The sequence below is a fragment of the Ochotona princeps genome, chromosome 17 (genome assembly GCF_030435755.1).
Source record: "Ochotona princeps isolate mOchPri1 chromosome 17, mOchPri1.hap1, whole genome shotgun sequence".
NCBI classification, from domain to species: domain Eukaryota; kingdom Metazoa; phylum Chordata; class Mammalia; order Lagomorpha; family Ochotonidae; genus Ochotona; species Ochotona princeps.
The window spans coordinates 14,783,774-14,850,410 of NC_080848.1; the positions used below are offsets into that span (position 1 = coordinate 14,783,774).

General features: G+C 55.2%; 5 protein-coding genes across 18 annotated transcripts in view; 2 read left to right on the forward strand and 3 right to left on the reverse strand.

The window, feature by feature from the left end:
* UBTF (upstream binding transcription factor) overlaps positions 1-7,787 on the forward strand; it is a 12,968-nt gene extending 5,181 nt beyond the window's left edge. For 4 of the 7 annotated variants that reach the window (XM_004597307.4, XM_004597309.2, XM_004597308.3 and 1 more), the window contains exons 4-21: positions 115-198; positions 301-456; positions 2,210-2,274; positions 2,540-2,660; positions 3,026-3,136; positions 3,480-3,613; positions 3,720-3,861; positions 4,020-4,061; positions 4,163-4,276; positions 4,378-4,533; positions 4,858-5,013; positions 5,113-5,223; positions 5,504-5,592; positions 5,693-5,882; positions 6,501-6,548; positions 6,639-6,710; positions 6,801-6,944; positions 7,032-7,787. In XM_004597307.4, coding sequence (XP_004597364.1) covers positions 115-198; positions 301-456; positions 2,210-2,274; positions 2,540-2,660; positions 3,026-3,136; positions 3,480-3,613; positions 3,720-3,861; positions 4,020-4,061; positions 4,163-4,276; positions 4,378-4,533; positions 4,858-5,013; positions 5,113-5,223; positions 5,504-5,592; positions 5,693-5,882; positions 6,501-6,548; positions 6,639-6,710; positions 6,801-6,944; positions 7,032-7,157 — 2,061 coding nt within the window. In that variant the 3' untranslated portion in view covers positions 7,158-7,787. The remainder of the gene's footprint in view (positions 1-114; positions 199-300; positions 457-2,209; positions 2,275-2,539; positions 2,661-3,025; positions 3,137-3,479; positions 3,614-3,719; positions 3,862-4,019; positions 4,062-4,162; positions 4,277-4,377; positions 4,534-4,857; positions 5,014-5,112; positions 5,224-5,503; positions 5,593-5,692; positions 5,883-6,500; positions 6,549-6,638; positions 6,711-6,800; positions 6,945-7,031) is intronic. The other 3 variants (XM_036495993.2, XM_004597310.3, XM_004597312.4) reach the window with 1 other exon arrangement.
* Positions 7,788-14,072: 6,285 nt separating this feature from the next.
* ATXN7L3 (ataxin 7 like 3) lies at positions 14,073-21,550 on the forward strand. 7 transcript variants are annotated; one of them, XM_058676719.1, is made up of 13 exons: positions 14,073-14,576; positions 15,879-15,989; positions 16,274-16,406; positions 16,571-16,742; positions 16,883-16,980; positions 17,149-17,171; positions 17,460-17,526; positions 17,696-17,781; positions 18,067-18,135; positions 18,371-18,414; positions 18,550-18,621; positions 18,732-18,889; positions 18,986-21,550. In XM_058676719.1, the coding sequence occupies exons 2-13, from the start codon at positions 15,939-15,941 to the stop codon at positions 19,132-19,134; spliced, it is 1,122 nt and encodes a 373-aa protein (XP_058532702.1). In that variant the 5' UTR covers positions 14,073-14,576; positions 15,879-15,938; the 3' UTR covers positions 19,135-21,550. The 7 variants fall into 7 exon arrangements, with proteins under 7 accessions (XP_058532702.1, XP_004597372.1, XP_058532703.1 ...); XM_004597315.2 differs by having other exon boundaries at positions 14,079-14,576; positions 17,481-17,526; positions 17,753-17,781; XM_058676720.1 differs by lacking the exon at positions 14,073-14,576 and adding an exon at positions 14,649-15,286.
* Positions 21,551-21,621: 71 nt separating this feature from the next.
* Positions 21,622-25,456, reverse strand: TMUB2 (transmembrane and ubiquitin like domain containing 2). 2 transcript variants are annotated; one of them, XM_058676723.1, is made up of 3 exons: positions 25,301-25,456; positions 23,025-23,576; positions 21,622-22,855 (listed from the first exon to the last, which is right to left on the reverse strand). In XM_058676723.1, exons 2-3 carry the CDS (start codon positions 23,549-23,551, stop codon positions 22,492-22,494), a joined length of 891 nt encoding a protein of 296 aa, XP_058532706.1. In that variant the 5' UTR covers positions 23,552-23,576; positions 25,301-25,456; the 3' UTR covers positions 21,622-22,491. The 2 variants fall into 2 exon arrangements, with proteins under 2 accessions (XP_058532706.1, XP_004597373.2); XM_004597316.3 differs by lacking the exon at positions 25,301-25,456 and adding an exon at positions 24,787-25,220.
* Positions 25,457-31,198: 5,742 nt separating this feature from the next.
* ASB16 (ankyrin repeat and SOCS box containing 16) lies at positions 31,199-42,524 on the reverse strand. The gene is made up of 5 exons (XM_004597317.2): positions 41,808-42,524; positions 37,412-37,679; positions 32,827-33,298; positions 32,370-32,483; positions 31,199-31,977 (listed from the first exon to the last, which is right to left on the reverse strand). Exons 1-5 carry the CDS (start codon positions 42,106-42,108, stop codon positions 31,792-31,794), a joined length of 1,341 nt encoding a protein of 446 aa, XP_004597374.2. The 5' UTR covers positions 42,109-42,524; the 3' UTR covers positions 31,199-31,791.
* Positions 42,525-47,417: 4,893 nt separating this feature from the next.
* On the reverse strand, positions 47,418-60,748 carry HROB (homologous recombination factor with OB-fold). The gene is made up of 10 exons (XM_058676201.1): positions 60,518-60,748; positions 59,695-59,745; positions 55,612-56,718; positions 54,089-54,172; positions 53,015-53,155; positions 52,277-52,385; positions 52,005-52,090; positions 51,534-51,659; positions 50,102-50,222; positions 47,418-47,956 (listed from the first exon to the last, which is right to left on the reverse strand). The coding sequence occupies exons 1-10, from the start codon at positions 60,518-60,520 to the stop codon at positions 47,865-47,867; spliced, it is 1,920 nt and encodes a 639-aa protein (XP_058532184.1). The 5' UTR covers positions 60,521-60,748; the 3' UTR covers positions 47,418-47,864.
* Between the last annotated feature and the right edge of the window lie 5,889 nt (positions 60,749-66,637).

A 66,637-nucleotide genomic window follows, 5' to 3' on the forward strand; every position in this document is an offset into this window, starting at 1 on the left:
GGATCTGGTCTCACTATCCTTGAATCATTCAGTCCTGAGGAGGTGGAGGGGTGTACTTCTATGTGGCCTTATCATGTTCCTAGCTTTTCCATCCACTCATATTCCACCTTGCAGGTAAGGAAGTTCCGTACGTTGACAGAATTGATCCTTGATGCTCAGGAGCATGTGAAAAACCCTTACAAAGGCAAAAAACTCAAGGTGCGTTACTGGAAGGGGGTATGGAGAGCAACAAAGGGCAGGGGAGGACAGTGAGCCCGTGGCCTCTAACCTCCAGCGTGCCCATGTCTGTCCCTCTTCCAGAAACACCCAGACTTCCCAAAGAAGCCCCTGACCCCTTACTTCCGCTTTTTCATGGAAAAACGGGCCAAGTATGCAAAGCTCCATCCTGAGATGAGCAACCTGGACCTGACCAAGATTCTGTCCAAGAAATACAAGGAGCTTCCCGAGAAGAAGAAGGTGGGGCGGAGGGAAAAGGCCGGGGTCACCAGTGTGAAGTGGGTCATGAGGGGCGGGGGAGTGGGGACAACAGAAGAGGTGCAGGCACAGCCGGTCACTATCTTGGATGGAATCCAGGTCAAGGCAGGGCCTCGTTAGTCCATGGCCTCAGTGTCTCCCGCCCTGATCCTGGACCTGTGTCCTCCCTATTAGGCCTGTGCAGCGGTTTCTTACCCTCCCAGCCTTGCACCTCCTGGGCTCATGAGGTGATTGCAATGTCCTCCTAAAGGTGGGGCTGGGCAGAGCAGTTATTGCTTGGTGGCAGCCACGTGCCAGGTGAGAGGTCTCAGTTCACAGACCGGGCACCCCAGACACCAGGTGTGCCCTGGGCTTCCTTCCTCCTGTGTCTGCATTCACCCAAGAACACTACACCCTGCGCCCTGCTTGGGTGAGGTGCTGTCCCAGGTCCCCAAATGGTGTGAATGTTGGGCGGAGCTTGCTGGACACAGCCCAGAGCAGAGCAGGGAGCAGAACTGTCGGGGGAGGGTCACACTGCCGTTTGGACCTTAGTAAGTTGGGGTCGGGCAAGAGGCAGGGCTGCCAGCAAGATGGTGCTGTGCAGGGCAGTGGGAAAGCAGGCACATCTGGCAGGTGACAGGCAGTCTGCTCCCATTTCTCTTAGTTTGGATACCTTGGCTGCAGACTCACATGCCCTTGGTGTTGGGCCCTAGAGAGGAACCAGCCTGGCCGGGCAGAGCCAGATCTGCCTGGCCAAGCAGAAGTACCGTTCGCGGGAGCCAGTACTTACTTGGCTGGTGGAGGTGTTGACTGCACAGCCCCCAGACACTCGGGGTAGGAGAGGGACAGGCCACCAGACAATTGAGCCAAGGACCAGGGGAGGGAGAACAGAGGAAACTTGGCTGGCCTAGGATGCGGTCTGGAGCCTGCTCTCCTGCTTCTACACCTGGGTCTGGGCGTGGGGCCTCAGCTCGGCCCTCTCCCTTCCCTGGTGTGATTCCTTCCTACTCCATCAGGGCTGTTTGAGCAGAGGGCTAGACCAAAGAGGGGCACTGCTGTTGGTATTTTGTGGGAACTCCAGGCACAGGGAGCCACTTCAGCTCCTGGGGCCTCTTCCGTTAGAGGCAGAGCTTGGACCCCATCAGCAGGAACCTCCTGGTGCTGCTCTTGGATGCTGGGACAAAGAGATGATGCATGGAAGGCAAAACAGTAAAGGTAGAGGAGGAAGGGAGAGTCCTGTGAGAAGGAAGGTAACAAGGGAAGGGAGACTGGGATGGGGGACTCAAGGAACGCAGCCAGCAGCCAGCCAGGAGAGCATGAGATCAGATGGGACACGGAGGCAGCTGGAGACGCAGAGGGAGTGGGCTGGGGCAAATGCCATATGCAAAGGGCAGCTGGAGATGGGGTTACCACTGCAGGAAGCCGCTATTGGTGGTATCGGATGGTCCCCAACATGGTCGTCCTCAGGCTTTGCTGCTGCCACACAGACATGAGCCAAGGCACCTGTCCGCTGCAGGTGCTGTGGTGTCTGTCCACCATGGGGCTGGGTAGCACCAGGTCCCAGCTCTGGGACTCGCCTCAAGAGGAGGGACCAGGTTGCTAATGTGGGAGAGCCTTGTGGGCCTGGCAGGAGCTGTTGGCACCTGACTGGAAGGCACAGGCTGGGAGGTGGAGGAGGTAGGTCCTGGGCAGCTTCTGTAGCTCAGGGTGAGCTAGGCCCTTGGGTCTTTGGGTGACCCCTCCCCTCCTCCCCCAGATGAAATATATTCAGGACTTCCAGAGGGAGAAACAGGAGTTTGAGCGGAACCTGGCCCGATTCAGGTAAGGCAGTGGAGCCCAGAGGAGGCCCACGGGGTGCCCCAGATGTGGCAGGGCAAGACTGGTGTCAGCCAGAGCCTGAAGCTGGCCATCCTGATGGCCTGAAGGGTCCCTGGTAGACCCTGCTGTTATGCTCAGGGCAGAGACAGGCAGGTGGCCACTGTCCTGCTATGCTGCAGCTGGGAGGCCTGGTGGGTAGTGGGGCAGCTAGCTTGTATCTGCCCTGGCACCATGCCCTTGTTGACCCTTGTTCCCCTGCTCTGGCCAGGGAGGATCACCCTGACCTCATCCAGAGTGCCAAGAAGTCGGACATCCCCGAGAAGCCCAAAACTCCCCAGCAGCTGTGGTACACGCATGAGAAGAAAGTGTATCTCAAAGTGCGGCCAGATGTGAGTGTCCGGCCTGAGCAGCAGGGGCGGAGGGCACACGTGGCAAGGAAGGGGGGGAGCCGCGCCGGGTCGGCTGGGCACGGTGCAGGGGAGCAGGAGAGGAGGCCCCTCCCCAGGGGTGGGCTGCATGGACAGGGCCTGGGCCAGCTGGCGTGCGAGCGTGTGCGTGCGTGCGTGTGTGAGCCTGCCCCCCTTGCACCCAGGCGGGATACTCCCGCCTCTCCGCCTTCCCCTCCTGGCCTGTGGGGGACACTGGTGTGACCTCCTGTGGCCCGAGGGGGCGGGGGCCTCTGTGCCCCCTCTCCCCCACCCCGCCATGCCCCACCCTGGCTGCCTGCGTGTGTCTGACGGCTTTTGGTTTGCAGGCCACTACGAAGGAGGTGAAGGACTCCCTGGGGAAGCAGTGGTCTCAGCTCTCGGACAAAAAGAGGCTGAAATGGATTCATAAGGCCCTGGAGCAGCGGAAGGAGTACGAGGTTAGGCTTCCGCTGCACTCCTCCCCGTCCGGCTCTTCACGAGCCCCCCACTCACTCGGCGGCCACCGTACCCCTCTTTGGGGGGCAGTCGCTCCCCATCATTCCCATTGAGGGAGGGGCCTTCTCGGCCCCTTGCCTCTGTCCCTACCTTTCCCCTTTCCACCCCCATGAGATCTCAGGCTAGGGCAGGGCAGGGCACCAGGCCTCACGACGCAGCAAGACACTACGGCCACCCCAGCTTTGCTCCCTGCCTGCCCTTCCCAGCGGCTCTCCCCCCACCCCACCCCACCCCGGCTAACCCCACGCCCTCCGTTGCCCTCCGTCCTCCCACCTCGCTCTGCAGGAGATCATGCGGGACTACATCCAGAAGCACCCCGAGCTGAACATCAGCGAGGAGGGCATCACCAAGTCCACCCTCACCAAGGCCGAACGCCAGCTCAAGGACAAGTTTGACGGACGACCCACCAAGCCACCTCCGTGAGTGCTGTCCCCTCCCCCCATGGTGGGCAGGAGTCAGGCTGTGCCAGGGCCAGGAGGGGAAGGAGGCCACTCATGGGGTACCTCTGCCCACCCATCGTCACAGGAACAGCTATTCGCTGTACTGCGCAGAGCTCATGGCCAGCATGAAGGATGTGCCCAGCACGGAGCGCATGGTGCTGTGCAGCCAGCAGTGGAAGCTGCTGTCGCAGAAGGAAAAGGATGCCTATCACAAGAAATGCGACCAGGTGAGCTGGGGGCCCGGCCAGTTTCCAGGCTGTGCAGGGCTCTGCCATGTGGACCGGCACTACCAGGCTACAGAGGGAGCCCTGGCCATGCCATGAGGACTGGAGGGTCCCTGGTGTGGCTGCCCAGAACTGACCTCTGACTCTCCTCGTCTTCCTAGAAAAAGAAAGACTACGAGGTAGAACTGCTCCGTTTTCTGGAGGTGAGTGTTGCCCGCTGTGGGGGGCGGCGGGTGGGCAGAGGACTGGGGCCTGGCGGACCCCCTCACCATGGGTCTGTTCCTACCCGCCCCCCGCTGGCCAGAGCTTGCCTGAGGAGGAGCAGCAGCGGGTCTTGGGAGAGGAGAAAATGTTAAACATCAACAAGAAGCCAGCCACCAGCCCTGCCTCCAAGAAGCCCTCCCAGGAAGCGGGCAAGGTGGGCAGAGGGCCCCCAGCAGGGCTGGGTGGGCAAGCACAGGGCTTCCCCCACCTCACTGGGCACCCCGTGGACCCCGACCCTCTCTGCACTTGGCACAGGGTGGCTCGGAAAAACCCAAACGGCCCGTGTCAGCCATGTTCATCTTCTCGGAGGAGAAGCGGCGGCAGCTGCAGGAGGAGCGGCCCGAGCTCTCGGAGAGCGAGCTGACCCGCCTGCTGGCCCGCATGTGGAACGACCTGTCCGAGAAGAAGAAGGTCAGGCTGGTCACCCGTGTCCCTGGAGGGGCAGCGCTCAGCACCGCCGCTGCCTTGCCCCGTGCGGCCCACACGTGCGCCAGGGCTCAGATGGCGCGGGACTGGGAGCCGAGCGCGGCGCACGGCCGCTCCGGAAGGCGGGAAGCTGTCAGCTGAGGGCTGTGGCTCCCCGGGGAGCGGGCCCGTGGGCGGGGGCTGCGCCCGCCCACGCGGCCCGCTGGCCCCACCCTCCCCGCGGGAGGAGCCGCCTGCCGCCGCTGGGCGGGGAGCGCGCGCCCTCTGCCGGGGGCTGGCTGCCTGACGCTGCTGTGCCGCGCCCCACAGGCCAAGTACAAGGCCCGGGAGGCCGCGCTGAAGGCGCAGTCGGAGCGGAAGCCAGGCGCTGACCGCGAGGAGCGGGGCAAGCTGCCCGAGTCGCCCAAGAGGGCCGAGGAGATCTGGCAACAGAGCGTCATCGGCGACTACTTGGCGCGCTTCAAGGTGGCAAGGCCGAGTGGGGACAGGGAGGGGGTGGTCGCGCAGCCTCTGGTGCCCCCCGTGGCGGCCCCTCTCACAGCCTCTCATCTTCACTGTCCACAGAATGACCGGGTGAAAGCCTTGAAAGCCATGGAGATGACCTGGAACAACATGGAGAAGAAAGAGAAACTCATGTGGATCAAGAAGGCTGCCGAAGACCAAAAGCGCTATGAGGTGAGAAGCTGGGACCACCTCCTTCCCCAAACACTGCCTTTCCTTTCCTTTCCTTCCCCTCCGCAAGTCAGGGCACCTCCCCAGCCCCAACACCCTAGCCTGGCTGATGCCAGCCTTAACTTCCTTCTCAGTTAATCGGGACAGGACCCTGCCCCCCGGGGTGACTGATGGGGGCACCTGACACAGCTGTGAGTTGCTGGGAGGTTTCCTCTCCGCCCAATTTTGCCTCAGCCTGGCACGGGGTGGGGGGTGAGCGGGACCCTCCTGGTTGTCCTCACAGCGGGAGCTGAGCGAGATGAGGGCGCCTCCAGCCACTGCCAATTCTTCCAAGAAGATGAAGTTTCAGGGGGAGCCCAAGAAGCCACCCATGTGAGAGCCTGGGTTTGCAGCTGGCTGCAAGGGAGCGGGGAGGGGCACCTGGCAGGGAAGAGGCATGTCCTGACGCTCCCTGCACCTGCTTCGCCCCCAGGAATGGCTATCAGAAATTCTCCCAGGAGCTGCTCTCCAATGGGGAGCTGAACCACCTGCCACTGAAGGAGCGCATGGTGGAGATCGGCAGCCGCTGGCAGCGCATCTCACAGAGCCAGAAGGAGCACTACAAGAAGCTGGCTGAGGAGCAGCAGAAACAATACAAGGTGCACCTGGACCTCTGGGTCAAGGTGAGAGGGAAGGAGTAGCTGGCGCCCCTGCAGTCCTGCGGGGGTAGCAATTCTCCCGCCGGTTTAAAGCCAGAGAAGCAAGTCCCAAGAAGGGAGTTGGTTTGCCCGGCTCGCTTCTGTCCTTCTGCAGTGGGACCCAGTGGACCACTCCTTGCCTGTGCTTGGTTCCCAACCTCTGAGCTTCCTCCACGTGCTCTGGTTGAACAGTCACATTCATAACATGGGGAGCAGCACCTGTGTGTGTCCTCAGCCATGTCTGCTCTTTGGCCAGGGCTCTCGGGAGATTGTGGGGACTGGGCATTCCAGAAAGTTGCCAGCCCCAGTGTCTCATGAGGGGCTCCAGGGCTCCAGGGCTCAGGGTGGGATGGATGACATCAGGTACAGAAGGCTCTGCCTGTGACAGGATGGACACAGCAGCCACCACCACTCTCAACACAGTGTAGCTTCAAGGGGGGCCAGAGGTATCACCACGAGCAGGAATGCTGGCTTTCTGCCAAGACCCAGAGTAGGGGGCAGCTGCCAGGGGACTGAGACAAGGTGGGATCTGCAGACACCCAGCCCATCCCCAGTTCTGTCTGGGTCCTGCTCCAATCCTCCCTTCTCGCTCTGTCCCCACAGAGCCTGTCTCCACAGGACCGTGCAGCCTATAAAGAGTACATCTCCAATGTGAGTGTGGGCAGGATGGGGTGGGGGGCACTGGCTTGGGTAAAGGGGAACTCATGGCTGCTCCCTTGGTACCCCTCCCATACCCCACAGAAACGGAAGAGCATGACCAAGCTGCGTGGCCCGAACCCTAAGTCCAGCCGGACCACATTGCAGTCCAAGTCGGTAAGGCCCCTACCCCTCTGAGGGAAAAGGGCTTTGGGTTGGCCAGGCGGGGCGGGGCTAAGGCTACTGCCTCTCCACTGCCCTGCCCAGGAGTCCGAGGAGGATGATGAAGACGATGAGGATGATGAGGACGAGGATGAAGAAGAGGAAGATGATGATAATGGGGACTCCTCCGAGGATGGCGGGGACTCCTCCGAGTCCAGCAGTGAGGACGAGAGCGAGGATGGGGACGAGGTGGGGCCGGCAGGGCGTGGGGGGTGGGAAGCAGGGAGGAGGCCAGATCAGGTCCTCCCAGTGACCACAGGACCTTGGTCCCCACAGAATGAGGAGGAAGATGAGGACGAGGACGACGAGGAAGATGATGAAGAGGACGAAGACAACGAGTCGGAGGGCAGCAGCTCGAGCTCCTCATCATCAGGGGACTCCTCGGACTCAGACTCCAACTGAGACCCTCCCCACTGGAGCGTGCCCTAGAGCCCCTCCCCAACTGACCGCCTTTGTTTGCCCCCCATGTCCTGTTCCCACCCCCGGCCTCCCCCACTTTCTTTCTTTCTTTCTTTTTTTTTAAACAGTATACAGTGGGGGTAGGGGGGCACAGGGGCCCAGGCCAGGACTCTGCAGCCTCAGAGCCATCAGCCCTGGGACACAGTCCCCCAGGGAGCAACCATCAGACTGAGCCAGCACTGGACCGGCCCGGCCCACCCCTTCTGCACTTGCGGTTCCGGCATGGACAATGGACAGGGGAGGGGAGGGTGGGAGGGTCCCAGGAGTTCAGTAAGGCCCTCTACACCTGCATCCCAACCCAAGGTGGGGTGGAAGCTTGGGGAGAACCCCTTCCTCCCCAGAGGACTTAACGCCCACACCCCTGCATTGGAACTGGAGGCAGGGCACAGGTTGGGAGAGGTGGGCAGGTGCCTGTGGGGAAACTGGCACTGCCCTGACGGCCCCCTCCCCTGCCCTGCTGCAGGAAGGAGCGGCCGGGACCCACTCACAGGGGAGGGGCGGAAGTGTTTTTTATATATGTGTATATATTTTTTTTTTTAAGCTCTGAGCTGTCAATGAGACGTTTCCTACCGATTCTGGCTGCCGCCTCTGTTGTCATTTCTGGGAGAGGGAAGGTTCCGGGGGGGTGGGTTTGGGGGACTTCAAAGGATCATGGTGTGTAGAAGAATGTGAGGATATGTGTGCTTTCAGAGCCTGGATGCACCTGTTGTGGGAGGTGTGTGCATGCACATGGATGTGTGTATGAAGGGATTTTTCCTGCATTCCACCTTGGCCTTTGTGAGTCTAGGAATAATAGGGGGGCCAGGGGGCTGTTAACCACAGGCCCACATCCTCCCTTTGCCTGGTCACCAAGGCCGTGTGGAAGGGACCTGTGCCACTCAGTGATGCAGCCAGTCTGCATGGTCCAGCAGGAAGGTAGGAAGGGAAAGCTCATGTAGCCACCCCTGGGAGGTCGGGAGGACTGGGTTTGAAGAAATGTGTTGGGAGTACTCCTGGTTTCCTCTGCTGTCTCAGGTCTGTTTCTCCCCCACCCTGTAGCTGGGGCAGGGAGCCCACAAGCTGTTCCCTGTAGCTGTCCCTCAGCCTTCCCAAGCCTTTTAGTATCCCTTGATTTTTTTTTTTAATTGGAAAGTTAGATATACAGAGAGGAGGAGAAAGAGAGGAAGATCTTCCATCTGCTGACTTATTCCCCAAATGACCGCAACCACCAGTGCTATGCCGATCTAAAGCCAGGAGCCCGGAGCCTCCTCCAGATCTCCCATGAGGGTACAGGGCTCCAGGGCTTTGGGCCATCCTCGACTGCTTTCCCAGGCTACAAGCACGGAGCTGAATGGGAAGCAGGGCAGCCAGGACACGAACCAGCACCCACATGGGATCCTAGTGTGCGTTCAAGGCAAAAACTAGCTGCTAGGCTACTGTGCCAGGCCCTGATCCCTTGATTCTTAAGCCATGCCACATATTGCTTTAATTTAATGTTGACCATATTTGGGGTTTGGTGTGTTTTTTAACATGTTAACAACTCATTAGCTAGGACCTTGGACCAGTCCACCTTACCGCTCCAAGTGAAAGCCAAGATAGGGCAGGAGTGGCAACTCTGCTTATAGCGGTAGGCAGGATATGAGTCCCCCCAAAGGTGCTTGGGGACTGGGAACCCCAGAGGGGCACTCCCTACTTCTACTCCCCTCTCTGTCCCCCCACCCCAGAATTAGGTCCAGGACTTTGTAAGTTCTGTTTCTTCCCCAGGAGACTTCCTGTTATGAACCTCATTTCTTGATTCAAATGCCCCTGCACTATTGTGTTGCAATGGAATGTGTTTGGAAGCAACTTTGGGGTGTTTTTTTCTTTCTACTTTGGATGTTGGGGAGTGAGGGTGTTGGCACTTTAAGAGGGGTCTCCAGCGCATCCTGGCGCTGGGATGGTACGGCTGGGGTGGAAACACTTTTGCCCCTGGCTTGTTTTTTCGTAACACTTAAGGACTTTTGTCGGTTTCCTCAACAATCACAACCTTTTGTATCATGGGAGGTGGTTGGGCATATAGAGGCATCTGCCTATGCTTAAGGCCAATTGCAGAAGTTTGTACAATAAAAACAGATTTTTGATTGTTGTCTGGTCACTGGTTGGGGAACAGGGGAAGAGGTGATCTAACAGGTTTGAGATAGAAAATGCTTGGAGCCAGCTCTAGATGACCTGGGTCCAAACTGTTCCATGCTATTGTTGCACTTTGTCAATTCAGCTTGTTCCTGTTGGGTTGTGAGACCATCCTGGACTGAGAACAAATGCGTTGCCTTGGGACATTGGAGGTTAACTAAGGATTAAAGGTCAAGGTTGACCTGGTCACACAGACCCTCCTGGGAGCAATGTGGGAACCCCTGCCTAAGCCCTCAGCTTCACCCCAAGGTCACAGATGACATTCCTAACTCCACCCAGACCTCTGCTTGGGACCAGATGACAGACTCACTGACTCCAGGCCACTGCCTTTTTCACAAGGGCCATGGCTGGTTCCTGGCCCAGGGAAGGATTGCAGGCCAGGGGCAACCCTAGACCTTCCCCTGTGCCTTGTCCACCCAATCAAAGACTCACGGCCCCTCTGGGCTCACCCACCACCTCACCAGCCACTCACCATTCCACCAAGGCTCACCACCACGCTCCCCTTGAACCCTGCAAAGACTTACCAGGTGTTAGGGCATGTCGCCTCTACTCGTTCCTTCCTGGGTGTTGTCTCCCCCAGACCTTCCATTTTTCACCCAGATACAGCCATGGCCAAAGATGGAGATCAACAGAGACCACAGCCTGTGGCTGGCATATCCTCTCCAAAACACATGCTGAAATGGAACTACCATCATGATGGGACTTTGAAGTAGCACTTTTTTTTTTTTAATTTTTGTTTTATTTGAAAGGCAGAGAGAGATCTTCCATCCACTGGTTCACTTACCCAGATGCCCTTAACACTGAAACCAGGAGCCTGGAATTCAGTCTGAGTCTCCCTCATGACTCTCAGGAATCCAAGAACTCGGCCATGGCTTGCTGCCTCCCAGGGTGCACATACACAGGAGGCTGGGATCAGAAACAGCTGGAAGGGGATGTAGTCTCCCCAAGCTGAGGGGGTGGTTTAAGTGCTCTACAAGACAGCTGTCCCAAGGGATGGGACCCTAATCATTAGGTCATGAGAGGTCTCCTTTCCTGAATGAGTTAATTTTGTCATTCTGAGAGTGGCTGTTAGCCCGTAGTAGATTCCTGATTAAAAAAAAAAAAAAAAAAAGGATGTTTGCTTGGCTTTCTCGCGCTTGCTCTTGGCTATGTAGGCACTAGGTTTTCCTACAGTACAGACGCTTGCCAGAAGCTGGTTGCTGCCTTGCCTGTGGACTTCCCAAAGAAACTTCTGTGGCTTATCATGCATTTCTGTTAGAACAGTAGAAAGCAGACTAGCACCCTGCTGTTCACGACACAGGCCTGCCTAGGTACTGGTGTGTCCTCTAGGCTGCTCTGCAAACAACTCATGCCTCCAGCTCAAAAGGACCATTTGGTCATTCAACCTAGAAACCCAGGTGTTAGCCTTCACTCCCCACCTTTTCACTTCCACATTTAATCCATTAGCTTGACCTTCTACTTGCTAAATTTCAACTTGGTCTACATTCTTCCATGGCCATGACCTGCTGCCACTACTGCTCAACTTCAGTAGTTTTCCTAAGCCTGGTTTCCTGCACCTGTTGCCTTACCACACCTGTTTCCATGCTTAAGACACACTGGGGTGGGTGTTTGGCCTAGGTGCAAATGCTGGTTAGGAGGCCCACATCCCCTGCCTGGGTTCATTCCTGGCTCTACTGATTCCAAATTCCTACTAATTCGGGGCCTGGGAGGCAGCAGTGATGGCCCTGGACCTAAATTGAAACTCCAGCTCTTGTCTCTGGCCCTGGCCCAGTGTAACCATTGTGGGTATTTGAGGAGTGAACCAGCAGATGGCAGCTGTGTCCTTCTACCCATTTTTCAAGTACATACGTTACTGTATCATGTCTAACCTTGGCCCAATAAGACCTGTATCCTTCTTTTACCCTACTCTAACCACAATGATCCAATTCACCTCCTCCACAAGGCCTGCCATAGGAACTCTGCACGTACTAGCTGTTCCCCTAACTACACAGAGCAAGTTGGCTCATCCTCCAGGCCTTGGCTCGAATCTCACCTCCTAGGCCTTTTTCGACAGCCTTCTCCTCACTCATGTATTTATTTACCTGTGTTTTGTCTATGTCCCCAAATAGAAGACACTACTCACTTGGTCTTCCTGTCACGGGCACCCAAACCTGCCCTGCATATATTTGACACCCAAGAAACATTTATTGAATGAATGGCCACATTTGGCCCAGGGCTACCACACCAGCCCTGTGAGTGTCAAACACAGCTGAGTCTCCTCCTGGGTCTGCCCACAGGCTGCTCTTTCTCCCCAGCATATTCTTTAATTCAGGGCTCCACTTCCTCTGGCGGGCCCTCCCTCTGTGCCAAATGTCACTATAGAAGTCTGCATGGCTTCACACTCACGCTCATGTGTTTGCTCGTGTCTTTGCTACACTGAAGGCTCCACCAGGACAACACTCGTGTGTCTCTTTGCCTTGCCCAGTGCCAGGCCCAGCTCAGGCATTAGTGTTTATTAACTGGTGCTCACTGTGGACCCTGAGCATTCACCCCCAAGAGCTCACTGCCATCGGGCAGCCCAGACCAGACACAGAATGGACAGTACAGTGTACAACTGTGCCGAAGTAAGGTATGAAGATTCACCAGGGCAGGGGGCAGGGCAGGAGACAGGATGCAGGTGAACAGGGAGGCACAGGAAGGCGGCCCAGGTGTGGGCAGATTTCTGGGAGGGCAGGCTGCTGCGGGGAGGTAGGGGAGGCTACACTTAGGGAAAGAAATGAATCAGGATTGCTGAAACGCAGGATGGCAGCCAGGAAGGTCAGGGCTGTGCTGAGAAAGCTCTGAAGGCCTGGCTCACATCCATGCTTCAGGTGCCAGTTCAGCCACCTTCGGGTTCTCCACCAACCGATCCCATGGAAATCCTAGTAGATCCCAAATGTAACATTACCTTTCTGTGTCCTCCTGAAGCCCCGCTCTCCTTCACCCAACGCAGCTAACTGACTCCCTAGCGATCCAGCACACCTGTTACATCACTGACTCCACTCACCAGCGCCATCTACTAAAAATGCGCATGTGCTGTAAGGATCCCCTTAAACCTTCACCATCTGACATGTTAGGGCATCCAAGTTTTTCCTCACTCACTTGGTCCCCTGCATGACCTGTTCTGCACCCCTTCCCCCCAGTTCCCACGTTCCAGCAGCTCCCAAGCCTGGGCTCAGAAGCTTTCTCTAGGGAAAGCCTATCACCTTCGCGGTCTACCCTGACCCGGTGCATCTCCCGCTAAGAAACCTTTCCTGACCAATTCTCACAGGTCATTTGATATGTCCTCCTGGGCATCTTTGTACTCATGGCATAGATCTTAAAAAAAAAAAATCCATGGAAACTGTTATATTAAGAGAAAACTATGCATGGGTTTCAAGCACTTTGCACCCAAACACCTCTTGATTCTATTCCTCGTGAGTCTTTGAAATCTCCTGGTACCTCTTTGGTTTCTGTGACACTTTCCTCTAATGACTTCCCTGCAGGTCTCTGTACTCTTCGAAAGACATCTTCCTGAAGAGGAACAACCTGTTCATTTCACCTTGAGATCCCAGCACCCACAACACCTTAGAGTATTGGTTAAGATGTGCCTGGCCCTAACAGAAGGAATAGCTCCACACGGACTTGCCCTCCTTAATCCCTACAACCACCTAACGGGATTGTCTCATACAAAGTATGGAGTTTCAGAGTCTCCTCTGATCTTATCCCACCACACCTCCATTCCAGGACATCAACTATGGAGTAACCTAGACGCAGGTCCGAGCGTGCATGTGGCTAGAGAAAGGTGTTTCCTTCCCAAAGCGACGGCTGCCGGGGGAAGGGGGACCCCCCACAAGCAGTAGCGCTGGGTTGTGGGGGAGGGTCCGGTCAGGGCCAGGCAGGCTGTCTATATAGAGGTGGGGGGTCCAGCGTGAGTTCCGGAAGCAGGAAAAGCGAGCAGGTGTGGGATCTAAATCGGGATGCGGGCGGGGAGGGCGCCCCGCTCAGAAGGGCGCAGCTCTCGGCTTCCGCCCTCAGCCGCGGACCCTCATCCCGGGCGGTTCTCGGTGCGCAGAACTGGAGTGGGCTGAGACCCGCCCCGAAACCGGAGACAGGGAGGCGCGGACAAGCCCCTTGGGTTCCATGCGTTTTCCGCCCTGCCAGGCTGACGGAGCAGCCCCCACTTCAAGCCTATTCTCTTCACAGAAGTGACTGCACGCCTCGTCGTAAAGGTGGGAAGCAGAAGGAGTTATGGGGGGCGGCCGAGGGCCCCGAGGGAAGGGCGGGGGCGCCTGGGCCGGAAGGCGTCCCAGGCTCGGCTGGCAGCCGGCGCTCTCTTTCGACGCCACCCGCTGCCTCCGCCCCCGAGCCGGCCGGGACGGCACAGCGTCCCCGCCCCCAGCGCACCGCGCACCTCACCTTGAACGCTGCTCCACCCACTCGCACCCTATTGGGTCTCCTGGGCAGAGGCCACGCGGCGATTGGCTCGGGTGGCCCGGCGAGGCCCCGCCCATCTCCCCGCCCCCAGCTCCGTCCGCCGGTACTTTGGACGGCGGCGTGGCGCCCCTCCTCCCCTCCCGGTCCCCGCCCCCTGGAGCAAATGCTGCCGAGCTGCGGCCGCGGGGCAGATGCACGCGCTCGGGCCCTTCTAGCAGGCGCGAGCAGTCGCTGGGCGCGCGAAAGCGAAAGAAGGAAGAGGAAGGGAGGGCGAGGGCGGGGTGTTGCGGAGGGGCGGGAGGAGGAAGAGGAGGAGGTCGGGGCGCGCTCGCGCTGGGCCTCGCGCCCGCGCGGAGGGAGGAGAGGGGCGCGCGCGCGCACGCTCGCGTCCTCGCTCGCTCCATCCATCCATCCTCCGGTCGCGGCACGCGCGCGCGCTCCGGGCTCGCGCCGCACCCCCCGCCCGGGAGAGGCGGGCTGGAGTGGGGGGCGGGGGGAGGGGCGCGCGGACGGCGCGCGGACTGCGCGCGGGCGGGGTGAGGTGAGGAGGAGGAGGAGGCGGCGACGGGACGAGAAGGGAGGGGAAGGGGCCATGGCCGCCCGGTGAGGCGGCGAGGCGGGGGGGCGGCCGGACCCCCCGGCCCCGGGCCCTGGGCCCCGGGGAGAGGCGAGGACGGACCGACGGACATGGGGCTCCGGAGCAGCAGCCGCCGCCGCCGCCGCCGCCGGAGGACGCGGCCCTGAGAGGCCGCCGGGCCCCGGCGCGGCCCCCCGGGCGGGGTGAGTACGGGACGGAGACGGGAACGGGGGAGGGGCCTGCGGGGGGCGGGGGGCGGGGCTCGAGGCGGGGCTTGGGCCCCCTCCCCCCCAGGTCTGGGTCAGCGCCCCTTCCCCTCCCCCCTGGGCCGACGCGGAAACGCCCGGCTTCCCCCGGCTTCTCGGCCCGGCCGGGGCCCCCTGCTCTCCCCCTGTCTGGGTCCCCCCTTGGGCGGGGCAGGGCCGGCCGGGGAGGGGGCGCGGGGCCTTTGTTAGGGAGCCAGGCCCCAGCCCCCGGGACAATAGAGACACCCTCCCGGACTCCTCTGCCCGGTTTGGCCGGGCCGCCGGCAGGCCGGGCAGGAACGGGGCCGGGACGCGTCCCACTCTGCCCACTCTCGGGGGGTCGGTCTGGCCCGGCCCGGCCCGGCGCCGGCCTCGGGTGGCTCGGCTCTCCTCCCCCCAGTCGGTATGATGCCGCAGCAGTGCCGCAGGGACGGGGGAAGAGCCGAGGCCCGGCCTCCTACCCTGCCCAGTGCCCCTGGCTCATTTGTCAGTCCCCACCCCACGGGAGGCTGGCAGCTCCTGAAACTCGTACCCACCGTTCCCAGGGGCCCCGGACTGTGGGCGCTGTTTCGGAATCCTTTGGTGGGGCGTGCTGGACTTTGGGGCTCTTGGAGAGACTTCCGGGCAGGTCCTGAGGGAGGGCGGGTGGTTCTCGGAAGGAAGAACAGGTAAGGGGAGTGCCCTGCTGCTGGCATGGCGTGCCAGCCCACCACGCGCCGGCCCCTGTACTCGCGCGGCGGTGGCGGCGGGGCCGCAGCTGGCGATGCCCTTTTGCGCTGGGTTTCTGCGGGCTGTGCCCGTGTTGCAGAGCGGCCAGCCCGTTTCCAGGGAAGACCGAGTGGTGTGAAGGTTGTAGGGTCCTAGGGCCATCGCCACTTCTGGTAGCAGTACCCCCCCAAGTGGACATACTGGCTGAGAACAGAGGTGACCGGAGAGAGCCTTAGGGAAAGGGGGGTGTATTTAGGAGTCTGTGCAGTTCTCTGCCACACCCTGTGGGTTTGCTTTGGGGCCTTGGAGTTCCTTCTCCTCCCTCTGCTGCATTGCACCATGGGTACCAGAGAGGGGTTTGAGTTTGGGGGGCCTGGGATAAGTGGTGGCCTTGGACTCTGCCTGGCAGGGAAGTGCAGGGCCTGAGCTGAGGCCTGGAAGGACTAGGCCACCACCCTTGGGCCTCAGGCCTGAGAGAGCCTGGTGCCCAGCTTCAGCTCTGGGCCCCGAGGTGCCAGGATTCACAGCGACACCCCACCCCCGTTTGTGCAGCCGTGTTGCCGCCCGCTGTGCTATGAGCAGACAGAGCGCCGTCTCCACCAGAGTTTACAAATGAAAATGGAGGAAATGTCTTTGTCTGGCCTGGATAACAGCAAACTAGAGGTGAGGGCTCCCCCACGTGTGCCTCTAGCTCTTTTTCTTGGTGTCTCCATGGCACACTGACTTGGCGTGCCCACCCAAGAGGGATGTGGGTAGTCAGGCTCATTCCTTCAAAGGACCGGCCAGCTGGAGGAGGCCTCAGGATCCAGGAAGAAGAAAGAAGGCCAAGTCAAGATGGGGAGAATGGCAGGGCACGTGCTGCTGGGCTGGGGCCGCTCGGTGGGCCATGCGATGGCCAAGAGTTGCTGGCAACTGCTGACCACCTGTATTCTCCCCCCGGGGCGTAGGCCATCGCTCAGGAGATCTACGCGGACCTGGTAGAGGATTCTTGCTTGGGATTCTGCTTTGAGGTGCACCGGGCTGTTAAGTGTGGCTACTTCTTCTTGGACGACACGGACCCTGAGAGCATGAAGGATTTTGGTGAGCTTCAGAGGGAGGAGAGCCATGAGGTTCCCACTTGCTTCTGGCAGCTGGCCCGGATGAAGACCACTCCCGTCCCAAGGCGTTTCTGCGAGGCTAGTCAGGGTAACAAGAGGGGAGGGTACCCTGGCTGCCCCTGACCGCCACGCCTCTCCTGTCCCCAGAGATCGTGGACCAGCCGGGCTTGGACATCTTTGGACAGGTTTTCAACCAGTGGAAAAGTAAGGAGTGTGTATGCCCCAACTGCAGCCGCAGCATAGCTGCCTCCCGCTTTGCCCCCCACCTGGAGAAGTGCCTGGGAATGGGTCGGAACAGCAGCCGGATCGCCAACCGCCGGTGAGGGGCTTCCCCATGCCATGACCCCAGGCCCTGCCCACTGGGGAGGTGCTCCCTTGAAGGGTGCTTCCCTGGAGTTGTAGTGATGTGGGCAGGGTGGGGCAGCAACCTTGACCCTCTCCGTCCCCTTCCCTTGGCAGGATTGCCAACAGCAACAACATGAACAAGTCTGAAAGTGACCAGGAGGATAATGATGACATCAATGACAATGACTGGTCCTATGGCTCGGAGAAGAAAGGTGATTGGTTGGGATCTGGGGAGACCTGGGGGGCATGGGGAGGAGATGGGTAGGCTGTGGTCACAAGCTGTTTAAAGTGGCAGGATGAGTGTCACTGTAGCCTTTTGGTTGGCTGCCCTTAGAGTGAGAACTCAGTAGTAACCCTGCTCTGTGTTCTATCCCTCACAGCCAAGAAGAGGAAATCAGACAAGGTGAGAGTGGGGCAAGCCTGGGGGAAGTTGGGGCAAAGGCCAGGTACCCTCCCCCTTGGGCAGGGGCTCTGATGCCATCTGAGGTCATGGGGGGCCTCTGTGGGTTTGGAGATGGAGGTATCTGGTGGGCATGGGGGCAGAAGAGGCCTTGGGCTGATGGGAGGGAACAAGGGCAGCCGAGCCTCTTACTGGGGAGGGAAAGCAGGCATTTGAGGATGTTTCTTTGTCAAATCTTTTTTCCTTCCCTGGGTTCTCGGCTCCCCCTTGTCGTTACCTTTTTCCCCAAAGCTATGGTATCTCCCATTCCAGAACCCCAATTCCCCTCGAAGATCCAAGTCTTTAAAACACAAAAATGGTAAGTGGGGCTGGGGCACCAGAAGGGCTGCTTGCAGTGGATCTGGGACGCATTGCTGGGGTGGGGGCATGGTGGGGTGGTGGGTGGTGGGGAGAGGCTGTGGGGAAGAGTATTGAGGGCGGGCTTGTGATCCTTCTATCACCCCCACTTCCTCTCTGGTTATTTTCAGGGTTCTCTGTCTGTACCTCTGCATCAAACACCCTTCCCCTTCTTTTTTCTTCTTCAGGGGAACTTAGCAATTCGGATCCTTTTAAGGTGAGCAGAGGCTGTCTCCCTTTTCTTCCCTCTTGGGGGTCCTTGCTGGAGTAGCAGGGGCTGGAACGCTGATAGCCATCAGCACTAGAGTTGCTCCTGGGGTCAGATGCATCCCGGTTCCTCCTGGCCCCACCCCAACAGTTCTGCAGCTGGGCCCAGAGGCCCTGGGAAAGCCTGCCAGGCAGTCTCCATGCCCCTCGCCTAGAGAGGGAGGAGGGCCAGGACTGTTGATGCCACGCTGATGCCGCCTGCTGCTGCTCTCATCCATCTCTGGTTCTCCCGCAGTATAACAACTCCACTGGGATCAGCTATGAGACCCTGGGGCCCGAGGAGCTGCGGAGCCTGCTCACCACGGTGAGCACCCGGGGAAGGGGCAGCCCTTGGGAGTGGCCGGAGCCGCAGGCAGCGGTCAAGGCCAAGCAGGAAGTGGTGACACAGCAGTCAAGGGCCACTGGCATTTGCTTTGGAAGGTAGTTTCCCTGTCCGTTGTGGCCCAAGACCACCCACACAGCCAGGGGCCCACTCTGCTGGTGACGGCTAGCGTCCAGTCAGATCCCCCAGCCCTCATCAGCTTCTGTTCCTCTTGCAGCAATGTGGGGTGATCTCGGAACACACCAAGAAGATGTGCACAAGGTGAGCATGGAGCCTCTATGGGCAGAGGGGCTCTTGTCTCCCCTTCTGCTCGGGGCCCTCCTCTCCTGTCTTGGCCGCCTCAGGTCCTCAGTTCTTGCCTGCCTTGTCAGGGCCTGATGGTTCTTTTCTTACCAGGTCCCTACGCTGCCCCCAGCATACGGATGAGCAGAGGCGAACTGTGCGAATTTACTTCCTCGGGCCCTCAGCGTGAGTGACGCCACCACTGCTGCCGCCTCCCCCACCAAGAAGGGTGCTGGGCAGTGGGATAGGGGCAGGAGCTGCCTCTCTAAAGCCCTTCCGGTTCTTCCCTTTTCCAGTGTCCTGTCAGAGGTTGAGAGCTCCCTGGATAATGACAGCTTTGACATGACTGACAGCCAGGCCCTGATCAGCCGGCTCCAGTGGGACGGCTCCTCTGATCTCTCACCCTCTGATTCAGGCTCCTCCAAGACGAGTGAAAATCAGGGATGGGGTCTAGGTAGGTGCTGCCGCTGGGCCCCACGGGCTGGGATGCCCCCATCCTGCCACAGCCTGATCTCCACCCCTCTTCTGGCCCTCGTGTCTTCCTCTGCAGGTACCAACAGCTCGGAGTCTCGGAAAACCAAGAAAAAGAAATCCCATCTGAGCCTGGTAGGGACTGCCTCTGGCCTGGGCTCCAACAAAAAGAAGAAGCCAAAGCCCCCAGCGCCCCCGACGCCTAGCATCTATGATGACATCAACTGACTTGGGTGCAAAGGATAGCCTTTGGCTGAGAAGAGCCCTGTGTCCCGACCCCCACCCAGGTGGCACAGCCTGGCAAATGGACGGCTGCTGGGGGTTTGGGCTTGGGAAGCTTGGTGGGCCCGGCAGGCAGAGGATCCAATTATGCACCCCTGGGGGGTGTCAGGGTCTTCTGTGATGGAGCACGACTCCTCGGTGTGCAGGACTCAGACCTGGACATATTATGCCTTGGACATAAGTTTGGTGGGGAGGCGGTATTCCTATTTATTCTGTGAGTTACTGGATGTCCAGCTAGGCCAGGGGCCTGACCTGGGCACTGTGCCAGGGCACTGCCTGCCTCCCACCCCAGGAACTGGACTAAGCCCTGCTGAGGGGCATTGTGGCTCCCTGGAGGCTGTGGGTTGGAAGCTGAGCCTGGAGGGGCCTCCCCTGCCTCAGGCTGCCCTCAGCAATGTGAATGGGTCTGGTGCTTGGAGCTGAGGGGCAGGGCTGGGCATGTCCTGTCTGTGTGCAGAATCCTATCAAATGCCCTCAATCCCAGGGGCAAGCAGGCGGCCAGTGCGCTGTCTGCTGAGGTGGGCGTCCAGAACTGCCACCACCTTCCCTGCCTCTCACAGGGGCAGCCCTTTCCCCTCAGTCCCCATGGGCCTCCTTGGCAGCAGGAGCTGTCCTTTTGTTGTTGGGTGCCAGGAAAGGGCCTCTGGCCTCTACAGCTTCAAGGGGCAGGAGAGGGGAGGGTAGGAAGAGGGAGTGGTGTGGATCAGAGCTACTCCCCCTGCCTCTCCTCCCTGCCCCGGGGCTGGCGAGCAGTGGGGCCCAAGGTGAGAGGGAACGGTGCTGCTTTATTTGACATGTTTTCTTACCTCATTCCCTGCCCCAGGAAGGGGCCCAGCCTCACCCTCCTGGGGTGGCCCCACAGTCCTCCTGCCCACCCTGCCCTGCTGGGGCAGCCTGAGTTCCCAACTGCTGCTGCCACCCCTTCACCTTGACCAGCTTCAGTTCCTCTCAGTGCTCCTCCCTCCAGAGCCTGCCCCGTGTCCCCTTCCTTCGCCGCTTTTAAGTTATTTATTCTGTACTTGTGGTTCGGGGCTCTGAGGAAAACCTGACTCTTGTGCCTCTCCCCCTTTGCTAGGAGTGGGGTGGGAAGAGAGGGTGGTCTTCGTGCCCTGGATTGTCAGAGGACAAAGGGGTGTCATGCCCCTCTGGGACTGTTGCACCAGTATGCCCACCTGCCTGGTCTACATCTGGAAGAGATGTACCGCCCCACCTCCAGTGGGCACCAGCACTCCCAGGAGCCGAGCTGGAGGACTGCGGTCTAGTCTGAGCAGAGCTGACTGACCCAGGGATGGAGCTGACACTGAGCCCTGTTCTTTGGCGCTTGCTGGACACATCCCCTGCCCTCCTCCCAGGAGCCATCCCACAGGTTGGGTAGCTAGTACCCAGGACTGGTTGGACTGACTGGGGTTAGGGACCCTTGAGGGCTAAGGGAGCAACAGAGGTGTGGTTGTGGGGCCCTGTATGAAACCCCAGACCCCCTGTTGGGGTTGTTCTCATTGTGTCTGATGCCTGGTTACAGATTGGTTTTTAACCCAAGAATGATTATTTTTTAAAAAGCCAAACATACTTTGGCAGCAGATAGAATAAATCCTGGGGCCCAGGCGCCTCTGTTCTTGGCTCTGCACAGCCTTCTCCCTCCGAGGGGGAAGCCAGAGGAAGAGGAGCATCTCAGCACGGCCATGGCCAACGGCCACTCTCCCTCCTGGGAGGCAGCTGCAGCTCAGACCCTACCTAGCATGCCCTTTCCCTTCTGGCCTCACCCTTCCCCCCTTCTGGTTGGAGAAGGGAGAAGTGGGGAGCAGTTTGGGAACTGGTTTGTTCACATAAACGTCCCCATTGGTCCCTGGCCCACCCTCAGGGCAGAGCCCTGTGCCCAGGCTGGGTAAGAGATGGGCTTGGTCCAGCAGGAACCCTGAGGGAACAAGCAGACCCCTTTGTTCTGGGGAGTGTGCCCCCCCTACCATGTAGTTGATCAGGGGCCAGGAGCTCCCCACTTACCTCCCTCTAACAGCAGGCTGTGTGGGTTTCAATTCCCATCCTTCCCACCCTGGCTAGGTGTTGTCCACCCTGTATCCTATCATGTGTCTGAGTGTGTGGGGGGTTCTGTACTAATTCCCATGGCCGGTGGCTTTTTCCTTCCATGCATCACTCCCCCCCGCATGCCCAGGGGCCGCCCGCCTGGCATTACCGCATGCTGGGGTCATTGGGGGAGGGGGGTGGGGCTCACGCTGTCCTGTGGTCTTGAGATTTTTATTTTTGCATATGTAATCCATCCTGTACAGGTAGCTAACTTTGTAAACGCTGTGTATTCCCTTTGCCCCCATGGCTGCTGGTGTAAATAAACTGCAACTCCCGTTGGTAACCCGGCCTACCCCCCTTGTTACATTGCTGAGGAGAGCAAAGCCATTCTTTTAATGTCACTGGAGGCAGCTCCACAGCCGTAGTAATAGAACTTTATTCAGAGATAGCAACCCTGCAGGAGCCCCAGATGCGAGGGCTTGGGGCCCCAGGAGCCATACCGAGCTTGTCCTTGGAGCTGGGCAGGGTAGGATGCTGGCAGAGGGCCAGCACTGTCTTTTGCTCACAGCCTTAGGCCTAGGGGAGTAGCAGCTGTGGCCTGGCTTCTCCCCATGCCAGGGGCTTGGCTCCATGCCCCATTCCCCATCCCAATTGAGCTCTACTAAGACATGAAGAAAAGTGCTCTGAAAGGGGAAAACGCTGGAAATTGTCTAGAACATGAGAGATGCCCTATTCCTGCTACAGGGCTGGGAGGAAGGAGGTGGCTGGGTGCACATGGGGAAGACTGGCACAATCTTTATCCCCGCTGGTGTGATTTTACTTGTGACAGACTGGTCCTTGGTTAAGGAGCTGCAGATGGTCCAGGCTCCCTACCGGAGCACAGTGGGGCATGCCAAGCCACCCTGGCAGGCAGCCCTAGGTGCTGGGGAAGAGGAACATGCAGGGCATTTGGGAAGTTTTGGGGGGTGGTAACTATGCGTGGAAGGGAACCCTCAGAACCCAGATTTCCCACTGAATCTGGCCATCAGCTTTCAACTCCTGCAGGACCCCATACGTGAAGAGGACATCCTCTAATCTACCTGAGTTGTACTCACACAGAAGGGATGTATATGCCCCTGGGGACGTGAAGAGGTGGCCCTGGGCCTGTGTCCCATGCCCAATAGAGTGGGGGCAGTCCCACATCCTTTCCACTCCTCCCTCCCAGGCCCTTGGGCCCAGCTCTGGCCATGAAAGGGGGAGGCCATAAAAGAGGAAGACCATGCCTTTCATTTTCTCCCTATGTCCTTATCGTCCGTACATCCCAAATACTAGGAAGCTGAAGAAAACTGTGACCCCTACCAGGGAGACAGTGGCGGGTGCTGTGAAGAACTGGCGGTAATTGATACGGAAGTACCAGACCACACCCAGCAGCACCACGAACACGGGCACCATGAGGCTGCCCACATTGACACCAAGGCTAGCTGGTTCAGCAGCTGAGGGGGCCAGGGAGGCAGAGGGGCCTGCAATAGCTGACCCTGGGGGCGAGCGGTGGCAGTGAATCACACAGTTGTCAGTAATGTTCAGGGAGCGCAGGGTGCGGCCTGGGTCCTGCAGCAGGTGGCCCTGATAGATGAGTTTCATCTGGTTCTCTTGTCCAGGGAAGTACTTGCTGAAAAGACAGAAATAAGGAATGAAAAGGCAAACAGCCAAACAAGGGTGTGAGTTGAAGGAAGTAGCCCAGCACCACTGGAAAAAGCTAGACCTCCCAGTTGCCAGTCGAGCCTCTATCTGACCCCCACCAATAGCACTGGCAGCCTCCCACCTTCCAACCCACTCACCTCTTCAGGGCACCCACAGTGTCCTCAGGCCTTGCCACAGCCAGCTCCTCGGTGTCATTGAGGAATTTGAGTCGCACGTTGATGAGGCCGGGGCTGGGCGGTGTGCAGGTGCCATCCTCGGATCGCAAGGGGCCTTCCATGTTTGCTTGTCTTTTGGGCAGGCCTTGGATGTCAAGGAGATGCTCCAGGCTGGGCTCAGCACCACCTCCAGCTCCAGATTCCCCTGTGGGGTCTCCCCCACCTTCACCAGACTCTTCGGCTTTCTCCTCATTACCCTCTGACGGACGGGGGAGCTCACTGGGCTCGGAGGCTCCCTGGCCCGCCACCAGGTGGTCCACATGGCCCAGTTGGAGGACAGAAGCATCACCTGCTGACACAATAGTGCCTAGAAGCTGGCTGCTACCGCTGTCTGCTACATAGGTGGAGAGCCAAGCCAGGACCAAAGCTAGAATCAGCACCACCACACCTGCGGCCACCATCACCTCATTTCCCACACCCTCAATGAGGGGGACGTCAGAGAGCTCCATGCTCTGCCCACTGGCTGCCTCCGGGCTGCAAGAACAAAGAGGGATCATCAGTGGAGCCTGGGGGCTTGGGATCAGCCTTCCAGCTTGGTTGGCCTCTCACTGACCCAGCCCTGAAAGAAAATAACCTTAGGTGGGGGAGGGAGGCACAGAACTTCCTAATCCTGGACCCCAAACCTAAAGCCAAGGACTTCCCTTTGCCACTATTGTGAAACTCACAGGTTCCACACCCTTCCTCTTGCACATGCCAAACTCCTAAGGAGCAGGTCACCAGCAAAACCTCAGCTTTGTGCTGCTACTGCTGTTCTTAAAAAATGTTTATTCAGAAGGCAGAGAGAGAGAGAGTGCATGCTTCCACCTGTTCCCCAAAAGGCAGCAGCTGCCAGGGCTGGACCAGGCTGACCTCAGGATCCTGAGCTCCATGTAGGTCACTCCTAAACACAGCAAAAACTCGAGTGCTTGGGCCATCATCCACAGCTTCCCTGGCACCATAGCAGGGAGCTGGATCAGAAGTAGAGCAGCCAGGACTTGAACCGATGCTCCAGTACAGGATGGGGGTGCCCCAGGTGATGGCAACTCAACCCACTGCACCACAACCCTCACCCTAATGGCTGTTACTCTGGTGAATGGGGAGAAGCAGGGACTTCTTCCTAACACACAAACACGCAGCTCTAAGCAACCTGCAATTCAGCTTTAAAGAGACCAGGCGCTGGGCAACCACTCCAGCCAGGTCAGAGCCCTGCATCTCCTTCATAGGTCACATCTCCAGGCCCGGATGCTGACAGCCTAGAAAGATGAAATGCTTGTCACCAGGAGTCACTTCACGCAGTGGGACACCCCACTGGAACAGCACGGTCGGCCAGCAGGTGCATGCCCAAGGGGGAGCAGGATGGCCGGAGAGCTCTCCCAGCCCCTCTCGCAGCTCCCTGTGGTTGCTGTGGAGCTGCTCCCTAGGCTTGCTCCATGGGATGCTAACTCTTCCCACCCACCCCCGTCACGGCCTCAAGGTGTCCCTGGACACATGCAGGGGGCTCTGACTACTCTGTTAGCACCCACAGGACTTCACTCCGCCTGTCCCTCTATAAAGATCACCCCGTCCAGGAGTTGTTGCTCAGGGGGTGTGAGTGGAGCCCAGCAATGCTGGGATGATGGCCACAGGCTGGCTGCACACCTGTTACCGGCTGGCCAACGCCTCAGCCTCTCCTGGTCTGCAACCGGGTTTAAAAATAGTTACCTACCTCACGAGACTATTTTGCAGATGACGTGAAACCATCGAAGCAATTACTGAGTGCAGTGCTCGGCACACTGCAATTGTTCAAAAAGGAAGTGGGAGCAAGGAGCTAGCGCTCCCACAACCAAGTCCTGACGGCCGGAAGGTGAATGTCATGAGTTCCGATGGACAGGGAGAAGCAGCGGCGGCCGTGGGGGGCTCGCGCTGTACCCCACGGCCCCCGCGGACCTCTCCTCAGCCTGACGCGGGCCACGGGGTCCACCACTCCGGTCCGGGGAGCCCGAGGCTCCGCGCCAGGGGCACCCCAGGAGGAGGCTTCCTGGGTCGGTGGCGGGGCCCGAACCCGGCTCTCCCAGCCCCCGAGGGGCACCACGAGGGGAGGGGGGCACAGACCATCCACACCCCTCAAACTTCGGGGCGGGGCTGGGGGACCGGAGGCGGGGCGTGAGGGCGCGAAGAGTCATGGGAAATGAAGGGGGCTTGGACTCGCGCCACGCTCGGATCCGGAAAGAGGTCCTCACCTGAAGAGTCCAGGCTAAACGTTCTGCCTTCTCCAAGACGGGCCCCTGGACTCGTCTTCCCGTAGGGGCCGGGGGAGGGGCTGGCAACCCTCAACTCGGTCCAGGGTCCCGTCTCTTCCGGCTTCTCCCGGAAGCTGTTAGAACCACAAGGAAGTCCCGCCTCCACGCCGAGCACTGATGACGTAAACCTACGTCAGGCGAGCTGATGTCAACGTATCCTTTAAATAAAAAGGACAGAGTTCTCAGCCCCGGAAAGAGGGGCGGAGTCATTGTTGGCGGGCTCGGGGGCGAGGCCACGCCCACGTGGGCGTGGTTTGTAGGCGTGGCTTCGCTGCTGGGGAGTTACCGGGGTCGGCTGCCCGGCCGAGCCCGAGCATGGGACTTTTGCTTGCGGCCTGCGTCCTCGCCGCCTCTCCTGCCGACCAGCCGCTTCCCTCGTCGACTGAGCTCCGCGCTGGCCGAGTCAGTGAGGACCAGACTTTCTCAGCTCCGGGCGAGTCGGACTGATGACGGAGGACTTAGGTGGCGTGGGGTCTGGATGAACGCGGCTGGATTCCGCGCAGCCTTAGAACCGCGAGAAAGGAACCAAAGGGAAAGGGGGGGAAGTTTGAACAACGGACAGGTGTTAGCTTTGGTGGTTCGTGAGCTATCGGCTGTAGTATAAATAACTTAGACAGAGACACTCCTAAAGTGATGAGTTCGGTGGTCTGTACAGTCTGGTGGAATAAATGCTGAGAGCAAGAAAGAAAATGACCCTGGGACAGCTCCCCTCATGTCCTCGCCTCTGTCCCTCATAGCTTAGTTTTTCCTGCTTTTGAACTTTATGTAACAGAAGTTGGCCAGGGGCATGTTGCGCCTCAGTAAAACAAGCCACCACGTGTGATACCTGATGCCCACATCCACTCTATTGAAGGAACAAAGTAAGTCCCTGCTACGCCACTTACAGTCCAGCTCGCTGCTAATGGTCCTGCACCTCTGTGGGAAAGCTGGAAGAAGCTTCTGGCTGCTGGCCATTGCAGCCATTTGGGGAAGAGAACGAGCAGATGGAAGATCTCTGTCTCCCTCTTTCTGTAACTCTGCTTTTTCAATAAATAAAATCCTTTTTTTTAATATATAAAAGGTTTACTTATTACTTATTTATTTTAAAGTTTTTTTTCTAACATTGATTTTTATTGGACAGTCAGATGCACAGAAGAGAGGAAGATCTTCCCGTCTGATGATTCACTCTCCAAGCTGCTGCAACAGGAAGAGCTGACCTGATCCAAAGCCAGCAGCCCAGAGCCTCTTCCGGCTCTCCCACGCAGGTGCAGGGTCCCAAGGCTTTGGGTGGTCCTCGACTGCTTTCCCAGGTCACAAGCAGGGAGCTGGATGGAAAGCGGGGCTGAGGGGATTAGAACTGGTGCCCATATTGGATCCTGGCACGTGTGTGAGGACTTGAACCGCTAGGCTGTCACACCAGATCCAACTTACTTATTTTTTATTAGAAAGTCACATTTACAAAGAGAGGCAGAGACAGATCTTCCATCAATTGTTTCACTACCCAAATGACTGCAATGGTCAGAGCTGAGCTGAGTCAAAGCCAGGAATTTCTTTCAGGTCACACAGGTGCAGGATTCCAAGACTTTGGGCCATCTTTGACTGGTTTCCCAGGCCACAAGCAGGAAGCTGGAAGGAAAATGGAGCAGTCAGAACACAAATATAGGGTGTCAGCAATGGCAGGTGGAGGATTAGCCAGTTGAGCCATTGCGTTGTCCCCTATTTGTTTTTTTGTTTTTGAAAGGCAGAGTTACCGAGATACTTCATTTGTTGGATCACTACTTAATGGTCATAATGGCCAGAGCTGAGCCGCTCTGAATCCTGCAGCCAGGAGTTTCTTTTGGGTCCTGAGCACTTGGGCCATAGCACGGAGCTGGATGGAAGCAGAGAAGCTGGGACTTGAACCAAAGCTCTGATACGGGATTCTGATGTTGCATGTAGCAGTTTAGCTTGCTGGGCTACAACACTGGCCCTGAACTTTGGTGCTGTTATATCTCTCAGGGCAAGTTGATGGCTTTGTAGTGATAAGGGTATCTCTGAATCCAAATGTACCTCCGCTAACAGGCTTACAGGAAATCCATTTACACAAGGTGCCCCTTTCCTAGCCACTAGGAAATTTTGGCAATTTAATAGGCAAAGGTGTGTGTTCATTTGTATTCGTGATTCCTAGGATATTTACATATTTCTCATGCTAATTTTTAAATTGTTAGAGATTGTACACATTCTTAATTTTTTCTAAAAAAAATTGTACAAGAATTCATGGGAAGGCTCAGCATGAAGGCTCAATGGCTATATCTTTTTCTTGCAAGCACCAGGATCCAATATGGGTGCCAGTTCATGTTCCACCTGCTCCACTTCCCATCCAGCTCCTTGCTTGTGATCTGGGAAAGCAGTTGAGGACAGTCCAAAGCCTTGGTACTCTGCACCCACTTGGGAGACCCAGAAGAGGCTCCTGGCTTCTGGTTTCAGATTGGTTCAGCTCTGACTATTGTGCCATTTGGGAAGTGAATCAGTGGGTAAAAGATCTTTCTGTCTCCCTCTCTGTTAAAACTGACTTTCAGGGCCCGGCGGCGTGTCCTAGCGGCTAAAGTCCTCGCCTTGAAAGCCCCAGGATCCCATATGGGCAGCTCCACTTCCCATCCAGCTCCCTGCTTGTGGCCTGGGAAAGCAGTCGAGGACGGCCCAATGCATTGGGACACTGCACCCGCATGGGAGACCCGGAAGAGGTTCCAGGTTCCCGGCTTCGGATCAGCGCGCATCAGCCCGTTGCGGCTCACTTGGGGAGTGAATCATCGGACAGAAGATCTTCCTCTCTGTCTCTCCTCCTCTCTCTATATCTGGCTGTAATAAAATGAATAAATCTTAAAAAAAAAAATGACTTTCAAATAAAAATTAAATAAATTTTTTTTTAAGATACTGTTAGATTACCTATGCAGAGGCATTTGTTCACTAATAGGCTTGGAGAGACTGAGTCTTCCTATCTTCACAGGTACTGTGTATTTTCAATCTAGGACAGGAATAATATCTTTTTTAAAAAAAAGATTTATCTATTTCACTTGGAAAGGCAGATATACAAAGAGGAGGAGAGACAGAGAGGAAGGTCTTCTGTCCAACAGTTCACTCCCCAAGTGGCTGCAATGGTGGGAGCTGAGCTAATCTGAAGCCAGGAGCCAGGAGCCAAGAGCTTCTTCCGGGTCTCCCACGTGGGTGCAGGGTCCCAAGGATTTGGGCCATCCTCGACTGCTTTCCCAGGCCACAAGCAGGGAGCTGGATGGGAAGCAGGGCTGCCAGAATTAGAACTGGCATCCATATGGGATCCCAGCGCATTCAAGGTGAGAATTTTAACCACTACACTATCCTGCCGGGCCCAACGGGAATAATATCTTAATGTTGTCTTATTTTTTAATGTTTATTTTATTAAGATTTATTTTAGTTTTATTGGAAAGGCAGATTTACAGAGAGAAGAAAATACAGAGAAAAAGATCTTCTACCTGCTGGTTCACTCCTCAAGTGCCTGCAACAGCCAGAGCTGAGCTGATTCAAAGCCAGGAACCAGGAGTTTCTTCTGGGTCTCCCATGTGGGTGTAGGATCCAAGGCTTTGGGCCATCCACAACTGCTTTCCCATGCCCCAAGCAGAGAGCTAGAAGGAAAGTGGAGCAGCCAGAACACGAACCTTCATCCGATGGGATCCCAGCACGTTTAAGATCACAATTTAGCCACTGAGCCATTGTGCTGGGCCCTTAATGTTTATTTTCATTTACCTGAAAAGACAAAGTAAGAGAGGGAATCTTCCATCCTCCAACTCATTCCCAAATGTCTACAAGAACCAGAGCTGTGCCGGTCTTAAGCCAGGAACCAAGAACTTCTGTGTCTCCCACACATGGGGCAGCAGCCCAAGTGCATTAGTAGGACACTGGATTGGAAGTGCAGATTCCAGGACTCAAACCAGTGCTTCAGTATGGGAGGCAGGTATCCCAAGTGGCATTTTACCTGCTGCCTCACAGTGCCCACCCCTGTTGTTTTGATTTGCATTCCCTGGGTACCGGTGAAATGGTATATCATCATTCAGTGATGTGACAGGTGTGGGAGGCACCGTGGGCTCTAAGTAGCAAGTGGTTGGACAAATGCTGTTCCCAGCCTCACAGCTCAGGGGAACAGCACGTTTTAGCAGAAGGTAATTGCGCCAATATTTTTGCCTTTTGTTTATGGTGATGATTTGGTGTCTATGTCACTGAATTTAAATTTTTCTTGTAACATGATCTATTTTTTTCTCTTTTTTTTTTTCTATGCTGGGAAATCTTTTCCCATTCCCAAACACAGGTAAGCATAATAATCTTCTGTTGGTCTGAACAGGTATCCTGTTGCTGTGGTAAAAGTGAAAAACATGCCGAGCTATGGTGAGGTGCAGGGCGGGGGGGTTGGCCTGGTCCCCGGAGTGAAGGTGCACCACCGGCCAGCAATAGGAAGCACTTCCTTTTTTCTTTTTTAAGATTTGTTTTTATTTGAAAGGCACATCCCCAGAAAGGAGAGACAGAGAAAGGTCTGTCCCTTAGTTCACTCCCCAAGCAGCCACATGGTTGGAACTGAGCCAATCTGAAGCCAGGAGCTTCTTCTAGGTCTCCCACGTAGGTGCAGGGTTCCAAAGCTTTGGGCCATCCTCGACTGCTTTCCCAGGCACAAGCAGGGAGCTGGATGGGAAGTGGAGCAACTGGGACACAAACCAATGCCTATATGGAATGCTGGCACCACAGGGTAGAGGATTCACCTATTGAGCTATGGTGATGGCCACTGGAACAGTTCCTTGTCTTCTCTCAGGCCTCCTGGCTCTGCAAAAAATGAAGCCAGAAACTCATCCAGAAAACGGGAGGTTGCTGACCAGGCAACCAAGGTCAAAGGTCACAGTTGCCTCTGTGTGGGTGAAAGGGAACCTACAGAGGACGAGGACTCCCGCTCCTGGCTGCCCCAGGACTCTGACTGGTAGTAAGCCCCAAGAGCCCAGGCTCCCTCAGGAAAGGGCTGGGCGAGCAGGCGCTATGAGCTTCTGCTCGGGTTCCTCCTGTCGTGGGCACCACAAATTCTGGGTCAGGGAGGGTCTTACATTGTTCTTCATGCCTATTTCTCATCACAAGTAATACTGGTGTAGTATGTTAAACTTCCTGTGGTGCCGGCATCCCACACAGGTGCTGGTTCAAGTCCCAGATGCTCCACTTCCATCAAGCTCCCTGCTTAGCCTGGAAAAGCAGTCAAGGATGGACCAGAGCCTGGAGAGCCTGTACCCATGTGAGAGACCTGGAGTAGGAGGCTCCTGGCTCCTGGCTTTGAATTGATGCAGCTCCAGCCACTGGAGAGTGAACCAATGGATGAAAGATCTCTGATTCCCCTCTCTGTAACTCTGCCCTTCAAATTAAAATAAATAAATAAATCTTAAAAAAAAAAAAACTTGGAAAACATAGGAGAGCACAAAAGAGGGAAATAAACCCGGAATGATGGGACCCGCGGTCACCCTGGAATCTGACAACATCCATGCTTTAGTTCTGTGCAAGCCATTTATTTGCTGGGCGATGGTCAAAGATGGCTAGCCTTGCAAAACTTCCTCCTAAAGATGGGGTGTGATCCTTTCAGCTCTGAGACCACAGAAAGTGAGGGACAAAGAGGGAGGACAACTGGTGGCTGGCCCCTCAATATGGGCTCTCAGAGACCACAAAATTGGTGACCACTGTTTTAAGGTGCCATGCATCACTCGGGCATGGGGTTGCCCCGGGCATCATGTCCACCTCCTTCTCAGCCTGTTCAAGGAGTACAGGCAGACATGAACACTCTGCAAGCCTGGCACCGAGGAGGGATGCTTGCTGGGTGAGTGAGGCCCTGCACAGAGTGTAATAGAACTCAATCTTGTGGGCTCATTCGGTCTTGAGTAGGTCAAAAGAGTTGGAAGGTTCCAGAAGTGATGGGACCAATCCATGCAAATGCTGGATGTTAAGAAGGGCAGAGCAGCTCCAACAGGTTAGGTAAGCAGTATAGGAAGACTTGAAAGTGTCCTAGGGGCCAGAGGTCCAGGTCTGCATGGGCCTCCATTTGTAGTGTGTCGATGATGGGCTGAAGGAAATGAATGCCTGGAGCTGCGATTCCCACAGATGTCTCCAACATTCGTTCCAAGGTCTCCCTTGACAGGAGAGCGGCAGGTTGGGCAGAGCAGGGTGAGGCAAGACCTGTGCCTTTTAACAGGCAGGCCAGATGCATGCATAGCAGCATCACAGGCTTGAGGCATCCATCCGAGGCTGGGGGCAAAGCGGGGTGGTGAACAATGGCTGAGTCTGTAGACCCACACGCTGGAGCAAGGGATGGGCTGAACTGTGAGGACAGGCAAGCGCACAGGGAGAGCCTGGGTCTACTAGGGTGGGAGGTGGGCCAGGTGGGGAGGGCTGGCCCGGCTGTGGAGAAGCCTGGCCCTGGCTCACTGGATGCGTCCCTCCACACGCAGCAGCAGGTAGTCCCGGAGGAGTGGAGGCAGTGGCAGCAGGGAGGCACCCTGCCGGCAGCGGCTCCCAAGCTGAGCACGCACAGTTAGGCGTGCCAGGTGCTGCAGCCGCCTGGGCTGGTTCACCATGCTCAGGGCTGAGCTGTAGAAGGCTTCGTGCTCCTGCGCGAAAGTAAAGGAAGGTCAGGGGCCCCACCCCCTTGATGCTGTCCTGGCATAGGGCGACCCTGAGTGTGGCGCACCTGGAAGGACTCACACTGCAGGGCAAAGGGCTCAGCCACATCTGCACCCATTGCCACCCCATTGGTGCTGGCACAGCGCCTCCTTGTTGCCCAAGCCAGGGTACCCTGTGCATGTGTGCACTGCCACAGGTACTGCAGGCAACAAGCATGTGGCCTGCCATGGGGGTGGGGGTCTGGACCCCAGGTGTCTCACTCTGTGCATCCTCTTCCTCTGGTGCCATCTGCTCCTCCCTTCATGCAGTGGGTCCTGAAGAGACAGCCCTGCCCACCTCCCCCTCGGCAGGGGCTCTGCTCCAGGAGTGGACATCATACCTGCCACAGCTCTGGGAGCACAGCCTCCACCCAGGAGTCACAGGATGGGACGCAAGGATAAGCATTAAGAAGGACTTCCAGGGCCCGAGGGAAGTTGGCACAGTGTTTCAGCATCTAGGAATGAAGTGGGGTCCAAGGGGCACCATGCCTGTCCTGGGCAAGGCAGGTCCAAGTGCAGGCTGCCCCAAATCCCAGGCACATCCACATTTGGCATTAAGGTTTCCTTGTTTCCTTTCTTTTTCTGTGCCTCAGTTGACCCCCACTCAACCTCTTGACAGCATTCGGCTTCTTTCTTCTGTTGGATACCCTCCACCATAACTCCCCATCCCAATCCTGGGACGGCCCTCCAGGCTCTTAAGGTGGAAGTTTCTGTCTCCCGGACTCCTGTCTCCCCAGAGGCAGTCCTAGGCTTCCCCACCCAGCCAGAGCTTCCCTGCCCAGGCCCTCCCCCATTTACCTGCGGGTGCACAGCCTGGGCCCCATAGTCCAGCAGTGCTGCAAAGAGGATCTCGGGTTCCCAGTTGGGCGCATCCTGGACCGCCTGCAGCGCACAGTCCATGGGCGTGTGGCCCGCCCCGTTGGGGGCTCCAGCACAGGCCCCGTGGCGCAGCAGCAGCTCGGCCAGGACCCCGCAGCCATTGGCACACGCGTTGTGCAGCGGGGTATGGCGCTTGCGCCCGGCTGCCCGGGGATCCGCGCCGGCCTCCAGGAGGCGGCGGGCGGCAGCCTCGTGCTGCCTGCTGCTGCCAGGGCCCTTCAGTGCAGTCTCGCCCTGGCTGGTGCGTAGGCCCACGTTGGCGCCGTGTTCCAGGTAAAGAGCCACGTGTTGCTCTAGGCCTCGTGCTGCTGCCACATGCAGGGGAGTCATCTCGCTCTCCTGCGCTGCCAGGTTCACCGTGGCTCCTGCTTCCAGCAACAATTTGGCGCACCTGGGGGGGACAAGACGCAGAGCCCCAGGGCAGAACTTGAGGGCCTAGAACTTGTCCTTGGGAAGCCCTTAGCCTACCGAAGCCTCCCAGCCCTGAGCCTGGAGTCCAGGCGTCAGATCACAGAGGCCCCAGGAGAGCAGAGAAGGAAGACCCCTGAAAGCCACATGCAGCATCTTCCTTTTTCAAATGAAAATCTTGTATCCAGTGAAGTCTTGTGCAGCCAAGGACATCGATGGGACTGCCAGAAGTGACACTCACTGCCTCACACAGCCCCTCCCGGAGCTGGCCTGACTTCCTGCTGACAGGGGACCATGTGGCCTGACTCTGAGTCCCTGGTAAATGGGCCTTGAACATTTTTTAAATATTTATTTTTATTAGAAAGTCAGATATACAGAGAGGAGAAGAGACTTTTTTTTAAGATTTATTTAATTTTATTGGAAAGGCGGATATACAGAGAGGAGGAGAGACAGAGAGGAAGATCTTCTGTCCAATGATTCACTCCCCAAGCTGCCGCAATGGCCGGTGCTATGCTGATCCGAAGCCAGGAGCCAGGAGCTCCTCCAGGTCGTCCACATGGGTGCAGGGTCCTAAGGCCTTGGGCCATCCTCCACTGCCTTCACAGGCCACAAGCAGGAAGCTGGACGGGAAGCAGGGCTGCCGGGATTAGAACCGGCATCCAGAGCCCGGCGGCATGGCCTAGTGGCTAAAAGTCCTCACCTTGAACGCACCGGGATCCCATATGGATGCCGATTCCAATCCTGGCAGCTCCACCTCCCATCCAGCTCCTTGCTTGTGGCCCGGGAAAGCAGTCGAGGACGGCCCAATGCTTTGGGATCCTAAACCCACGTGGGAGACCTGGAGGAGGTTCTTGGCTCCTGGCTTCGGATCGGCACAGCACCGGCCGTTGTGCTCACTTGGGGAGTGAATCATCGGAAGGAAGATATTTCTCTGTGTCTCCTCCTCTCTGTATATCTGACTTTGTAATAAAAATAAAACAAATTAAAAAAAAAAAAAAGGAACCGGCGTCCATATGGGATCCCAGCATGTACAAGGTGAGGGCTTTAACTACTACGCCATCGCGCCAGGCCCGAGAGACACATTTCATAGCACATTTTTTTTTTTAAATCTATTCCAGAGCCCAGAGTGGTAGCCTAGTGTCTAAGTCCTCGCATTGCATGCACCAGGATCCAATATGGGCGCCAGTTTGTGTCCTGGCTACTCTACTTCCTTCCCAGCTCCTTGCTTGTGGCCTGGGAAAGCAGTCGAGGACAGCCCAAGGCCTTGGGCTCCTGGCTTTGGATTGGCTCAGCTCCGACCGTTGCAGCCACTTGGGGAGTGGAACCAGAGACAGAAGATCTTTCTCTGTCTCTACTTTTCTCTGTATATATGTCTTTCCAATAAAAATAAATAAATCTTTTAAAAAAATTAGGAAAACCTACTCCAGTATACACTCATGTAGCATAGAAAATGAGAGAGTAACATTGGACAGCAAGTCCAGGTGCACATGGATGATATGGCAGTCCATCGGAACCTGCAGAGGACTGTTCGGAGGACAGAACAAATCGATCATCTACCCTAGCCATGTGTTAGCAGTGAAAATCTGGGCAAATGGAGACTCTAAGGTGAACTATGTCAGCCAGTGGATTTTGGAGAGATTTCATCATGCTTGGAGTGGTGAGAATGGCAGTGATTCAGAGCAGTTGAACTATCAAAACCACTTGAGCAGTGTGCTCAGCAGTGCCCCACGTCGGAGACCCTGGGATGGTTGGGAGACTGGGTGGGGCTTCTCCCTTTACTCCCCCATAACCCCGGATAAAGAAAAAAAATGTGGAAACAATGGTCTTACCCACTTTCCTGTAGTCTTTGACCCTTTGTGCCCTAATCAACTATGTACAGATTATCAAAATAAAATAATAATTAAGAAAGAAAGAAAACAGAAAGAGAGAGACACTCTAATATTTCCCTCCTCTCCTCCCAGACTTAAAAAGACATTCTTCTTAGACCAAGTTACATTCATTCAAGCAAAGTTAAGGCACTAGGAGACCTCCCTGCTCCACTCTCCCTTGGAGCGAGCAAACAGCAAACATCCGAGAGAGTACGTGTTTTACAGTCTCCTTGTTCCTAAAAAAAATTATAGAGCAGAGCGCTGTTCCAGCCAGTACGCGTCATTACCTACTGCAGGCTAAGCCAGACACACAGCCAACTAAATTAATAATGATGACTACACTAAGAGTAATTTATAATTAACAATCCACTGGAAGCAGCGGGAGCCACTGGAAACCAGGGAGTGGTGAAGGCTGGCACCTGCCCCGAGTGGCTGGAGTTGGGGTTCATCAGTCTGGGAGACACCTTGCTCAGTGGGCAAGCACTGTGAAGCAGCCAGTCTTCTACAAACTGCTGTATTCGTTTGTTAGTTACTTCTAATCATGGGCTGCTTTCATGCTTCAGTAATACCCAACAGCCTGCTCCATAGGGTTATGGGTCATGGTCATTATCACCTGACCAGAAGGGATGAGGTCGTTGGGAAGTGCACCACATGCCCACCAGAATCCAAGCGTGAGCTGGCACGTGTGGGTCTGTCCCTGATCCTGCCCTTGGCTCAGCAGGAATCCCATATGGATGCTGGTTCTTTTTTTTTTTTTTTTTTAAAGATTTTATTATTATTGGAAAGCCAGATATACAGAGAGGAGGAGAGACAGAGAGGAAGATCTTCCATCCGATGTTTCACTCCCCAAGTGAGCCGCAACAGGCCGGTATGCGCCAATCCGATGCCGGGACCAGGAACCTCTTCTGGGTCTCCCACGTGGGTGCAGGGTCCCAAAGCTTTGGGCCGTCCTCTCCTGCTTTCCCAGGCCACGAGCAGGGAGCTGGATGGGAAGTGGAGCTGCCGGGATTAGAAACAGCACCCATATGGGATCCCGGGGCTTTCAAGGCGAGGACTTTAGCTGCTAGGCTGCTGTGCTGGGTCCCCAAAGCATTTCTAACACTAACATTCCTAACAGCAGTATATGAGAGATCTAGTTCCTCTGCATCTCTGCCCATACCTACTTTGCCCATACCTAGGCCACACCGCCGGGCCCGAATGCTGGTTCTAATACCGGCGGTCCTGTTTCCCATCCAGCTCCCTGCTTGTGGCCTGGGAAAGCAGTCGAGGACGGTCTGTACCTGCATGGCAGACCCAAAGGAGGCTCCTGGCTCCTGGCTTCAGATTGGCTTAGCTCCAGCCATTGTGGCCACTTGCGGGGTGAATCAATGGAAGGAAGATCTTCCTGTCAGTCTCTCCTCCTCTCTGTATGTCTGACTTTGCAATAAAAATAAATCTTAAAAAAAGCATTAGTTGGGCTAGCGCATTGGCTAAGCTGGCTAGTCTTCCACCTCGAAGTCCCACATCTCATATGGGTGCTAGTTAATATCCCGGCTGCTCCACTTTCCACTCCAGCTCCCTGCTTATAGCCTGGGAATGCAGTCAAGGATGGCTCAAAGCCTTGGGACCCTGCACCCACATGGGATACCTGGAAAAAGCTCCTGGCTTTGGATGGGCTCAGCTCCGGCCATTGCGGGCATTTGTGGAGTGAACCAATGGATGGAAGATCTTTTTCTCTGTCTCTCTTTTTCTCCATAAATCTCTTTCAAATAAAAATAAATAAATCTCTTTTTAAAAAGATGGAATGCAATTAAGGAGATACATCCAGTTATAAAATGAAATTATTACAAAAAAGAAAGAAAGAAAAAGAAAGTGGAAGGAAGGGCTGGGAGGGGCTCTTTACTCTGTTGGAATTCTTCCTGATGCCTTCCGCAAAATGAGTACCTGCTGAGCTATGGAGGGTTCACTGGGATTCATGGGCAGTTGTGAGAACAGGGCTTTCTGAGATAACCTTGGAAAAGTCACTAGGTCATTCTGAGCCCCATTTTTCACATCTGCAGAAAGAGACCTTTGTGAGCTGCCCCCCCCCACATACAGACACCGCACTCATACACACACCTACACACACGTGCACATACATACATTTGCATGCAATGCACACACACATATATATATGCATGCATGCATATGAATACACACACACACACAGAGACATGCTCCCCAAACCATCCCAGCCCCCAGGCACCTACTGCAAGGACTCAGGAACTGTGCACAGGTGCAAGGGGCTTGTGCCCTCCTCAGACAGGACGTCGGCCTTGGCCCCGAAGTTCAGCAAGAGTCGCACGCAGTCCAGCTGTGCTCGGGCACAGGCCTCATGCAAGGCCGCCCGGCCCCCAACACGGGCATCCAGTTCTGCTCCCTGCAAGATCAGGTGGCGGGCACAGTCCGTGTAGCCTCGGGCCGCAGCAATGTTGAGAGGGGCTGTCTGCTTGGTCTTGGGGGTTAGCACCCAGAATCCTGAGGAGAGCAAGTGATGTTAGTGGTGGGGGGAGACTGGCAGACAGGGTGGGACAGGAGGATGCTGGCCTGTAACTAACACTGGCCTCTCCAGTATATCCGGCTGTGATCGTGACAAGGGGCTTCCTTAAGCATGACAAAACAGAGTTCTATGTCATAGGACGAAGTAACAGTGCTTTCATACCACAAGGGCCGTTTGCAGATGGTGTAGCCTACTCAAGGTCTGTAAGCTGCTAAGGGGTTTATAGCCATTTTTGCTCAGCCCAGGCTCTGGGGTGGAGGGTGCTTATGCCCACATGAGCCTGGAGCTGAGTCCGGGCTACTCCTAGGCACTGAGAGCTAGATGGAGGTATAGGGCAGGGGAAGGAACAGAATTACCCTGGTGTGGAGAACAGTGGAGGAGACGATTCAATTCTGTGATTGGTGACAGATTCCAGTGGTGGAATAGCTCAAAAACTTGGTTAAAGGACAGAGGTCTGGGTCTGACTTGATAGACCAATGGCTAAATTTTTACCTTGCAAGCTCCTGGATTCCATGTGGGCGCTGGTGCGTGACCTGGCTGCTGCACTTCTGTTCCAGCTCCCTGCTTGTGGCCTGGGAAAGCAGTCGAGGACGGCCCAAAGCCTTAGGACCCTGCACCCACAAGGGAACCTAGAAGAAGCTCCTGGCTCCTGGCTTTGGATCAGCTCAGTTCTGGTTGTTGCAGCCATTTGGGGAGTGAACCAGTGGATGGAAGATCTTTCTCTCTGTCTTCTGTAAAACTAATCTGGCTTTCCAATAAAAAGAAATGATTTTTTAAAGATTTATTTATTTATATTGGGAAGTCAGATTTACAGACAGAGAGACAGAAAGATCTTAAATCCGCTGGTTCACTTCCCAAATGGCCGCAACAGCCGGAGCTAAGCCAATCTGAAGCCAGGAGCCTCTTCCGGGTCTGCCACACGGGTGCAGGGTTCCAAGGATTTGGGTTGTCCTCAACTGCTTTCCCAGGGAAAAAGCAGGGAGCTGGAATGGAAGTGGAGCAGCTGGGATATGAACTGGTGTTCATATGGGATCCTGGAGCACATAAGGTAAGGACTTTAGCCACTAGGCTACCATGCTGGGCCCCAAAAATATAATCTTTCTTTTAAAAAAAAGGACAAGCAGATGAACAGTTCTGCCAGGATTTCACCAGGAACTTTTTCCGGAAGGTATGAGAGTTTCATCAGCTTCTAGGAGTTTCCACACTGATGTCAAAGAGCTAAAGGTACTATTCTTACAGGGTACTATTCTCACAGGGTTAGCACCTGAATCTAGCCGTGTCTTCTGATTGCTTGTGCATTTTATTTCTGTTCTGTTTTCTGCTTGGTCCTTCCTGCAACATTGTTTAAGGATGCCTGCTCAGCTCTGGGCAGGGCTACTTCTCCAGAACCCTTGTGATCTATTCCCCATATCTGTTCTTGTTAAGACCAATAAATGTTAGCACTGTTAAAGAAAAAAAAGTATAACTTAAAAAAAAAAACTTGCAGATTGCTCACATGGTAGCAAATAAATCCCTGATTTTTCTCAATCTTGAACGGAACCTCTTGTATTCTATGAGGGTTAATGTTGAGACTGAATTCCATCTTGGAGATGACGGAAGTATGGCAGGACGAGAGCAGGATGCCTGAGGTGGAGGCCCGGCCGTTTTCTACCGAAGTGAGCAGGACTGGAGCCAGTAGTGATGGTGACTTGGTTGTGTCTGGGAGTGCTCTAACAGACTTTATTTCTTAGGTTTATGTATTTACTTGAAAGAGTATAGTGTGCTGGGCCCAGCACAGTAGCCTAGCAGCTAAAGTCCTCTTCTTGAACATGCTGGGATCCCATATGGATGCTGGTTCTAATCCCGGCGGTCCCGTTTCCCATCCAGCTCCCTGCTTGTGGCCTGGGAAAGCAGTCAAGGATGATCCAAAGCCTTGGAACCCTGTACCTGCATGGGAGACCTGTAAGAAGCTCCAGGCTCCTGGTTTCGGTGTGGTGCAGCTCTGGCCGTTGTGGCCACTTGGGGAGTGAATCACTGGATGGAAGATCTTCCTCTCTGTCTTTCCTCCTCTCTGTATATTTGACTTTGCAATAAAAATAAATATATAACTTTTTTAATTTTTAAAGATTTCTTTGTTTTTAAGATTTTTTTTATTATTAATTTTTATCGGAAAGGAAAATATACACAGAGGAGGAGAGACAGAGAGGAAGATCTTCTGTCCGATGATTCACTCCCCAAGCTGTCACAACGGACGGAGCTGAGCTGATCCTAAGCCAGGAGCCAAGAGCTTCTTCCGGGTCTCCCACACGGGTGCAGGGTCCCAAGTCTTTGGGCTGTCCTCCACTGCTTTCCCAGGCCACAAGCAGGGAGCTGGATGGGAAGCAGGACTGCTGGGATTAGAACCGATGTCCGTATGGGATCCCAGCACGTTCAAGTTGAGGACTATAGCCATTAGGCTACTGTTCTGGGCACAAATAAATCTTTAAAAATAAATAAATAAATAAATAAAAAAGTACAGTGTGCCAGAGGAAGAGAGAGAAGGAAGAGGGGAGAGATCTTTCACTCACTGCTTCATTCCCCACATGGCTGCAATGGGCTGGCTAGACCAGGCCAGGCCAAAGCTAGGAGCCAAGGGCTCCATCTAGGTCTCTTACATGGGGGGCAGGAACCCAAAGACTTGGACCAGCCTCTATTGCCTCCCAGGTGTATTAGCAGGAAGCTGGATTGGAAGCACAGAGTGGCCGGAACTCCATCTGGGCACTCCACATGGGGAGTAGGAAATTGAAAGGTGCTGAACCAGTTTTGTCACAACACCTGCCTCCCTGTCAATCTGTAGGCTGTGGGGACCCCAGGTGAAGCATCTGGTGTCCGGGTATGAACCCTCTAGTTAGAACTTGCCCTAAGGAAGTCATCGGTGCAGAATCGCAAACGCATGAAGATGTTCATTATACTGCTACTTAAAATAATCCTTTTAAAGATTCATTCATTTGTTTATTTTAGAAAGGCACATCAAATTTACAGAGAGAAGAAAAGACAGAAAAAAGATCTTTCCTCCTCTGGTTCACTCCCCATGTGCCCACAATGGCCAGAGCTGAGCTGATCTGAAGCCTGGAGCCAGGAGCTTCTTTTGGGTCTCCCATGCAGGCACAGGGTCCCAAGTCTTTGGGCCATCCTCCACTGCTTTCCAGGCCACACTCAAGGCAGGAGCACTGGGATACAAATTGGCACCCATATAGGATCGTGGCAGATACAAGGTAAAGATTTAGCCTTTAATCCATCACGTTGGGCTCCTTCAAATAATATTTTTTACAAAAGGAGAGCAGGTGCTATGCCACACAGGTTGAGCAACTGCTGCTGCTGCAGCGTCTCACGTGTAAGAGCAAGTTCCTGTCTTGGCTGCTCTGCTTCCAAGGCAGCTGCTTGCTAACACGCCAGGGAAGGCAGTCAAAGATGGCCAAATGCTTGAAGCCCTGCCAGGCACAAGGGAGATCTGGGCTCCTGGCCTCAACCTGGACCATATGGGAAGTGAAGCAGTGCATGATTCTCTCTTGCTCTCACCCTGCAGTTCTAGTAAATAACTCTACAATAAAAGAATACAAGTAAATAGTTAAGACAAAATCCATTCCATCTGGGGACTAGTTATATAAGTGCTAGTGAACATCACACAGAATTTACATGCCTATTTAAAATACATTTGTAGGACATACTGACATGGATCGGAGATACATGAAAAAAAAAATCAACTGCATGCGGAATAGATTTTCATTTCCATGTGTGGAAATATAGAGAAAAAAACTGCATTAAGAAGTAACTATTGTAATTAATGAATAAAAAAATCACAGCAAAAAAAAAAAAAAAGAAGTAACCATTACTATGCAATATATGCACCGCTTTTTTAGACAGATGTTTAAAGAATATAACTCAGTTACAAAGGCAGCTGAACCATTAACTGCCTCATCAAATTAGGAGGGAGCCAGCATGGGTCAGTACCCAGGATAGGTCAGGTCTAGTCTTGGGTCTGCAGGGAAGGGCTGAGGACCACTTCCCTCCCTTCCCTCTCTCTTACCTCCCTGACCCTCCCCCCATCCCTTTTGCCCTCTCTTTCTGCCCCCACTGCAGCTCTGTACCCTGTTCGGCGGACCAGGCCAGCTGGTTGCTCACAGTCTCCACGATCATATTGGCAGCTTCCTCATCACGGAACAGCGCTTGCACCTGCTGCAGGTCGCCAGAAAACAGGGCATTGTGGACGGCCGGGTCTCGGCAGAAGCGGCGAGGCCTAGTGAGTCGGGCCCGGGGACTCAAGGGGCACCTGCGGCTGCGGCACTGCTGGGCAGCAGCACGCCGCCGGTCCTCCCACTCCAGCCACTCCCGTTGCAGGCGGAGGGAGCGCAATGTGGAAGAGGTGAAGGGGAAGGTCTCCCCCGCCATGGTGGTGAGACCGGAGAGCAGGGGTCTGGGAGTAGCACTCAGGCAGGGTCAGCGGCCCTGTGCTGGTCACCCCTGCTCTGAGGAGCCACCCTGCCCCCCACCCCTCTGAGAGCCAGAGAAGGAGCAGCTGAGGCTATAAATAGGCACCTCGCAGCCCTAGTAAACACAGTTTGCCCAGTTACGATCCAGGTACAGGGAAAGAGCTGAGCCAGCCTCTGGCCCTGCTGCTGTCCTGTGGTTGGTAAGCAGGCCCTCTACTGGGCCTGGGTCCCTGCCCTCCTGCTTCTCTGAAGGGAGCAGGATCCAGGGTGAGGGTCCTGATCACCGGGATGGACAGTTTAGGGAGGGAGACCAGGCCCCTCCAGCCACTGTGATGTTGACCAAGGCCAGTTGCCCACGTTGGCCCGTGTGGTGGGAAGAGGCTAGAGCTCACCTGGGAAGTAAGGGCAGTCAAGGCAGGGTGCCAGGCAGCAGGCATCTCTGTGGGCAGCAGCAGCAACTGAAGGCACATACATGTATGCCCAGGGCCCTGCAGGGTCTAAGTTGCTTTCCTAGCCCCTTCTCCTGCGTGATCGTATTTCTTTCCTACTCATCCAAGAAAGCAATGGGGTTAGGTCCACGATGTGGCCAGACCAATTCTCACAGTTGAACACCCTGAGTGGGCTTTTCTCTTCTACAGCTGAGGAGAGGGGCTGGCACTGCAGCTCAACAGGCTAATCTACCTGCAGCACTGGTTTGTGTCCCAGAAGTTCTGCTTCTTATCCAACTGCCTGTTAATGATCTGGGAAAGCAATGGAGGATGGCTAAGTCCTTGGGCTCTTGCACCCATGTGGGAGGCTTGGAAGAGACTCCGGGCTCCTGGCCTCAAATTAGCTCAGCTTTGGCTGATGCAGCCACCAGCTAATGGATCTTTGTCTTGTTTCTCTCTGTAAATCTGCCTTTCAAATAAAAATAAATAAATCTTTAAAAAATGAAATCATACAGCTGAGGCATGGAAGGTCTTAATAAGGAAGGGCTGCTGGTTCCCAGCCACAGTTTGTGAGGGACCCACCCAGTTTCCCCCAGGAACCACCTGGCTGAGCCCATGGATGGTGCAGATAGGCACAGGTGTGGACATGCCAGGTCAAGGACACCTGGGACAGGCTGTTCACCCTCCAGGCAGGGCAGCATAGTCTCTGAGAAACTGCCTTCAGAGTGTGTGTGTGTGTGTGTGTGTGTGTAACCCAGTTCCTCAGGGGGCTCACACGCTCATCTGTGGACGGTGAAGAGGCTGACGTGGAAACTCAAGGAGTATCTGATTAGAGCTGCACAAGCCACAAATCCAATCACCTCTGGGAGGAAGCAGCTCTGCTTCTAGGAGCCTCTAGGGGGAGGAATGAGGCCACAAAACCACAGGGAGGGTGTGACTGCCAACCAGGAGATGGGGAGGGGGACTGTGTGTGTGTGTGTGCTGCCAGCAGTTGCTGAAGCTCTCCTAACCTGTCTGCCCAGTGACCCTGCAGTTGTGGGTCTGGCCCATCTAACGTAGCAAGGTGGCAACATGTGCTCCTCTCCCTACCCTGGCAGCCTGAGACTTGGGGCTCATTTGGTTGGCTTCCTGGTCTTTGCACACAAACAAGTGCTGGCTTCTATTTCATGTCCTCAGATATCCTAAATTCATGCCTTTCAGTGTTTTCGCCTCATCAGCTCAGCCTCCTGCCTCTGGCCACACACCACCCCTCCTCTTCTCTGCCCCTAGTGATCTGAACAGGTCATTTTCGTGTTTAAAAACTATTGCTGCCAGGGCCTGCTCCCTGCTGGTGCACCTGGGAAGACAGCCCCTATCACCCACCTGGGAGACTAGAATGGGGTTCCTGGCTCCTGGCTTCAGCTTGACCCAGCCCCAGCCATTGTAGACATTTAGGGAGTGAGCCAGCAGATGAAACATCTGTGACTGTCTCCCTCTCTCTGTGTAACTCTGCCATTCAAAATACATAATCTTTTATTTATTCAAAATAAAAAATCCCAAACCAGCAAACTACTGCTGATTTGCCTTCTCCAACTGCAGCCGCTCATCAGCCACATCACACCACATTCCCATCGCAGCTCCTTACCCTTCCCAGTCATTCCCTGCAGACCTGTCTTTACTGTGGAATTCCTGCTGACTCACTCCTCCAAGTCCATCTCAAAGGTCACCTGCTCCCAGAAGGTGTCTCCACAGCAACCCCAGGTTCTCCTCTCCTGCAGTAGCAGCCACTCCCCATGACTGAAGGACTTCAGGCACACGTTGAAGAGCCCCGTTCTGTGTAGGTGATGCCTACCAGCCAGGCTGGGACAGTCAGTGGCATGGGCAGGTGGCTAAAGAGACTTGGCTCTTGCAGGCTGACCTCCTGTGCATGGTACACAGCCTGCCTGGGTGAGTGGCAGCACCCGGGACCTCTTCTGGTGTTGTGCTTACTCTGTGGCTCATCCACTCCCTGCCTGGCCTCAGCTTGTTGGTGTCATGCCAGCTGGGGGACCCCAGAGGAGGGATGAGGTCATGCATGGCGACAGCTCGGAGATCCTCACAGAAAGGTGCCTCTATAAACACGGCTGTGATTAACCCTGTTGGAAGCTGGGTGGTGTTTTCATTGCCCGCCAACGGCCCTGACTGAGCACCCACGGTTGAGTTCCCAGGGCTGCAAGTCCAGCAAGGGTGGGCAGGGGCCCCCTCCTTCTCCAAGACACAATAACCTGGCCCAGCTGCCCTCAGCTGTCCTCCTGTCATAGGCCTGAGGGTGCTGACCACAGCTGTCCCCTGTTCCCAAGGTCAGCTTCAGTTCAGCCTTCCATGGGCCTCTTGGGAGCCCACAAAGGTCACTGGAGGGAAAGGTGCCAGGGGACCTGATGCCCAGGCTGCTTTCTGGGAGTTTGAAGCCTGTAGAGCTGAGAAACTGGGACCTGGAGCATACAGGAGGGACTGCAGCTCGGGAATGCCTATAAGGGGGCACATTGGGCTGGGGCCCAAGGTAGCCAAGGTGCAGGCAGAGCATGGTGTAGGGATGGGCTCTGGCTGCTGAGGCAGGGGTTAGAAGGGCAGAGCATGTGGTAGGCTCTGGTAGGATGTCTAAATGGAAGGGGCAAGGACTGGTGAATTAACCTGCCATTGCAGTCAGCGTTCTCAAAGCACTTGCTCCCTTCAGCCCAAGGGACCAGTTTCTCTATGGGAAAGATGAAAGCAACCCTCCAGCAGTGCCAGACTTCTGCCCAGGTAAGTCCCCTCCCTTCCGATGCCTAGTGAAGGCTTAGCCCAAAGCATGGGGCAGGTGGCAGCCAAACTGGCCTGTAACCCACCTCTTGCCATCCAGGAACTAAGCGTTTTCCTTCCTGCTCTTCATTTCAGAAAGGAACATGAGGGCCTGGCGGCGTGGCCTAGCGGCTAAGTCTTCGCCTTAAATGCGTCAGGACCCCATATGGACGCCTGTTGTAATCCCAGCAGCCCCGCTTCCCATCCAGCTTCTTACTTGTGGCCTGGGAAAGTAGCAGAGGACGGCCCAAAGCCTTGAGACCCTGCACCCATGTGGGAGACTCGGAACAGATCTTGGCTTTGGATCAGTTCAGCTCTGGCTGTTGCAGCCACTTGGGGAGTGAATCATCAGACGGAGGATCTTCCTCTCTGTCTCTCCTCTTCTCTATATATATATCTGACTTTGCAATAAAAACAAATCTTAAAAAAAATGTTGGCAATTTCACGTGATTGGGCCTTGTACAACCCACCCATGCCCCTTGTCTAACTCCGGCCTGACAGATGGTATAGAGGAGCCAGAGACAGGGTTGCTCGGTAGATAAACCCCGAAACACTAGCAGGTGGAAACTCAAAGTGCCCAGGAAAACGCCTGGGGCCACTCAGCAACCAATGGAAACAGGCCCATTTCTGGGGCAGAGAAAACCTGAAGAATTCCTGTGGATACTACCCATAAGATGATGAGCCTCTGCTCCTCAGATGTGGACTCAAAGCACAACTGCCTTCTGAAGAAAATAGGACAGGAGAAAGAAATACAACCACTTGCAGGGGAGTTGCCTTTCCTCAGCCAAATGTCCAAGGTCATCATGGACCCTTGATTAGGTAGGGGTGACCAAAATGGCAGGTGCGCAACCTCTGGACCTCTCCCAAAACCTTGATCTCAGCTTCCATGAGGAAAAAGTCTGATGGAAGGGCATCTATGCTATGTCTGGTGGGATCAGCTAGAACTGTCAAGGTCAGGCCCAGCAGCATGGCCTAACGGCTAAAATCCTCGCCTTGATGCACCAGGATCCCCTATGGGCGCCGGTTCTAATCCCAGCAGCTCCACTTCCCATCCAGCTCCCTGCTTGTGGCCTGGGGAAGCAACAGAGGATGGCCCAAGGTCTTGGGACCCTGCACCTGTGTGGGAGACCTGGAAGAAGCTCCTGGCTCCTGGCTTAGGATCAGCATAGCATCGGCTGTTGCGGCTCACTTGGGGAGTGAAATCATCGGACGGAAGATCTTTCTGTCTCTCCTCCTGTCTATATATTTGACTTTCCAATAAAAATAAAATAAATCTTTTTAAAAAACTGTCAAGGTCATCAAAGTGGCTGGTGTATCAATACAACCAGTTACATCATGCTTGCAACACCAGCATCCCACACTGCAGTATCAGTTCAAGTCCCAGTTGCTCCGTTCCACTCCAGCTCCCTGCCTAACATGCCTGGGAAGGAAGCAGAGGATGGAGCAGATGTTTGGGTCTCTGTCATTCACATGGAAGATGTGGGTGAAGTTTCAAGGTGCTGGCTCCAGCGAATGTGGCCATGTGGGGAGTGGACTAGCAGATGTGAAGGTCTGTCTATATCTCTCCCCTTCTCTCTCTACCTTCCAAACCAATCAATCTTGGGGAAAAAACACACACACACACACACACACACAAGGAAAGTGTGGGAAACTGCCAGAGCCAAGAGGAGCTCAGAAGAGCAGAGCAGAAGACATGATGGCTAAAAATGATGTGGGATCCCAGATGGCAGTGATGTGTTTCTGAAACAGAGGGTAGGAGAGCAATACGGAGCAAATGCGAATTAAGTGTGGTGTTCCGTTAATAATCACGCTGTCAATACCACTTCAGTTATTACAGCAATGTGGTCTACCACTGGAAGATGTTCATAGGGGAACTGGGGATATGGAATTTATGGGAACTCTACAGTTTTGCAACCCTGTAAACCTGAAACTGTATAAAAGAATGAGTATGTGAAGAAGACAGCAAGAAGAGAACCACTGGGCTGTGCTGTGGCTGATGCCGGCCTGAGATGCCCTAGCCGAGCCCTGGCTGCAGGAGATGGGGTGGATGAGAAGCAGGGGCTGCTTTATTTCAGAACAAGGTGCGATAACCCATTTCTCTGCCCATGCGCCCGGGCACTCTGGGCTAGGGCAGCTGGGCAGCTGTGGCTGTGCCATGGCTGTTCCTGGCTCTTCAGCTCCCAGGGACTTGGGGCAAAAGGACATGGAAACCAGGTGCAACAGAGCAACACCGAAGTGACACACCTTTCTTGCTGGCAGGAGGGGAAAGCTGAGGGCCAGGCTCAGGCAGAGGCCTGGTACAGCAATGCCACAGGAAGTCTCCCATTAAGGGCAGCGCTGGATCTGGCAGGAAGGAGCTCTTGTGAAGTGCCATGAGTGCAGGCGCCACAGAAACCCCCAATCTGGTCCGGCCTTTAATGTGCTGGCCTCCTCTTCTCCTTCAGATGCCATCAGGTGCTCAGAGCTGGCCCAGGAACTGGAGGCTGCCTGTTCACGGAGGATGGCCTGTCCTGGAGCAGTCCCAGCTGCCGGTCCCAGCGAAGAAGTCCTCTGGGAGCTCACTGAGCAAGCCATCCAGGTCATCTGCGCGGGGACACAGACGGGGGAGCATCAGTGACAACACTGGACCCTGTGGAATTCAGGGATGAAGCTGCTGCCTTCAGGAGGGGCTGGGCTTGGCTGTGCCTCTGGGATGATGGTAGTGCCAGCGGCAGCCTGAGTCTGGTCTGATTGCCATGTGCCCACCACTGCATATATATAACAAAGGCAGGGCACAGTCTTTGGGCCATGCTGGGGAGGAAGAGGGTCCCACTGGGCCTCTTAGTTCCTCTCCTTTCATCCAGAGGCCCAATGCCAAGCCCAGAGGCTTCTGAGGGCCCCTCATACAACTTCTCATTGGACAAAGGAAGAAAGGTGACCAGGGAAAGTTAGCAGATGTGTCCAAATCCCACAGTTCTGGGATCTGGTTCTTACCTGAGAGGGAGAGACCATATCACCCCTGCCCAAAAGGCCTGTATGGGCAGAGGGGGTGAAAGTGAGCATTCTGACCACAGCTTTCAGATGCCACACTGATGTCCCAGCACCAGGGCCTCAGCTGTCCTTGCTGACACTACAGCAGCCGACACCAGAGTACTTGCTAGCTCTGTGCCCTGCTGAGCCTTCTGCGGGCTGCTCATGACAGTTCCTGTGGGAAACCCCACTTTACTGAGACAGTAGGGTTTATAAAGAGGTCACACAACTTGCCCAGGGTAAACACATCTGGGCTCCTTGCCAAGGAGACAGCTCCCACGTACTGGCCAGGATCAGGGAGCCCTGGGTGTGGGTCCGACCATCTGTGAGCTACAACCAGGAGCCCAGCACCGACAGCATTCCACAAACGCTGCTGTGGGAAGGCTGGATGGGAGTCGGTTTGGGGAGCAATCAGAATTTAATTCAGGTGACCAGTAGGGGTGCTGAGGGCAACAGAGCTGAAATTCATTTCTAACAGTTGCCTGCCACTGGCTACACTGTGACTGTTCAAACACCTGGCAGGAGGCATGCGGGTGAGCAGCGAGGGTGAACTGCCTATAAACTGGGATTTATAGATTGTGTATCTGTCTCTATCCCCATCCAGGCAGCCAGCAGCTGCCTGCTGGGCAAGTCTGTCTGAGGGTGGAGATGCGACACCAGCCCCAAACCTCTACAGTTCACTCTGTTTGCTCTGGCTCCTGTAACCTTTCCACAGGGACTAGGCTCCCAGCAAGCCTGCTGACAAGGTGACCAGGCGGGACTCCAGCACAGATACTTTGTTTCACAAACAGTAAGTCAATGCCCTTTGTGGTTTAGCCATTGGTACACCGTGAATTAGATTAGTGGGAGACACCCATCTGTGAGGCCACAAATTTTGGGCCAAACAGGATTGAGTTCTGGAATCCAAAAGTTAATGACCAGGCCCTTGCTTGTTGGCCTCAGCACAGTGATCTAGGAACCAGCCCAGCTACCTGCATGTCTGGGATTGGGCCTGCCAGGTGCACATCCTTGCTCCCTCTCCCTATACTCCTTGGCAGGGAAGGATAGGTGTTGTAGCACAGCACGGTAAGCCACTGCCTGCTGTGCTCACATTCCATATCAGAGTGTTGATTTGAATGCTGGCTGCTCTGCTTCTCACATAGCCCCCTGATAACTCACCGGGTGCACATGACAGCTCCAGTGCCTCGGTCTCTGCCACCCACAGGGTAGACCCAGCTGGAGCTCCCCCCTTGGCTTTGCCATAGCCCAGCTCCAGCTATTAGACCCGTCTGTCACTCTACCTTTCAAACAAGTAAGTAAATCTTTAAAACAATATACAATAGAACTAAACATCAAGGGGGAAAAGTGTTCAGTGAGCTTAGTTAAGATGACGACTCAGCTCCAGCACCCTGGCCACCAGTCCTCAGTGGTCTCGGCATGGTGTAGACAGAAGCTGTCCCCCTGGTCAGAGGACAAGGGTGTCCCCTCCTGTGGCTAACAGCGCAGGAACTAGGGCAGATCTGTGGGTCAGGATCTCAGTGCACTACCCGGATCCTACACACAGGGAACCAGCTCGTGACCTGCAACTTTGTTCCACAGGACACCATCCCTGATTTTGTAGGAATAGTTAACACACCAAGACCCGAAGCAAGAGGAACAGGTCACAGCTGGGAAGGCCCGGCTGCGCTTCCACCAAGGAAGGAGTGCCTCACTCACTCCTCAGACCCCCAGCGGCCTTACCTGCCTCTAGGGGCTCATCCTCAGTGGGGCGCCTTGCCCCAGGGTCCTGCACTGTTCCCAGGCCTTCCGCAGGCTTTGCGGTCATGTCAGGCTGGAGTCCACACCGGAAGCTTTCCGGATCCTGGGGACAGAGGAACTGGTGACGACTGCCATGCCCTGAGACCCCCAGAGCTGGCACCGCCTGCACCGACAATCTCAAATGATTGGGTGGTGGCTCAGGAAAGGGACAGGTGAGGGACGCAGGTTGAAGGCCAACACCCAAGACAGTGGACAATCAAAACAAACCAAAGTCAACCTCTTCATGGCTGCTTTTCTTTGCCAGTTCAATAGGTGCTGATGTCTTAGTGACTCTTTGAACTGGTATAAAAAAGCCATTCAGCAGTAAGCTGAGAAGTTCATCTGAGAGCAGAAATCAGCTGTTCATCTCCAAGCTATGTTTAGTATATGGAAAGGTGATGAAAATTGGTGATTAAATTGCTAAGTTGCCATTTGTCATGTTGGCATTCCATATGGGTGTTGGTTCAAATCCCAGCTGTTCCACTTCTAATCCAGCTTCCTGCTAATGTGCCTGGGAAGGCAGTGGAGGATGGTGTAAATGTGTAACTCTTTTAAATAAATAAATAAATCTTAAAAGAAAGATGAGGGAACTGGAACCTAAAGTTAACACTCAAAGCCAAAACTGACTAGAGGTCAAGTCTAATATTCATTCTTAAAGGCATAACAACAGCAGAGTGAGTTAAGCTGCCACCTGTAATGCCAGCATCCCATATGGGCCAAGTCTCAGCTGTTCCACTTTGATTCCCTGCTGATGTGCTTGGGAAACCTTGGAAGACAGTCCAAGTACTTGGGCCTTGCTACCCACAGATGGAGCTCTGGGCTCCTAGCTCTGGCCTGGCCTATTCCTGGCTATTGTGGCCTTCTGAGGAATAAATCAGAAGACTGAAAATCTCTATCACTTGGCATTTCAAACAGATAACTCTTCAAAACAAAACAAAATAAAACACTTTAGGTCTCCTACCCCAGACCAGAATCCTGCAAAGGGGGTGGGAGGAGATGCAAAACCAGTGCCAGTTCACCTGACAGGCCATGCTCACGCTCTGCTTGTCACCTGTAGCAGATCAGACCCTTGTCAATTACTGCCACCACTTCTGGTGAGCCCTGAACAGAGTTGGTTCTCAAGTGACTGCAGCCCTCTCAAATGTTCAGGCTGGCCACCAGACACTAGGGGATCACTACGGAGCCAGCTGCTCCTGCAGCTACTGTTACAGAGCCGTCTGGCAGGCGGCTGGCCCAGTGACAGGGGGAGCGGATTCTGGTTGCCTGAAGCCCCTCACCACCTCAGGCAGCCACCCGCTCCTCCCCAGCAAGGAATAGAACCGAGCTGGGCAGGAGGAGGCCTCTGCCAGCCCTCTTCCTGTCCTGCTCTGCTTACCTGGGGGAAGAGCTGGGAGGGCTTGAGGAAGTCTCCATCCCCAGAATCCGGACTGTAAATATGGACCAGGTTGTTGGGGGTCACGTTGAGGTAGTGATTGCGGAGAGAAGGGGAAAACACTCCAATCTAGAGCCAATGGAGGCAAAGGTCAGTGTCCCAACGGGGCACTGGGTGATGCCAGGTAGCCACCCAGCGCGTACCTCCTCCCCGGAGATTCCCCCTGTACCAGGGTCACCCAGATGGCTCTTGCCGCAGCCTGGGTGCCAGGATCGAACCACACACCTCACCCCTCCTTTCCCATTCGTCCCCGGAGAATGGGCCATGGGCCTTCACCCTGCTCCAGCAAGTCAGAGCACAGCCCCTCCTTGCCTGGGTGTTGGGAGGGGAGCCAGGCAGCCAAGGAAGAAGACAGACTCCTGGGGGCTCCATCTAGGGAGTGGGGTGGTGAGCAGGTACCCCAGGGAGCCATACCTGCTTCAGCAGCAGCACTGAGCCAGGCTTCAGCTCGCTCTGGCGTGTCTCCAGCAGCACCCTGTGCAGGGTCCCCTGCATCTCTCCTGAAACCACCACATGGCACATCAGCTGAGGGGTCAAGGTCAGGGAGACAACTGCCTTGGGCCCTGGCTGGGGGTGGGCTGCTCACCCCCCTCCACCATCTGCAAACAGAGCGGAGTTTTTCCTCATCTCCTGACCCCACAGGGACCCCTTACTAGAACCCACCCACTCAGACCCTAACTGCTTACCTGTGGGGTCCTTGAAGACCACACTGGCATCCATTGTGCTACGAGTCAGGGACTTGATCATCACTGCCATGTGGGGAACTTTGTTTCTGGGGAGCTGCTTCAGGGCTGCCTGTTTAAAAGAACAGGTTGAGCATTCCCTCACTAGCATGGCCACCTGTCAGCGTCCAGGTCCCCAGGCATGCCAGGGCAACCAGAAGAAGGGGGCAAAGCTCAGGCATGGTGATACGCTTCCTCAGTGGAGAGCTATGGGGCGGTTTCAGGCATGTATCCCACCTCCTCCTGAAGGCCCATCTGTTCTCTCCCCTGCCTCCTTTGGTTTGCATTTGGGATGCTGGTAACACACATGTCTGCATGTGGCCCTGGCCCACTGCAAGGCTGGGAGGCTAACAGCATGCCTACTGTACCCCATTCAGGGCTTAGAAGTGCAGATGTATGCTCTTACCACTCGTTGTGGACAACAGTGGACAGGGAGTGCCACTAAGAGAGGCCTTGGGGCAGAGAAAGCATATGGGCATAGGAAGGGCAGAGCTGGGCTACAGGCTCTGGCACGTAGGCCCAGGAATGGCAGAGCAGGGCTGTAAACTGGTGGGCTCACAGCCTGGGAAGAACGAACCAGGGCTGCAGGCTGATGGGCGGACAAGCCCGGGAAAAGTGGAACAGAGCCGCAGGCTGGTGGGCACACAGGCCCAGGAATGGCAGAGCAGGGCCACAGGCTGGTGGGCACGCAGGACCGATTACCTTGCGCAGCACCATGACAATGCTGCAGGTACAGAGAAAGCAGCTGGGATCCTTCTCATCCAGGCCCAGAGTAGACTTCATGGTCAGCCAGGGTCCCCGCCCGAAATCCTCTTCCATAGAGGCCTGAGAGCCAGTAACAATCTATATACAGAGCAGACTTGCATTCAGGGATCCTGACCTTTGATAGAAACAGGATGGGGAGCAAGGGGGCAGGGATCCCTGGGGAAAACTGCACAGTGGACTCTGCTGTCATTTCAAAGGTCAGCAAGTGGCCCGGGAAGCCTAATGGCACATCACCTCTTCCACAGAGCAGCTATACCACAGGCATTCTCTGCCTCCTACAGCTCCGGCCCGTGTTTATACTGAAGCCAGAGGGCACTCCCGCTTGTCCCCACTAAAAGACTCACAAAGTCTTAGAGGTGGGGACACCTTGCCCATGTATGGGCTTCCATTTCACCCCAAATGTAGTTGTTTTATCTGGAAAGCCACTGGCTTTCACGAATGACCTTATTGGGATAACTGCCTTGAATCCAATCAGAACATGCTGCTTTGGTGTGAAATGACCTGGTGGGCATGGGGAGCTGAACCAACAGAAAAACCACCAAGAAGCATTGATTGCAAAAGTGGGTCTGAGGGCAAAGCTGGTCAGCCAGAACCCCTGGGAGGAGGGGGGTTGGTTCCACCCACCCACAGGGAAGCCACTAGGCATGAAGGGGGCAGATCTTCCCAGCTCAATTCCCAGACACCTGAGAAGAAGGCTTCCCCAGATACAATCTCATGCTACTTGCTCCACGTTCCTCCCCTCAGGGAGCTGGTCCTGGCAGGGCCTGCATTTTATAGATGGAAGAAAAGGCTGGACACCCCCGCCCCACCCCCACCGGCTTCAGCTAACGCCTGGCTGGTGTGAGCATAGGCCTCCTTGGATGCCACTGAAACTACTGCCTCCCCAGCATGGCGTTTGCAGGGTGACACCAGGGAACAGGCCAACTCTGTCCCCCAAGTCCTGAGGCGTGCTGGCCACCCCAACACACTCTGATGACACTTGGGGGACTAACATGGCACGAAAGTAGTTACCTCTGTCCTGAATTTAGCCAGCGCCCCATGAGCCGGAGTCTGGGGTGTAGATACCATGATCTCCTCCAGATTTTTCCCAGGAAACTGAGAGGGGCGAGAGAAGACGAGAACAAGCTTAGCAGCTGCTGCTAAGCTCAGCTTCTTGTCTGGGTGACGTAAGGAGGTAAGGAAACTATCAGGGACAATTAGCACCTATTACATCCCTCCTAACGAAGTCCCGGGAGCGTCAGCAGCTCAAAAAAAGACACACTGGGAACTGTTTGGGGACTAGGAGGAAACTGGAACCTGCCCAAGCGCACAGGCCCAGCGCTGCCTGCAGGGGGGCGGTGACCTGCAGGGCGAGGCCTATGATGAGCCCACGTAGTTCAGAGTCCCCTCTCAGGGACCAAACACTACGCAGGAAGGTGGAACTGAGGAAAAACACAGGTCTCCTTGGGTTTCTCTTACGGCCTCAGGGAGAAGCAAGAGTAACAAGCGCAAACTGTTTGGAGGAGCCCAGGCTGAGAGCAAGGGGCTGGCCAGCCAAGCCAGCTAAGGTCTGAGTCCTTGCCCCAGGATCTAACCCAAAGCCTGACCCTCCTCCTAACCCCAACTTCCCACTGTCCCCAGGCAGCAGCCATGGTGACCTGCTCTCATGTCTGTGCACTGCCCAAGCTCCCCCTGCCCATCGAGGGATAACCCTCACCAACACACCCCTGAATCTCCTCATCCAACCTAAGCCTCTGGGCAAGCCCAGGGCAGAGCCAGTGTCTCCCCAGTTCCTGAAGTCACTTCGACTCACACTGGGCACTCTGCCTAACCATTTGTTCATATCTATCTCCTCTGTTGCACCATACCCTACTCAGTTAATTTCTTCTTTTTCTTTAGATTTATTTTATTTTTATTGGAGAGTCAGATATACAGAGAGACAGAGAGGAAGATCTTCCACCTGTTGATTCACTCCCCAAGTGGCCGCAACAGCCAGAGCTAAGCCAATTCGAGACTAGGAGCCAGGAGCCTCTTCCAGGTCTCCCACGCTGGTGTAGGGTCCCAAGGTTTTGGGCCGTCCTCGACTGTTTTCCCAGGCCACAAGCAGGGAGCTGGATGGGAAGCGGGGCCTCAGGGCAGCAGGGATTAGAACTGGTGCCCATATGGGATCCTGGAGTGTTCAAGGCAAGCACTTTAGCCACTAGAATGTGGCGCCGGGCCCTGAGTTCATTTCTCTTCCACTCTTTGCATTCTCAGTTCCAAGTTCGTTAAGTGGTCCATACCAATCAGTCGAGAGGAGTGAGGAAGCTGCCCTGCTTTTGTGGCAGCTCATCAACCCAGGAACACAGTGAGGTCCTCAAGTCATACTGAATGTGTCTTGGGGCAGCAGCTTTCAGAGCATCAACTCCTTCTTCTCACCTCCCATGACTTCAGCGGTTTGGCAAACCTGCCCTTCTCTGTGCTCCTCCCTGCCTCGCTCCTAGGACGGAAGACCTTCTAGCCTGGTAGCTTCTCCCTATCACCTCTACACCCTGGGAAGCAGGTCAGTCACTCACCTGATGAGGCAGCAGCCCTGCCGGGCCAGGGAAGCGGCGGGTTTTGATTCCAGTGGAGCGCTGGCCAGGCTGCTTGGGTGTCCGGCTGGCAGCAGTAACCAGCTGCACCAGGTGGTTGGTGACTATAGGCGTTTGCAGAGCTGTGTGACGAGCCAGGGAACAATGGGGACCCCTTGGGAGGCCCACAGGAGATGCCATAGAAGGTCCCGGAGCTTGAGGCTGTGAGGGGCCTTGAGGTCTGGGAAGATGAGGCTTGCTGCTTAACCAGGGCCTCGGAGACTGACTGGGGAATCGGTTCTGAGAGCTGTTCTGGCCGGGTCCTCCAGTCGCATGGGGAAGCTGGGCTACTGTGGGACAGACTTGGCGGGCACATTGCTGAGGGGGAGTCACTGAGTGAGCTGGGAAATTAGGGCCACCTGCAGAACTAGGTCGCAGGCAGGGCCTTGGAGTCCTAGAGTGGCCAACAGGGTTGACAGGCTCATTCTGAGCCAAGGTGACACCCGCCGTACAGGTGGCTGGCCAGGGCCCTTGGAGGCCAGAACCACTCGGAGAATTTCCCCAGGCCTTGTTAGCCAAAGTTGAGTCCTCCCGCGACTGGGCAGGCAATATGCGTGCAGCTTCACTGCTAACCCCCAATTCCAGCTCCATGCCAGGGCCCTCCAGCTCCACGCTGGCCAGGACCTTATCAAATTCATCCTGTTTTGCCCCCTCCAAGCCGGCAAGGCCCTGCTGGGGGCTCTCAAAGGAGAGCAGGGGATGGGGGAGGGAAGACAGGGGCAGCGCTGGCTCTCGAAGCACTTCTGTCCGCATCACTCTTCTCCGATCACCAGTCAAGCTGCTGGAAGTCAAGGCAGGCCTCAGTGGAACTGTGCCTGTAGCAGCTGGCCCCCTGATGGCTGCAGGCAGGCTGGAGGTAGCCAGGCGGAGCCCGCGGGCTGGCTGGCTCCAAGCCTCTGGCAGAGCGGAGGGGGGCAGCAGCAGTGGTCGGGAGGACTGGGCCTGCACGGTCTCCTGCAGCCTGGCAGAGACAGGTCTCCCACGACCAGCATTCCCAGGCAGGGAGCTGGCAAGCTGGTTCTCCGCATCCTCCACCGCCAACAGGAAATCCTATAGCGAAGCAGAGAGGGTGGGTCTCAGCACACAGGGACCCTGTTGCTGCTGTCCAGCTGGGGGTGGGGGCGGGCACGCACAAGGACAGGCAAGCCAGAAGGTATGACACAAAGGCAATGGCGGCACTACCTTTGACCTCTGGGAGCCAGGCTCCCACCAGAAACATACTAAGACTAAAAGTCAAAGTAAATAGCTCCTCTCTCTCTCTTTAACCTCTGTAACAAGAGACTGCGGGAACAGGGGAACACCGAGGAGTCAAAGCAATGGCCCATGGTCACACGCTCATCTCAAGGAAATACCATCTGCGGTCCAGCCTGTACAGCAGAGATCTACCCAGCTGGTCACAACGAGGGTCTTTTGCCCACTCCCCATTTCCAATTCATATACTTGCATGTATGTATGCACGCACATGCATGCACACACACACACAGCCTTCAGTAAGCAGGAGAGGCCCTGGAGCCAATCAAACAAGCAGAAGTTAAATATAGCTTTTCAGGCAAGTTCAATTACGTATGGGTTCCAGTTGGGAAGCAAGGTGAGAGCGACACCTTCAAGAGCAGCAGACCTGTTCCGAGGGTGTTTTTGAGTCAGAACTGCTGATTTTCACTGACAGGAAGGTTCCCACCTTCCCCCAACCCCTGCTGCCGCACTGGGTTGCAGTCCTGGAGAAAGGCAGGCCTACCTCAGAATTCATAAAACAACCACCACAACCATGGCAGCCAGAAGGCCTTGATGCCCTCGGTGACTGACAGACCCCTTTGAGAGCTTGCTCTCAGAGGTGACGCCACTGCCTCGGATCAGGGAGCGGCTGGCCTGCCGTTGTCATGGTCAGGCGCCTGAGCTGCCAGTCCTTCCCTCTAATTCCACTGTTCGTCCAGCAGCCCAGCCATCAAGACCTACGAGGGACACTGTAACAGTTACCTTCTCAGCCTGTCATAACACATTTTCAAAGGTGAAAGATAAGGACACAGCAGCTGCCTGTGGTGCTGGCACCCCCTCTGGTCACCAGCTCGAGTCCTAGCTGCTCTACTTCTCACTCAGCTCTGTGCTGATGCTCCTGCACAAGCAGAAGGTGGTTCAAGTGCTTGGGCTCCTGCCACATGGGAGAGCCACAAAAAGCTCCTGGTTTCGGACTACCCAGCCCTGGCTGTCGCAGCCATTTAGGGAGTAAACCAGCAGATGGAAGATTTCACTCTCTATCTCTCCTCTCTCTGTAACTCTGTCAAATAAATAAATAAGTCTTAAGAAAAAAGGCAAGGCCACATCTTTTCAACAAAGCTAGCAGTTTCGATTTATTAAAAAAAAAAAAAATCAGTGGCCAATAACAGAGACAATTGGCATATGGAAGTTCACGGAGCACCAGGTATCCTGTAAGTATTTTACCACACCCCTCTCAGTTCTCACAACAGCTGTAAAAACAGGCACGATCACAGCTCCCATCTACCGAGCGCAGAAATGGAGAGATTAAGTCACATCAGAGAACCAAGTCTAGAAGCCACCTGTGTCCTTGTCACTGTGATATGTCATACATGAACAAGCCAAGCCAAGATTGACCTCTAAGAGGTTTGTGGAAAGTCTACTTTCTCCTTAAACCTTGGCTTCCAAGAGCTTCACAGGAAGGGAAGCCTGGGGCTTGGAGCTGCCAGAGGGTACGTGGCACAGCATTCACAACCAGGGCAGCCCAAGTCTGTCCTCAGAGCAAATCCTACATGCAATATTTGAGGCCAAGCACTGGGAGGCAAACAGCAGCCCTGAATGGCTTGTCATTAGGGGTGGGAGGTGGGGCAGAGTGGCTGTGGTCTACCAGGCCAGTGTGGCAGGGTCTGTGTCTGTCAGGCTGGATGACAAGGTCAAGTTCCCCTGCCACGTGGGCATTCCATTAACTGGCTGGCTACTTCACCTCTGCCAGCTGCACTTCCTTAAATCCTCCACCTTGCCATCAAGGATTTCAGGTAGCAAGTTCCAGTCTCGTGGGTGAAACTATTACATCCTCTTTCACTTTATTATTTATCTGAAAATGTCAAATAATCAGACAGACTGTGAAATCTTCCATCTGCTGGTTTAGTCTCCAAATACACACAGGGCTGGAACAGACAGGAGCCAGGGGACTTTACCCAGGTCTCCCACATGACTGGCAGGGACCCATGTACCTAGGTTATCACCTGCCGTTGTCCAGGGTGTGCGTTAGCAGGAAGCTGGATTTGAAGCGGAGCAGGGACATGAACCCAGGCCCTCCAATCTGGCACACGGGCATCTCAGGCAGTGTCCTAACACCTGTGGCCAGGTGCCCACCCTGTCCTTTGGTTCTGAATGGGAAGACAGCTATGAAGTCAGTATGTTCTGGAGCCTTGGCCAGAGACTCCGATGGAACTGCTGTGTGGCAGCGCTGAGGCAGTGGTGATGTCGACGCGTCAGGTTCCTTTTCCGAGAAGGAAAGAGTAACTAAAGCCAAGAGAACATCATCCCTCAGGAGGGCAGTAAAAACGAAAGGACAAGGCATAAAGCTCTCCACTCCGGGTCACATGGCTGGTGGGTCACATGGCAGCTACAGGACTCCTGCCATCTGCTACCTGCCTTGCCACCCATGTTGTCTGGCTCCTCCTGAACTCCACACGCCCACCTTGCCTCAAGGCAAAGGAAATCATTCACACAGCCTGCAGGCCAGCAAAGGGCCCTCAACATTGCGTGGCGCAGCAAGGAGGCCCCTCGTCACTCTAGGTTCTGGTTTGTTGCTGACAGCTAAGCCACCCGTTTATATTTCTCAGCATGTCCCAGCCCCGGCTCAGACACAAGCGGTGAGGTGACCGTGTCAACCAAAGACAGCTGGCCGGGTCGCTCCACAGGGCTCTGCCTGGCTCTTGCAGTTCACGTGTTGTGTTGTTGTTTGTTTGTCTGTTTGTTTGTTTTTGGACTTCTCTTTTATGGGTGTTTATGTAAGACCTCCCCTGTCACCTCTGATCTCCAATACTTTACCTCATCTTCAAACTCCTCTTCCACAGTAAACAGCTTCTGCAAACTGCATGTCTGCAAGAAAAGCAAAGGAGCTGAGGTTGGGGAAACACTGCTTGGAAGAACAGGCCATCCTCCGCTGTTTTCCCAGGTGCATCAGCAGGGAGCTGGCTTGGAGGTGGGCCAGACAGTTCTAAAACACAGAATACTTTTTTGCAAAAAAAAAAAAAAAAAAAAAAATCCATTCAGCTCTACCTGTGTCAAGCCTGAAAGAGAGAAGGGAAGGCTGCCAAAGGGGCAAGGAGCAGTTCTTTGGAGCCAGCGCTGGTCACAGGGGCCCGAGGCTTTGGCAACCGCCACAAACCCAAGCCGCCCAGGATGGCAGCCCTTTTTATTCTACCGAATCCAGCCCAAAGTTGGGGTCCCGCCAGGTCGGCTGCTTCCTTTTAATCAGCGCCACTTGAGTGTCAGACCCAACAAGCCAAGAGTCATACCCAACCCTAGAGGACAGACACTTTGGGTGAGTAGGAGCGGGCAGTGAGTGGCGGGAAGAGAATCCAGGGGTAGGGGCGTCTGAGTGCTCAGAAGGATCCACAAGGAGTTCAAGGAGGAGAGCGTCAGGTGGGAGACTAGAGACCAGGTGCACGGGGCGAGGGTCGTGCAGTTCCCGGCGCCCCACCTCGGGCCAGCCCTGATGAGGACCCAGGGCTCCCGGCTGCATCGAGTCCGCCCAGGCCCGAGTCCGGGCCCTGCGGCTGCTGCGAGAGAGAGGCTGAAACCCCGAGATTCCTTCCCTGCCTCGGGAAGCAAGCGGTCCCGGGACCCCCAGGCATGGCCGCCCCATTACCATGGCGACGGAGGATGGGCTCGGGTCGGTGCACTGACGCAGTGGACGCCCACGCGGGGGCTCGCGAGGCCCTCGGACTTGTCCCAGGAGGAAGGGTCGGATGCCGGGCGCCTGTGCTCCAGAGGAGCAGTGGGAGGCAGACGCCCCAGAGAGCCGGGTCGGGGCACAGGGTGGGTCGCCCGGAAGCTGGAGTCCGGAGCCACAGGCCGCATTCGAAGCCGCCGCCGCGCCAGTGACTCCGCCCTCTTAAAGGGAGGGACCGGATTCTGTCTCGCCGACACAAAAGCCTTCGCCCGCCCGCCTTCCGCTCTGGCTTTAAAGGGGAAACGGATGGGCTCTCGGTCGCCCCCAAGCGGCCGCTCGGGCGCAGCCGACGAGCCCCGCCCGCTTTCAGGTGCGCAGGGCTGGGAAATGGGCGGGCCCATCACGCGCCTCCCCAGGCCGCCTCTGCTTTTGTGCTGACCACACCGGTTGCTGGAACAAGACTTGGTTCACACCAGAAGTCACGCGGTTTGTCGAGCCATCTCTCATCCTGCAAAAAAAAACATGGTCTGGCTGTGTTTCTCCTTTACTTAGGTCCCAAATCATCCCTGTTAACTCCCTTCCCCCAGCACCACCCCTCCACTATCACCACAGCCGGTCTTTTTCTCAGCATTTTTAAGAATTTACACCTGTTGGGGCTTGGGAGTTTATTTTGTGCGTTTGTCACCACCCGACAAGCGCGGTGAGGGCAGGGGCCTCGTCCAGCTCTCTGCACATCCAGTGCAGAGTTTCACCTAGATTTATGCTAGAGACCTATGCTCAGTTCTACCTCAGTTTTCCATTGTTGCTGGAGCAGCTGGAGCAGCAGTCTCGGGAAAACAGGAGAAAGGCAGCTGACTTGAATGTTTCTATTTGTTTACGTATTTATATATTTATGTGCAAGGCGGAGCAGCAAGCCAGAAAAGCAAAGAAAGATCATCCATCTACTGCTTCACTCTCCCGGATGGGCTCCATCACGAGTCCGGGCCAGACCAAAGCCAGGAGCCAGGACCATCCTAGTCTCCCTCAAGGGTGGCAGAAACCCAAGGAGCCAAGCTATCCCCTGTTACCCTCCTGCCGAGTGCAAGAACAATGAGCTGGATGGGAAGCGGAGCAGGCAGGTCTCCAAGCCGGGCTGCTAGTGTTGCATGTGGGTGGCTTAGACCCTGTGCCATCCACATGCCTGCATGACTTGGGTTCTCTGTCTCTTTCTCTGTTTTTCATATTTATTTATTTGAAAGGCAAAATTGCAAGGAGCAAAGGAGAGAGAGATGTGCCTGGGGTACTTAAGGATCTAATCTGAGCCAGCCTTGAGCCTCCACCCCCAGTGGCCTGGCCTGTGGCTTCTGTCAGCGCTGCATGTGAACTGGTCAAATGGAGGCCAGCGTGGTGATGGCAAAAGGGGCCCAGGCCACAACCCTCAGGCCTACTTCTGAGCTGAGGTAACAAATCCTCAACTCTTGTGGACAGGCCTCTACTCCTGCCCGGCCGTGGATATTCTGGACACACACTCACTCCAGTTGTAGGGACATCACAGCATTCAATAAGCCAAGGAGAAAAATGGCCTCTGTCCACATGAAGCTTAGCAGCTTCTGGTTTAACCATTTGTACATTTTATCTGTGTAAAGATACTATGCAAGGAGCTAGCACGGTGGCCTAGTGGCTTAAGTCCTCACCTTGAACATGCCAGGGTCCCATATGGGCACCAGTTCTAATCCTGGCAGCCCCGTTTCCCATCCAGCTTGTGGCCTGGAAAAGCAGTCGAGGACGGCCCAAAGCCTTGGGACCCTGCACCCGTGTGGGAGACCCGAAAGAGGCTCCTGGCTACTGGCTTTGGATCGCCACAGCTCTGGCCCTTGCAGCCTCTTGGGGAGTGAACCATCAGAAAGAAAATTTTCTTCTCTGTGTCTCCTCCTCTCTGTATATCTGCCTTTCCAATAAAAATAAATATATCTGGGCCCAACGGGATAGCGTAGTGGTTAAAGTCTTCGCCCTGAACATGTACCAGGGTCCCATATAGGCTCCGGTTCTAATCCCAGTTGCTCCACTTCCCATCCAGCTCCCAGCTTGTGGACTAGGAGAGCAGTCGAGAACAGCCCAAAGCCTTGGGACTCTGCACCTGTGTAGCAGACCCAGAAGAGACTCCTGGCTTCGGATCAGTGCAGCACCGACCGTTGCGGCCTCTTGGGGAGTGAACCATCGGACGGAAGATCTTCCTCTCTGTCTGTCCTCCTCTGTGTACATCTGGCTGTAATAAAATGAATAAATCTTTAAAAAAAAAAAAGACGAAAAGAAAAAGATACTATGCAGGGCAGGGTCCGGGTTGGGGGTGGAACGTCTCAAAGAGGAGAAGAGTTAGGTCCAGTGGTGGATCGGCAGCTTGGAAGCCCCATGCTTTCTCCTCCAGCATCTTTCGTCTAAGTTAGATGCCCTTGGCACTGCCTTTGCCCACCTGCAGTCCCTCGCTCCTTTTAGAACCTGAATGAAAGAGAGGGTGGCTGGAGCATTGTAGCCTGGCAGGAGCTAGTGAGCTTGTCTGTGTTGTTGCATTGGGAAGCATCCGTCACCGTGTTCAAGAACTTCTCCCCAAAAAATCAAATGTCTTCTTTCTAGCACTGTCACCTACAGGGCAAGGAGCAGAATGGGCCTCGCTGGTATGGGGCCTATCTTCCTTCTCTTTAGTAAAAAGGTTAGCATGCTTTATTCTTCGTAACTGGAGTGAGTAATAGAGACTCAGCTCAAGAATTCAGGTGAAGTCAATATTGTGGCACATCAGGCTAACCTTCCACATTCACGGCCTTTATCTCCTATAAGAGTGCCATTCCAGATCCAGTTGCTTCATTATGCATCTAGCTTCCAATGTGCCTGGGAAGGCAGCAGATGATGGCCCAGGGCCTGAATGCCTGCCACTCACATAGGAGACCTGGAGAGTTCTGGGCTCCTGGCTTCCCCCTGGGCCACCTCTGGCTGTTGACACCATCTGCAGAGTGAATCAGTAGTTGGATCTCACTCCCTCTTTCCATAGCTATGCCTTTCAAATCAATAAACTCCTTTTCCTTTCTTTTTAATGCTTATTTACTTGAAAGGTAAAGTTACAGAGAGAGAAAGAGAGGCAGAGAGAACTCCTACTGCTGGTTCATTCCCCACATGTCCACAATGGCAGGAACTGGGCTGGTCTGAAGCCAGGAGCCAGAAGCTTCTTTCAGATCTCTCACCTGAGTGGCAAGGGCCCAAAGACTTGAACCATCATCTGCTGTCTTCCCAGGCCATTGGAGGATGCTTGATTGGAAATAGAGCATCTGGGATTTGAACCAGTGCCCATATGGGATGCTGGCTTTACTAGCAGAGGCTTTGCCTGCTACAGCACTTTGGAATGCCCACATACCAAGTTCTGGCTGTGTTCCCGATTCTGGCTTCCTGTACACTATGGAAGGCAGCAGACATAGGTTCAATTCTTGGTTCCCTTGGTGGACCCAGCTAAAGTTCTGGGCTCCTGGCTTTGGCTTAGTGCATCCCCCGAGTTGCTGTCGGCAGTTGATGTGAGAGCCCCTGGACGGAATGGAGGATCTCTCTTTCCCTCTTTGTCTTTGCTTCTGTTTCTATTGCTGTTTCAAATAAAAATTTTAAAAAGTAATGATTTCCAAAAGGGAGGGAGGGGTCTCATCTCATTCTGTATTCAGCCCATAACCATGCGAGCCAGCACTGCCCTAGCACTTCTCTCAGCCCGACCCGTGCCAGGGCCGCCGTCATGCCCAGGCTTCTCAAGCTCGCGGGCGGCGTACTGAGATTATGAGCCAGGCAACTGACTTCAGCATCCCCAGCCTTAACTACCATGTTGTTGTGCTTCTTCGAATTCCAGGGAACTGAGTTTTTGATCTGAGGCTTGAGGGAATTTAAGTCCCCTGTAATTACGCGCAAAACATCATGTGCCTGTGCACACGGGGCCTCGGTCTAAGGCTGAATCCATGATTTTCCCAGCTTTGTCCTGGGTCCCGGCAATGCCTGGGGAACAGGCTGCACCCTGCCCCGACTCTCCCCTCCAGACTTAACCGGGACCGTCGCAGCAGCCTCCCACGGTGTCTCCCCAGCTCCGGCTCTCCTTCCCTCTCTTCATTATTTGAACAAGCAAAAGGGCTTGCACTCTGCCATGATAAACGTCCCTCAGCACATTCCCAGTTGGTAGTAGGTGGCATAGGAAGCCCTGGGGCCTGCACTGTCTGGCCTCGGCTTCCCTGACTTCTCTGGTCTCCTGACCTATCGCCCAATCAGCACAATTCCTCTCTACTCCTCTACTCACTCATCTTCAGATCTCAGCTCATGTGCTGCCTCCTCCAGAAAGCCCTCCTCACTGCCCCAGGTGGACCCAGGTCTTCTTCACGCCTGTTCCCTCCACGGTAGCTTAGTTCTCTTGTACGCACCAAAATAGTCTCCAAGTCCACCTGCCCTCTTCTTGCTGAATTACCAACTCCTCTAGGTCAAGTCTCTGGCTTTTTACCCCTGTCAGCTGTCATCTGGCCCACTGAAGGCACTCAGCAAGGGGTAGTTGAATGACTTAATGTATCAGAAAGAAGTGTAAGCCAGTCTGGGCAGCTCCATGCTCTCTGGATAAATACCTACAGTTTTGCTGGGTGAGAAGCCTTAGTTTCTTAAGGACAAAGGGGGGCTGGTATGTGTGTGTGTGTGTGTGTGTGTTTGGAATCGACTTGCTGCATTACTGAATATGGTATTAGACTCACTCTGCTGCTACCTGGCTGTGTGACCTTCAGGGAGTTACTCTACCTTTCTGAACCAAAGTTACCTCTTCGAAGGCAATAGATGACTACTTCTTCCTCACAGGATTGCTGTGCGAGTGAAAGAATGAATGCGAGAAAACGGCCAACATCCATGCCTGGAGCCTTGGCAGGGCCTCAACAAATGTGGGTTCCCTTCCCCCTCCTCGAGTTTGCAAACATGTGCTGGGAATTGTGCCGGGAACCACATGGCGGCATATTTGCAAATGCATGTTGCTCTAATTCATATTTTTTTCTCATATGAACCAACAGTTGTACACGACTCAGTGGGGCGATGCTTGGGTCTTCCCTGACATTGGCCTTGCTGCGGACAATGGCGGCTTTGGATGCGAAGTAGGTGCACACACTCCCAGCATTGTGTGCTGCGTAGGTGGGTGGGTTGAGCCAGTGTGCACACAGTGCGTGTTGCGTGCTAAGTAGCGAGGCCTAGAGGTTGGCCTGTGAGGAGTCAGCACATGTGAGCCACCATTGACCTTTCTAGCTTCTTTTCCACTGCCCGGTGGAGTATATCCTTCAGATACTGGCGCCTCTTGAGCGCTGGAAATGTGGCTAGCCCAACTCAGGCACTCAAGCTTTCACAGCATGTACTTTTAATGAACTTCCACATAAGGAAGCGGCAGGTACACTGTAGACAGAAGCTTCCAGCTTGTTCCCCACACATCAAGTGGTGTGCGTCTTCCTCCCTCTAGCCCCTAAACATCCATCCCCAGCGCTTCAACCCCCGCATGGAAACAGACCCCTGGCACCCAGCCTGCGCTACTGCGCGTGTGCAGGCGCTTGAAGGGCTACGGAGGGCGCTGCCCCCTCCCCCAAGTCCCTATGGAGCTCGTGAATCAGCCTGACAATGAGGTGAGTCATTCATGAACCGCTCGGGCCGGCCCAGCAGGCGGGAAGCGAACGTCAGCCAGCCCCGTGGTGGGATCGCTCAACCCCACGCACCGCAGATGTTGCCAATCAAGGCGCCCAGTTCATCTCCCTGGCCCCTCCCTCAGGTTTGCGACCCATTCATCCCCAGTCCCTCTCTCCCTTCCAGCGGCATGAGTCATGACGAACTCTCTCCCTGGGGGCCAGACAGCCAGCTTCTCCAGCCTCCACGCCGGATCCAACACCCACCTCCTCAAGCTTAACACCCTCAGGTCCTCCAGTAAGGCTGAGGGGCACAGGGAGGTTGCCTGCCCTGATGTTCCCCCTCCCCTGCCCACACACACTCAGGGCTTGGAGGAGGGGGGGCTGCAGGGCTAGGGCAGCTAGCAGCTAGCAGGATCCCGAGGGAGAACTGACACCCAGCTTGGCCAGGAAGCAGGAAACA

Bases quoted from the DNA above. Each gene is read 5' to 3' on its own strand.
- ATXN7L3 (XM_058676719.1), top strand. From the start codon at position 15,939: ATGAAAATGGAGGAAATGTCTTTGTCTGGCCTGGATAACAGCAAACTA. The intron at 17,527-17,695 runs GTAAGTGGGGCT...GGTTATTTTCAG, and splicing joins GTCTTTAAAACACAAAAATG to GGTTCTCTGTCTGTACCTCT. The intron at 18,415-18,549 runs GTGAGCATGGAG...TTTTCTTACCAG, and splicing joins ACCAAGAAGATGTGCACAAG to GTCCCTACGCTGCCCCCAGC.
- TMUB2 (XM_004597316.3), bottom strand. From the start codon at position 24,821: ATGGTTTCACGTCATCTGCAAAATAGTCTCGTGAG. The intron at 23,577-24,786 runs GTAGGTAACTAT...TTGTTCTTGCAG, and splicing joins CTGCAAAATAGTCTCGTGAG to CCCGGAGGCAGCCAGTGGGC. The intron at 22,856-23,024 runs GTGAGTGGGTTG...CTGTCTTTTCAG, and splicing joins ACTGTGGGTGCCCTGAAGAG to CAAGTACTTCCCTGGACAAG.
- ASB16 (XM_004597317.2), bottom strand. From the start codon at position 42,108: ATGGCGGGGGAGACCTTCCCCTTCACCTCTTCCACATTGCGCTCCCTC. The intron at 32,484-32,826 runs GTAAATGGGGGA...CTTCATTCCTAG, and splicing joins CCCAGGCTGTGCACCCGCAG to ATGCTGAAACACTGTGCCAA. The intron at 31,978-32,369 runs GTATGATGTCCA...ACTTTCGCGCAG, and splicing joins TGCTCCCAGAGCTGTGGCAG to GAGCACGAAGCCTTCTACAG.
- HROB (XM_058676201.1), bottom strand. The intron at 56,719-59,694 runs GTAAAGTATTGG...GCTTCGCTATAG, and splicing joins AAGAGGAGTTTGAAGATGAG to GATTTCCTGTTGGCGGTGGA. The intron at 52,386-53,014 runs GTAATCGGTCCT...TCTTTTAAACAG, and splicing joins TTGTCATGGTGCTGCGCAAG to GCAGCCCTGAAGCAGCTCCC.